This window comes from Pistacia vera, unplaced genomic scaffold (genome assembly GCF_008641045.1).
Source record: "Pistacia vera cultivar Batoury unplaced genomic scaffold, PisVer_v2 Contig942, whole genome shotgun sequence".
Lineage (NCBI taxonomy): Eukaryota > Viridiplantae > Streptophyta > Magnoliopsida > Sapindales > Anacardiaceae > Pistacia > Pistacia vera.
In genome coordinates this window covers 86,821-158,909 of record NW_022196826.1, presented here as the reverse complement: position 1 = coordinate 158,909, position 72,089 = coordinate 86,821, and the positions used below count along the sequence as shown (strand labels likewise).

Below are 72,089 nucleotides of genomic sequence, written 5' to 3'. Positions count from 1 at the left end.
AGAAAGAGGTAGATGCCCCAATCATTTGTGCCACAACTCAGAAGAACTAAGCATACATTGCTTGGTATTATTTGAAATTGGAAAACTTGGAACAACAGCATGAGAAACAGCATCAGGTGAAGATGATCTTGAATGAGCTAAGTCTGATGATGATTGTGGCAGTAGAAAGTAGAGGCCTTCAGTTTTTCTACCAATCCCCTTCACTTGCCCATTTGAGAGGTCCTGAATTACACAAAAATGAGGAAAAAAAGACACATAACAAGATAAGTCCTTAGTAAGCTTGGCAATGGAGATCAAGTTAAACTTGAAGTCAGGGACATAAAGAACATTGGTGAGTTTTTGAGTGGGACTGATGAAGCAAGAGCCTATGTGAGAGACTTCTGATACATGGCCATTTGGGAGTCTTACTGATGGAGATATGACAGGAGAAATCAAGTCAACTAATTGTTCAACACAGTGTGACATGTGATGGCTAGCACCATTATCCAAGATCCAAGATTGCTTATTGCTAAGAGAAGAAAGGTAGCATTGTATACCTGCCATGTTAGCATTAATATCAGTCAGAGGAGAAAGAGATGTGTCCTTGTGCAGCAGCTTTAAGATCTCAGCATATTGCTCCTTTGTAAAGGCTGATGACTTTGACTTAGATGAATCTGGTGCTGAGGAAATTGCATTAGTGTATCTGTCTGATCATTAGAAGTGACATTGTGAGCAGTGGATGATGGTTGATGTAGTTCTTTCTTCTTAGTGAACTTAAAGTCAGGAGGATATCCAATCAACCGATAGCAATTCTCCTTCTTGTGGCCTTTGACACTACAATGCTTACACACCAAATTCTAGTTTTTTTTGGACGTAGTTAGTTGATGTGAAGAAGAGAACAATACAGTAGACTCTAAAGGTGTATCAGCTGGTGGATGTGTGGTGATATTCCTCTAACTTTCTTCAGTGATTAACATAGAGTAGGCCTGATTAATTGAGGGTAAAGGTGTCATCATCAGAATTTTTCCTCGGGCTTGAATGTATGTCTCATTCAATCCCATCAGAAACTGAAGTAGTATCTGATTTTGCATGTGATCTACATATAATTTGGACATGGCACAGTCACATGAAGGCAATTGGATGATGGAGGAGCACTCATCCCATAGCAATTTCAACTGAGTGAAATATGCTGATATTGATAAACCTCCTTGTGTAAGAGTAACAATATCTCTGTGCAATTGAAAAATTCTCGAACCATTGACTTTATCAAAACGTTCTTGTAAATCCTTCCAGGTCAAATGAGCATTAGATGCATACACAATACCACTTAACAGCTCTTTAGTTACTGAATTCATGATCCAAGACAACACAATGGCATTACACCTATCCCACTACTGATGCATGCTTGCTGGAACTGAAGTTTTGGTGCATGATCCATCTATAAATCCTAGCTTGTTTTTTTGCTAATAAGGCTATTCTCATTGACCTACTCCAAAGAGAGTAATTATCCACACCAATTAATTGAAAAGATACAAGGATTAAACCTGGTGTATCAGATGGATGCAGGAACAGGGGATGATTGAAGGCATCCACATTTTGAGTATCTTGTCCTTCTGATGAATGCGCATTCTGACTTCTAGTTGAGCTATTTTCTCCAGTTGCCATGAGTTTGATGTTAAGCGAAATTATCAAGAATCCAAGATTGGAACTCGATTAGGTTAATGAATCAGAAAGAAAATAGCAACCTCCAGAAACTTGAATTGAATCAAGACTGATTCCTGATTTATTGAGAAGAAATCAGATTGAATTGAGATGATTCGAAGAATCAAGTATTCTGGCCCCTTATCTAGGCTCTGATAACATGTTGAGATTTAAGAGGAAATGAAATCTAACAATTGAAAAGAAGAAGAAGAGAATTTCTCATTCATATATCTCGTGAGTCTGTACAACATATATATATATACAAGCATTCCTTTCTGTTATTCAAAGAATAGCTAACTTACTAATCTAACTAACTCTAACAAACTTCCAACTAATTATGCCAACTCTGCCTTTTAACAAACTTGAGCTGACTAAGCTGTCACGCATTTATTCCAACCAACTTGTCCTCTAACACTTACTCCCTCCATATGATCCCCCTAAAACAATCAGTGGACAATGTTAAGCTTGATATTTTCTCTTTATAGTTGAGAGTATTATTGTATAGTCTTCTAAAGCTTAAGCACAACTGAAATATCTCATAGTGCTTGAATTCTTCAGAGATTCTTCTACATAAGGCATTGATTCCGTAGTACCGATGCTGATGACAAATTAAAAAGACTTAAACAAAACTTCTGGCATATCCAAAACTAAGGGAACTAATAAACATTCAATTTTAATGTAACAGTAATAAATGGTGTCATCCCTCTATAAATACCAGAAGGGCTTAAAACTGGCTAGATCCTTTACAAATTTGACAAAGTCTATTTCTTTCTCCAAGGTTTGTTCAGAGCCCATATATGCAAAGATTGGTGCATTAGCTTTTGCTCCGTCTCAGAACTTGAAATTAATCTATATCTTTGTTTAAAAGTAGATGTGCTTCTCAAGGCTGAAGGTAAAGTGATCAAGTGTTTGTATGAAGTAAAATGTCTTGAACTCCTTATCCACGAAATCAGTTGATGATAGGTGTCTTTCAAATGCTATAAGCCTTGGAACAAACTTGAAACTTTTAGCGGTAGAAGAGAATTACTGTTGTGTGTGGTTTTTCTGCCAACTCAGGCAACGCGAGGATATAGCTCGACCCAAAATGACCTCGGTGACCATGATTGATTGATCGACCCAGCATAAGCTCGTTGAGTCGTAGCTCGACCCAGCACAAGCTAGTCGCGAACAACCCGAATGATCATTCAATCGATTCCCAAATAACTTCAAATCCCATATATTATAGGAACGATCAGATTAACAACAATCTTTACGCAATCATAGCGCCCAATCGCGAGAATATCAGAGTTACAATTCAAATCAATTGTAATCCCTTTATTTTCGCTCTTTCCTTTATGTAAGTCTTGTATATATACCCCCTAAAACGATGAGGAGGGCGATACGAATTCTAGATTAAAACTACATTGTAAGCTCTCACACCATATAAGCAAAACAAAATGGACATAGGCAGTTTAACTTCGCCAAACCACTTTAAAAGTCCTCTTTGTCACTTATTTTCTAGCATTCCCATTCACCCATTGCTAATTACCCGTAATCACGCACACATCGGTTTCGATCCCGACAAGGTCAATCAAATCTCCCTGGTTGGTGTAGATTTCCATATCAACATTTTGGCACTAAAAGGAGGGCTTGAACCTCCGCCACTATTCCAAATATCCCAACAAACGTTTACCGCGATTTACCTATCCTATGACCAAAATGGTGTTCACCAGATCAAAAACTACCATCGAAAATCACGAGAACATGGAAGCTGCCCACCAGGAGTTTCAACAGGAGAACGTTGGATGTCAACCACCAGTGTCGCCGGCTTAGCATGCTGCAAACAATCAGGGGGCAATGACATCAAATCTCAAGAACGGTCAGCCAATATAGATGATCAGAACAATGGTTGCACAGGCAATGCAATAGAACGTGGCTAAGATGAGGAACCAACAACCAGTCGCCCAAAACCCTGACCAACTGCGCTTCATAAACGTTACCCCAACAGGTATGAATTCTGCAAGCCAACAATCTGTTTCGTTGCTGCCAAGGGGCGATCAACACTGCCAACCCCACAAGCAACTGCTCACGCATAAGTGAGAGTCTCGCGGGCAAACAAACCCCGAGAGGCGACCAGGGAAATAGCCGTTGAGAGAAAGTGAAGGTGACGGACACAGCCGAGAAGCTCGACGGTATCCCCACCGTCAGTGTGCCGGTTTTAACCCACACCCAAGGCAAGATCGATCTTCGCAGGCTCACGAAGTGAGTCATGTGCGTCATTCTACCAATGACCAATATTCTGGTTATGACCGACGTTGCGAGCAACGCACTGACTAGCATGATAGCACTTACCAACCTAGCCATCATGACTCAACCTTGCGTATCATCGCACGCATCACAGGAGCTTTGCAAGCAACAAACTTGTGAACCCACTTGCTCGAGGTACAACTTAACAAAGTCCACTAGGGGAACCAAAATGAAGACTTGGATCACATGCAAAAGATGCTCGACGATCTAAAAGCTTGCTAGAATAGACTGGCAGAAGAAATAGTAAGTTTCCCCTTTACGGAGGAAGTTCGCCAGGCCCCACTCCCACAAAGATTTAGGGCACTAGAAAGCAAGTTCGACGGGAGGGGGAACCCTAGAGATAACCTCGACAACTTTAATGATCTAATGGAGCTGCATCAGGTCAGTGACTTAGCGAAATGTCGATGCTTCACAGTCACATTAGTCGGAGATGCCAAGAGGTGGTACAAGCTGCTCAAGGCGAACTCTATCAACTCCTGGCAACAATTCTCCGCGCTATATCTGCAGCATTTTTAGGCGAGGAGACAATTCGCAATGCCGCTCAACTACTTGAGAAACATTCGCCAAGAGCACGACGAATCGTTAACCTCGTATTTGATGAGGTTTCGAAACGAGCAGGCAAAGGTCGATGATGCCCCCAAAGAATCCATTCGGACTCTTCTGATCGCAGGGATCAGGCCTAACACAGAGTTGTAGAAAGAGCTTCAGAGCGAAGACCATGTGAGTCTAGCCAAATTCTACCAGATGGCCGCAAAATACCAATGAGTAGAAAGCTCGTTAGCAATATTAGCTGGAAGCTCTACATGGGGGGTCTCATGTTTGAGACAAGATCGCCCTTCGGATAAGCATAGGGGCCAAGACCAAAGTGACAGGGATCGTACAAATTCCCAAAGAAACAGAGAATAGATAACCGCATAAACAAGTAGCCTTTCTCGCGGTACGTAAGGTACACCCTCCTTACTCAAGACATCACCCACATCTTTGAGGTATCCCGAGAGGCGAAGAGGTTGCCCACTCCGGAAAGAATGAGGAGGGCTCTAGGGAGAAGAGATCGGCAAAAATATTGCCAATATCAAAGGGATGTCGGGCATATTACGAATGATTGTTAGGCTCTGAAAGACGCTATCGAAGACCTGATAAGAAAAGGTCATTTGAAAGAATTTGTTAAGGTAGAACCACCTCGAGAGAATCCTGGCGAGCAAAGTAACCCGGTCCCAGGCCAGACACAGACCCCGAGTCAGCAGGTTCTGTCAAACCCCAACGATCTCTTTGTGAATATAATCTAAGAGGACTGGATATAGTGGGAAGCTCGAGGCGAGCCCGCGAGAAATACGCTCGAGAGGCCAGAGCGAACTCGGTCCCCCGAATAATGAGTTACAAACAAAAGTTGCCTAAGCGGCCTAAACAGGAAAGCGAGGTAGTGGGGTTCACAGTCGACGAGTTCGAAACATCCCCTTGTCACAATCATGACACGATCGTAATCGCAGCAAGGATTGGTAACACAAGAGTATTAAGAGTTATGGTTGACAACGAGAGCGCAGCGAACATTATTTTCTTGGGAGCCTTCCGAGGAATGGGATTCACAGAAAGGAATCTACGAACGTGCCCTTCGCTGCTCCATGGATTCACCAGGGATAGTCTGGTTCCCAAAGGTACTATCAACTTCCTTGTAACTCTGGGGGCCAAATTAAAGGTCAGAACCGTGATGGCCAAATTCCTAGTGGTAGACTACCTGACCATGTATAACGTCATCCTCGAAAGGCCAGTCTTGGATGATTTGAGTGCAATCACATTAGTGCGCTACCAAGCAATGAGATTTCTGACTCCCGAGGGAGTCACAATAGTCAGGAGCTGCACCAAAGAATCACGGGAATGTTATAATTGGGTCATAAACGTCGCACAAAGATGACCACACCCAAAGACCATGATCATCAAGGAGTCCAAGCCAAACCCTGAACCGCTAGAAGACTCTATAAATCCTCACAGCCATAAAGAAGAGTCAGATGTGGGACCAATCGAGGAGCTGATAGGAGTAACTGTTAGCAAGGAGGATCCAACTCACCCACTGAAGATCGGCAGCAGCTTGAGCAGAGTGATGGTTGATAATCTGGTCGAGTTCCTGAAGAAGAACCTCGACATATTCGTGTGAGTACACGCTGATATGGTCGGGATCAAACTCGAGGTGATATGCCACAGGTTAAACCTCAACCCAGAGGCTTGGCCCATAAGACAGAAAAGAAGGGCCATGGATGCAGGTGTTCTCAAATGCTCAAAGATGAAGTCGACAAGCTCCTAGGAATCAACTTTACCAAGGAACTCAGGTACCCAGATTGGCTCACCAACCCAGTCCTAGTCAAGAATCCGAATGGCAAGTGGCAAACTTGCGTCGACTTCACGAATCTAAATAAAACATGTCTGAAAGACAGCTTTTCGCTACCACAGATCGACCACCTTGTAGATGCGGCGGCAAGGAAATGCACTACTTAGCTTTATGGACACATACTCGAGATATAACCAAATCCCGATGTACCGACCCGACAAAGAGCATACTTTTTTATTACTGACCATGGACTTTATTGTTTCATGGTTATGCCATTTGGCCTCAAGAACGCTGACGCAACCTACCAGCGCTTGGTGAACAAGATGTTTACCAATCAAATCAACCATTCCATGGAAGTATACATCGACGATATGCTTATCAAATCAAAGGTCGTCAAAAGTCATATTGAGCACCTAAGGGAAATGTTCGACATCCTCAGAAAGTATTAAATGAAGCTCATTCCATTGAAATGTGCTTTCGAAGTCAGCTCTAGAAAATTCCTAGGCTTTTTCGTAAACCAACGGGGCATAGAAGCTAACCTGGAGAAGATTCAGATTTTGCTCGACATGAAAAGCTCAACTGGCATTAAACAGGTATAGAGTCTGACTAAACGTGTGGCCGCGCTCAGCAGGTTCGTTTCCTAAGGCACGGACAGGTGTTTATCATTTTTTGAGACCTTGAAGGGAAGAAATGTTTCAAATGGACAGAGGAGTGTGAGAGAGCCTTCCAGGAGCTGAAAGAACACCTCGGGCAACCTCCTTGTTGTCAAAGCCCATCTAGGGTGAGCCACTACTACTGTATCCATCGGTATCCAAATCTGCTATTAGTGCGGCATTGGTACGCGAAAAAGGAGGAATACAATAGCCCGTGTACTATGTGAGCAAGAGACTGCTCGACGCAGAGACAAGATACCCAAAGATGGAAAAGCTCGCCTACGCTCTTGTTGTTGTCGATAGGAAGTTGAGACCCTATTTCCAGGCACACTCCATCCATGTACTGACGAACTTCACTTTGAAGAAAACAATGTAGAAGCCCGAGGCATCGGGTAGATTGATCTAGTGGACAATGGAGATGAGCTAGCATGACATTAAGTACATCCCGAGGACGTCGATCAAAGGCCAAGCCGTGGCAAACTTTATATCTGAGTTCTCTTATCAGCCAGATGTCAAGCCAAGCCTACTAGAGAAAGATACCTCAGAAAAGATCGAGCAATGGCAACTTAAGAGTGACGACTTATGGCTATGGACCCTGTATATAGATGGCTTCTCGAATGAGAAGGGGGCAAGAGTGGGCCTCTTGCTTGAAAGTCCGGAGGGAGATCCAATCAGGGTTGCAATAAGGTTTGGGTTCAACGCCTCCAATAACAAAGCAGAATATGAGGCATTGCTAGCAGGTCTTCGTCTGGCTAGAGAACTGGGGGCAGAGTCCATCAAGATCTATAGTAACTCACAGCTCGTCGTCCATTAAGTTACCAGGGAATACCAGGCAAAGGAAGACAAGATGGCATCTTACCTCTAGGAAGTGGAGACTGATCTTGGACAGTTTAGATCATTTACCATCCACAAGATCCCAAGGGAGAGAAACTCGCAGGCAGATGCATTAGCTTGCCTGGCCTCTGCAATGAACATTAAGAAGGTCGATTCAATCCCAGTTAAATTCCTCCCGAAATCAAGCATCTCTGCTTCACAAGATCCGGTGTTAGCCACAAGTCAAAGGTATAGCTAGATGGATGCAACCTCGCCTACCTAAAAGATGGCACACTACTAGAGGACAGAACCGAAGCTAGAACACTTCGCACAAAAGTAGCCCGGTACACGCTCGTTAACGATAAATTGTACAAGTGAGGCTTCAATGTACCATTGCTGCAATGTATTAACCACGAAGATGCAAATTATGTCCTAAGGGATATACATGAGAGCATTTGCGGAAACCACGCAGGGGGTAGATCTCTAGCTTACAAGGTGCTTTGCCAAGGATACTATTGAGTGATGATTTATGATGATGCAGCAGACTACGTCTATAGATGTGACAGATGCTAGAGATCTGCAGACATTCCGCGAGCTCCCCCACAAGAATTGACCACTCTGACAAGCCCTTGGCCATTCGTGATCTGGGGCATCGACCTTATTGGCCCCTTGCCTTTGGGAAAAAGGGGCATCAAGTTCGTTGTCGTCGTCGTCGTAGACTACTTTACCAAGTAGGTGGAAGTCGAGCCATTAGCGACAATAACGTCAAACAGGCTGAAAGATTTTGTCTATAAGAGCATCATTTATTGGTTTAGAATTCCCCACACAATAATAACCGACAATGGGAAACGGTTTGACAGCGAAGACTTTAGGACTTTCTACGAGCGGCTCGACATCAAAAAGAGTTTCACAACCGTCTACCGACCTCAGGCCAACAGACAAGTAGAAGTTGTGAACAAACTAATCAAGCACACCATGAAGAAAAAGCTCGATGACCTTAAAGGGAGGTGGGCCGACGAGCTACTAAAAGCACTATGGTCTTATAGAACGACTGCCAGGAGCTCAATGAGTGAGACTCCATTTTCTTTGTCTTATAGATTTGAAGCAATGGTCCTAGTCGAAGTGGAAATCAGTTCGTTCTGAAGAAAAAACTTTAAGGAAGAAGCCAACGAATACCTGCTCCGCCTAAGGTTAGACCCGATCGAAGAACATCGGGCTAAATCTTAGTTAAGGCTCGCCTCTTATCAACAACAAGTCAAACGGTATTTCAATACCAAAGTTAGAAACAGGAACTTTGAAGTGGGTGACCTGGTTCTCAAGAAGGTCGTCCAAGGTACCTAACACCCAAACTTGGAGGCGTTAGGACTCAAGTGGGAAAGTCCCTTCAAGATCTCCGAAAAACTCACACCAGGATCTTTTCACCTGAAACGTCTCAACGGCGAAGCAATAATGCGAGCCTGGAATGCCGAGCACTTGCAAAGGTATTACCAATAAGCAGCTCGGGTTTTGTTTATTTCTTTTAACTACATTTGTAATAAGGCTATTTACGACCGAAACACTTGATCAATAAGAGAGGTATTATTCAGTACTTACCTTGTTCATAATTTATATTTTTTAGCCTGTCGACAGATTAAATACCGATCAATAAACCACGACCTACGCGATGAAATTCCAAAAGAAAACTCGGAGTCAAGAGTCCTAGAAAGGCAGCTTACTTCGAAAAAGCCACGCCAAAATCCAACTCGTTGAGGATAAAATGTCCTAAATCGACGAAGTTAAACTTGAGTTTTAAATCAAGAAAAAAAAAACACATCGAAGAAAATCAACTCTAAGCCGACGACCAAAGAACTCAAAAGGGACAATAAAGTCTAAAATGAAGTTTATCGTCACATCAAATTTTCTCGCATAAATTAGGATTAAAAGTCCCAGGTCGACAAAACTAAACTTGGAAAATTCCAAGAAAAAGCACGTCGAAAAAAATCCGCCTTAAGCCGACAATGAAAGCCCAAAAAGGACGACAAGTCCGAAATCAATGTCAAACGTCGCATAAAGATTTTTTCAAATAAAAAAAAAACTAAAAAGCTCCTAAAGAAGCGAACTACGTATAAGTTGGAGCAAAATTCGGAAAGTCCGATTAGGACGAATTAAATGACTCCGCAGAAATGAAACAATCATTGTTCGAAGAAGAAACGTTAAAAAAATATTCTTTCATTAACTAGAAGTTTAGTTACATTCAGGCAGCAAAAAGAAAAACAACAACAACAAAACAAACAAAAAAAGACTTAGAGTCTTTAGGCTGATGAGGGAGCAGGGCGTTCTTCTTCAACCTCATGTCCAAGAACCTCGCTCAGAAGGACTGTGGTCAGAGGATCTGGGTCTTCAACCTCCAGCTTGGGACCAACCCCCTCGCCACCTTCTCCGACCTCTTCTTGGCCCTCCCCAACATTCCCAGAGTCATCTGAGTACACATAGGTCATCCCTTGGGCCTTGACCTTCATCCTTTCGACCTCCTTTTGATAAGCTCGCGGAAGGAAGGAAAAGTTGATTGATGGATAAGCCTTCCACAACTTCTGCATGTGGAAGACCGACGTCTCCCAAGATCGGGTAGTGATGGCTTCGTCCAACTCCTTAATCCTAAGCCTGAGTTGCTCAGCCTCAGCTTCGGCATTTTGCTGACCTACCATTTTTTTGCGTAAGATCGAGCGAAGCCTGCTTGAATTTGGCCTCCTAGCTCACTGTTGCTTTTTAGGCCAAGGAAAGTTCAAAGTTTAGCTTGTTGTTTGCTCCTCGCTACTGAGCCAAACTCTGATCGGCTTCCGCTGCCTTGGCCTCAGCTTTACTCCGAGCAGCCTCGCTAGCCTTGAGTTTGTCAAGGAACTCTCTTTCCGTAACCTTTAAGGCTGCAACTTCCTCCTTGAGGCGCTCAAGCTCGGCTTGCCTAGCCTCTTTCTCCTTCTCCGCTACCTCGGCGATGGCCAAGGCATCCTCTTTTAACGTCTCTGCGAGCAACCATCCCTTGTGAGTTCCCTCCAAGGTTTGGCCACATTCTTCGTATAGGAGACGGCTCGCCATGGCAGCCTGAAAACGAAAAGGTGAGAAGCGAGCAAGAAACGAGGATAGCATTCAGAAAAAAGGGAAGCGAGCTATCAGTTCCTTAGCCGCATAGCTGCAAGTTAAGGCTAATATCTGAGAGAGAGCTGAGTCCTTGACGACCTCGAATTTCTGCGGGGTGACACAATCTCTGGCCACCACAGCCCGAACATCGATATGGTCAAGGAGTTGGTCGATCAAGGTGTCAATTTCAGCCTCAGTCGTTTCACCCGTCCCCCAATCCTTTCGTTTGGACAAGCCAAGTCTACTTCCCTTTGGAGCAACTGCCGCACCCGCAGGCGCGGACTTCTTCTAGGCCGTGCTTTTGGCCGCACTTTTCTGAAGGCCGCCAGCATGCGTGGCGACCTCTTTGGCCGATCCCCCATGACACCTTTTTCTTCTCCAAGCCATCGTGTTGCTCGGCTGCTTTACCTACTCCAGAGCCTACAGTTGGCTCGGGCGTCTTCTTCGCTGTCCCTATAAGGGGCTCTGTGGCTCTCTTTTCACCAACCGCCTTAAAGGCAGTCGCGGATTTCTTCACGCTTGGGCGCTCTGCCAGCTCACCCTCGGCACACTTGGTGTCGGTAACATCTGTAGACTGTTTTTTCACCGAGGCAGCCAGCGCCTTCTGGGCAGCCACTGACATTGCCGTTTTCTTCTTAAGACTCTTAGGTTTTTCAGCCTACATGTCTACAAGGAAAAAGGAAAACTAGTTAGCGATCAATTTGCGCGGGAAATCAAATGCGAGTAAGCAACAACTTGCCTTTTTTCAAGAGTGCTAAAAATCTGGCCTCGTCCCTACAAAAGTTGTACGTCTTTAGATGAGGAAGCGTAAGAAGCTCATGGACGTTGCACTAACTATCGAGAAGATCGCTAAAACGCCGCAGCCTATGCAAGCTCACCGTAAGGCGATAGTTCTGCTCAACATTAACTGCAATAAAAAGAAATTCGATTAAATAATAAAGCAAAGTTCAAAATTTGTCCTCGCGTACATGAGCGACCAAAGCCTTACTCGCTTCTGGAGTAAAGACACCACTCGTCCCAGCTTCATAGAAGAAGAATTGGAAGTCCCACTGCAGGAGCTTCTTCGGGAGATCAATCAGCCCGTTGAAACTTACTTTGCTCATCTTGGAAAGGTAGTACGTCTGGCCTTGCCCCTTTTTGAGCCTATACAGGTGTACAAGCTCTTCAACGGACGGCTCACCTAGCTCAGCGATCATGTGCGTGATATATACCCTGGTAATGATCAAGTAGGAGTTGGCCGTTAGTTAGAGAAGAGCGATGTCGAATCTCCTCAACACTTTATCGATGAAAGGGTGCGAGGGAATGGATACCTCACACCTGAGGAGGGTCTCGGAAGTTGCCACCCATCTGGCTGAAGGGTTCTTCCGAGAGTGTTCCTCTAGGGCCATCAGGTTGAGCTGCAGCGCATAGGTTGCCCTGATGCTTTCAAGATCCCCGAGGGTGATCGAGGATTGGGGCTCTTTCCGTAGCCTATGAACTAGGCAAAGCGGGGATTAAGCCAGTTGGATCGAAGCACGGTCGAACAAGCCTGCAGTGTTGGGTTCCAAACTTCTCGCAACAAACTCTTCAGATATCTCAGGGGACACATCCCCTAGTACTGCCGAGCCAACCGGTGAATCGAACATTCGATCTATTGTGCAACTACTAGACGAGGACATGGTTAAAGCTTGACTCTAGGTATTTTAAAAAATAAGCGAACATGTGTTAGAGCTCGAACAACTCGGCGACCATTCCACATTCGCTTCCATCTCAAGAACACAAAGTAGCTTGCTCAACATAACGAGGTCACGCGACCTACCCAGGACACCGACGGCCACCGCAGTTAAACCCCTTTAAAACCCGAGACTGCCAAAAACGCACTCCAAAAACCCTACTAAAATCACAAAACAACCAATGTGGCCATTACAGCAGCTACCCTTTAGCATAAAAGTCAAAAAAATGAGCAAGGAAGGGAAAGAAATCTTACCAGGATAAAGGAACGCGTTGAGAACTCGTAAGAAAGACCACCGCGACAACGAGAAAGCAACGGCAAGGAAAAGCAGGAGGGTGCAAGAACTTTTAGAATAATTGTTCTGAATATTCATCACCTTTTATAGTGATTTTTGCATGGAAGATGAAAGGGCGAAGTTCAATCCCGACCATCGACTCGCAATCGATCCTAGCCCTTCATTCGTTGAGCAATCTTAGCGCTTGGACGTGGCCATGTGTCGACCATCCATGAGGTGCGATGAACTGTCAGAAATGATAACCGTCACCGCACGATGTCTCAACTTCGTGCGTGAACAGCTGTCATCAACCACATGCGATGAAACTTAACTAACAAATGCTGTCGCATTTAATGCGACACGACCACACGAAAATTACATTTATACCCTGACTTTTTGTATTCTGAGTTTTGACAGATGGCGCAGGTAATAATGTCCAAGTGTGAAGAACATCGACCAGACATGAGGTCGACCATGGAAGCTTGATCGAGCATGCTCTCAGAGACTCACTATTGCAATCGAGTTTGGCGTCAGATCGAGCAAGTCTTCGAAGCCTAAAACAAGCATCGAACACTAGGAGGCAGATGTTGTGTGTGGTTTTTCCGCCAAGCTCGAGCGATGCGAGGATATAGCTCAACCCAGAATGACCTCGGTGACTGTGATTGATCGACCTAGCATAAGCTCGTCAAGCCGTAGCTCAAACTAGCACAAGCTAGTCGCAAACAACCCGCATGATCATTCAACCGATTCCCAGATAACTTCAGTTTCCAGATATTGCGGGAACGATCAGATTAACAGCAATATTTGCGCCCAATCGCAAGAATATCAAAGTTGTAGTTCAAATCAATTGTAATCCCTTTATTTTCGCTCTTTCCTTTATGTAAATCTTGTATATATACCTCTGAAACGATGAGGAGGGGGATACGAATTCTAGATTAAAACTACATTGTAAGCTCTCACAGCATATAAGCAAAACGCAGTGGACGTAGGCAATTTAACTTTGCCAAACCACTTTAAAAGTCCTTTTTGTTACTTATTTTCTAGCATTCCCATTCACCCATCGCTGATTACCCGTAATCACACACACATCGGTTCCGATCCCAACAAAGTCGATCGGATCTCGTTGGTTGGTACAGATTTTTGTATCAATAATGACAATACTATAAAGAAGAATAGCAGCCATTGAAGTGAAGAAGTTGAAGAGTTCTTCATGTTTACGGCAATGTACTTTGCCGTAGAAGATGAAGTTAAAAGGTTCATTTTGTTTTTTGAAATGGATGCAAAGCACATCCTTTTATACTATTACATCCAGACTTAGATTTATGTGTCATTCTGTATCTGCTAAATCAGACTGTACAGCCCGCAAAAGGCAGCATATATTGTCAATTTGAATCCATATTTGTATAATTGTCTCCTAAGTTGCATAGTTGAATATATATTATTTTTTTTCCATTTCTTTTTATGGTTAGTTATACTTTTTAGGGTGGCCATAGGTTGGTTTTCTTAAAATCTCCAAATAAATAATGTATTATGTTTTTTCTGATCAATACACGAAGGAAACACATATTCTTCATCTTCTTCTAAATTTATCAAGGGGTGTCAAAAGTTTATACTGAACCCTCCCTTAGCTCGTCTTGGCCACTTGGCCGTCTTTGCTGCGAAAGCTCCCTATTCATTCTACTTGGGCATTAATTGTTTATTCAATTTTCTTTCCTCTCATGCCTTCAATGTCAAGCTGCTTAATTTTGAACAAATATAGTAATAATGATTTCGATTACTTTTTGTTAATGCTTGATTTTGACACCAACTAATTGCACGCGGGAAATGCTGAGCTAACTCAGAAGACACATGTGTATATGGGGATGATGGGTTGAATAAGAGATGAAGAACAATGTTTAAAGTAGTTCAGATGCTTAAATAAGTGAATCCTACGTCCACTGGTATTGTATTAAAATATGAGATCAGGTCACGTTCAACGAGCTGACTTATAGCTTAGAGAATACAAGTGAATACACGAAAGAGAGAGAGAGAGAGAGAGAGAGAGGGAGAGAGAGAGAGAGAGAGAGAGAGAATGTATGCTATTTCAGAGAAAAATTAGCTAATCCTACAAACGGGAGAGGAGCCCTCTATTTATAGTGGGATGAATTGAGGTAATGATTACTAAATTTGTGAGTGGGTCAGATTGCCGTGCAAATCCTTCTTTGTGTCCTGTTGCTCACCTACTCGAGTGATTTCCTCGACTTGTGTAAGGATTAGACACGTGGAACATCTCCAACCTTTTGCCAATCTGGCGCACACCCACTGCACTAGCAGGAGCATGCCGCTCACGTCAGCATGCGACGTGGCTGCGTCTGAATGGTTGTAGAACCTACCTAAGCTCTGACCGCCCACGCTAACAAGGCTTAGCGTCAGCCCTACTTTTTCAAGCATAACAGAAGTCCCCTAATTTTTAAGGTTTGAGGATCGAACCTTTAGAACTACACAATTATGCCTTGATTTGATGCGTCGAATGGACACTAGTCGATCCGACCTGGTTGCAAAGAAGCCGCGAAAACATTCCCATGCAAGCGACCTGAAATAATCTTCCTCAAGGTCCGCGACCTATTCTAGATCTTGTCCAGTGCCATAATGATGATTCTGGTCTTCGACCGAGGTTCTCGACCTGATTACACTTGGCAAATTTTTTGTTGAAAGCACAATCACGTCGCTTCGCAACTGACATACGACGACGGCAAAGAGTCATGTCGCTTTGCGACTGACATGGTGAAGAGTGTTTAATGTAACGACCTCTTCAGATGTTATCCGTTGCACTTTTGCTGCTGATACATTAAATGAAACACCTTATGCTCTGACAAACGTGTCATGTGCGCAATAAGCGCCAACCATGCGCATTAAATGCGAGCCATGCTAAAACGACATTCCCTATCAGAGCATGAAATGCGGATGTGAGCGCATTTAATGTGGAGGAGGGAAACGAACTGTCGCTTGAGTGTTTCAACGGAAAAGAACGACAATTTGGTTTCTCAAAATGTGACGGTCACTCTTCTTCGCTAATTAGCGACACGTGGTCGCAATCAATGGTGAGAAGTGATTTCCGCTCAAACGTCGTTTGACTTCAGGAAAACCAAATGCCACTTCCTTCACTATGAAATCTCAGGCTCACCTCAAGTAATTGCACAATATTCACTTCTTCAAAGAAAGCAATAAACTTTTGTGAGCCTTGGTTTTTCGTCTTTCAGACTGGTGCGCGCTTGACGCTCAGAGCAGGAGGATCAATCTGCATACTCAAGAGGTAAGGATGATTCTTCTATTACTTTCCTTTTTCTGTTTTTTGACAATAGCCATGCGGTGACGATGATCGTTTACTGGTGGTTGGCTGGAGAATAAGTTTTCTCCTAGGGTTTGAGCCATTGGGGGTAGCTCAAGGATTCTTTTAGGGTTTTAGGGAGGAAGTATTTTTTTTTTCCTCCACGTCATCGTACGAAACAGTGTACGACAACTAAGTGATTCCTGCATGTCGCTTTTTTCAGACCGCAGAAGAATGGACCCTTCAACGACCAAGACAGATGAGGGAACCAACTCGCCAGTGTAGGATGCCCTAACGAGTCCCTCTTAGGAGATTCTATCGGCAATCACTGCCGAGGAGATTCAAAGGGTGGTAGACCAATACGCTCTTAGCGTAGAGGTCTTCCAACATAGAATATACACAGCTCGGAATCCGCCAGAAGGAATGGCTACAATCTCCGAGAATATTTTTAAGAGTGGAGGGTTGATTCCTTTCCACCCATTCGTTAGGTCAGTCCTAGATCACTTCGGGATCGCACCGCTACAGCTTACGCCGAATGTGTATATGATAGTCATGGCTATGTACATCGCATGCAGCGAAAACGGTTTGGGCGAGCTAACCACGCTAAAGCTTGGTTGCACGTATATCTTGAAAAAGAGTAAGGACAGGGATTCTTTTTTCCGCTCAAAGTGACCTACGATCGAAGCGGGAATACATAGTTACCCCAACAATATCGGGCATACGAGATGAAGTTTTTCTTCTTTCGATATGATGGCATTTGCCAATTTTAGGAGCTGAATAGGTTCTCCTTTCTTTGATTTCGCGAATTTCCTTTTAGTCTTTGCTAACGAGCTTTTGTTTCTTTGCAGTTAACAAGACAACCATGTTATCGGCTCTCGAGGATCCTGACAGAATCACTGCTTTCGGCTTTTTGCCCGAAGAGAGTTGTAACGCAAGACTACTCGTGACAACTACAAACTTGCGGAGATACGGTTTCTTTAATCCCGAGGCGAACTTAGAGACCATAGCGAGTGAGTACCATAATCTTAGCTTGTTCTTTTTTAACTTTGCATGCAGTGAACTGTTTTACTAACGATGTTCGCATGCAACGACCATGCCTCCCAAAGTGCCCAAGTCGCCGCAACCAAGGCAGTTCACCTTCCCCCGAGTAAACATCACCGGACCGGCTGGACCGGCTCCCAACTGTCCCTCCATCGGAAGGACACTGATGGGTGCTCCGGCTCGACCTGCAAGCGCTCCCCAACCTTCGGTTGTTCGCCCGAAACATAAGACCATGGCCCAAAAGTCCAAGAAGTGAAAGCAACTTCAAGCCGAAGAGTCAGAATTCGAATCGGAGGGCCTAAGCGTTCAGCCCAAGAGGTCGTAGTCTTACCAAGCGTTCCGCTTGGGAGGGTCTTGCAAGGGCACAACCAACATCTCTATTGCTCCAGGGGGCCGCGAACAAGGCAGAATGAGGCCACGGATCCTGGGAGGAGACCGGGCAAGGAACCAGCGGGCGAGACGCTACCTGCTGCAGGCATGGGCACGAGCACAGCCGTACTGGACTCGATGGGGTAACTTTTGGATCATCTATAGCCGGTGGTTTTTACCCTGTTGGAGTGTAGGCTCGCAGAGGTGTTCGAAAAGTTCGTGGCCTACAACCCCGTGGACCTGATGTTCACATCCATTCAGCACCTGAGCTAGGTAAAACGAGTTGTCCTCGGTGAGAACTTTACATTTACTCTTTTCAGTAGAAAGGAAACTAACTTTTTACTCTCTTCGTTCACAAGCCCTGCTCTCCATGCACTTGTCCTTGCAGAAGGTTTAGCTGGGAACTACTGAGGGGCTGGTCGAGCTGAGAGAAGAGAACGCGCAACTTAAACGGGACTTAGAAGCCACTCAAGTAGAGAAAGACTTATCCACCGTTCAGGCAAATCAGTATCTGTCTAAAAGGAATGTTGCTCTTCGCGCGGTGGACTATCAGAAGGCCGAGCTGGAGAAGCGAGGAGAGGAAGTAAAGGAGCTCAAAATGACAGTGGCCAGACTCACCAAGGAGGCTGGTGAGAAAGAAAAGGAGCTACAAACGAACTCCGAGCTGGCCTTGCGAGCAGAACGGGAAAGGGCAAAGCTGTGGGAGACCACCGAGAAGCAAAGGTGGGCGCTTAAGGCTAAACTCCAACTCAACCAGGGTCGCGTCGCTTCGCTAACCGAAGAGATGCAGCGACAAGAGTTAGAGATCAAGAAGAGGGCTGCTGAATGGGCAATTCAGTCCATTTATGCCCTACGGCCGAAGAATCCTGCCATCGATCTGACCGACCTCCTGGACGAATACCAAGACATCCTTGCCTCCATGGCACGGATTGAGGCAGAAGAGGTAGCCCGACGACCTGACCCGGGAGAGCATTTGGAGTATGTCCCAGAAGAGCTTGTGGCCGGCCTGGTGGTTGGCGACCAGCTTGGGGACGCTGAGGTCGCACCTCCGGGACCTGGGGATGAAAGCTAATGATTGCCTTTGCTTTTGGACTGCCCTTTCTATGCTCGCTTTTTTTTACTTCTTTTTATTTTTATCATAATAAATAAAGACATCGCTTTCTAAATCTTTTGTGAGTACTTATAATTTTTCGTACCCCACAAACATTACACATGAGGCCGCATTCTAACTGCTTACAATAGCATTTGTACAAATAATATCTATGCGAACAGAATTGTATACATGTAGAAAAAGCGATTACAAAAGAACTTATATTATTTACAGAGCTTGAGAAAAGTAACAATCTTTACAAGGAAAAAAAAAGAGTTCGAAATTACTGATAATATGGGCGGAGATGCTTAGCATTCCAAGCTTGCGGTACTTCAGAACCGTTCAACCTTTTGAGGTGATAAGTCCCCGGTCTTATCACTCTGGCAATGCGATACAGGTCTTCCCAATTCGGCCCCAATACTCCCGTACTCGGTTCTCTCGTACCGAGAAGGACTTCCTTTAGAACGAGTTCACCAACCTGGAAGTCTCTTCTTCTAACCTTAGAGTCAAAGAACCTTTTCGTGCGCTGCTGATAGGCCACTATTCTTAACTAAGCCTTGCTGCGATGTTCTTCGACTAAATCCAGACTTGCGCGCATAAGCGCCTCATTGTCTGTTTCATTGAACAGGTCTCTCCGAAGTGAACCAGTTCCTACCTCCATAGGGATCATTGTTTCATAGCCATATGCTAGAGAGAATGGTGTTTCTGAGGTAAATGTTCTCGAGGTTGTCCTGTATGCCCATAAGACTTCAGGGAAGTCGTCGACCCAATTCCCCTTGGCTACACCAAGTTTGGCCTTCAGAGTGTGCTTAATGGTTTTGTTGACAGCTTCAACCTGACCATTTGCTTACGATCTTGCGACTGAGGCAAATTTCTTATGGATACCCAGCTTGTCGCAAAACTGCTTGAATTCCTCGTTATCGAATTGTTTCCCGTTATCAAAGATGAGAATATGAGGAATCCCATAGCGGCACACAATGTTTTTTAAGACAAAATCCTTAAGCTTTTTAGTGATGATCGCGGCCAATGGCTCTGCTTCGACCCACTTTGTGAAGTAGTCTACCGCGACCACCGCATACTTGACTCTCCCTTTACCAACTGGCATGGGTCCGATGAGATCGATTCCCCACATGGAGAATGGCCAGGGGCTGGTCATGGTTATCAACTGGTGGGAAGGAGCTCGCGGTATGTTCGCGAACCGCTGGCACTTATCACACTTTTTAACCAAGTTATAGGTGTCTTCTTAAATCAGTGGCCAGTAATAGCCTTAACGAACAACTTTGTTGGCGAGGGATTGTGCGGCCATGTGATTACGACAGATCCCTTCATATATCTCCCTCATGATATAGTCTACTTCCTCATCGGTTACACATCGGAGGAGAGGGGCGCTAAAACCTCGCTTGTACAGCTGATCTCCTATGAATGTGTAATGAGCAACTCTGGTTCGCAGGGTTCTTGCCTCGACCTTGTCATTGGGCAAGGTCCCATCTTAGAGATACTGAATGATAGGGGTCATCCAGGAGACTAACTCGGTCACATTCATGGCCTGTTCGGGTGACCTGATACTGAGGGCCTATATGAAACGAACAGGAATGCTCTCTAGCGCGTCCGAGTCCAGCGATGAGGCTATCTTTGCCAAGGCATCCGCGATAGAATTCCTGTCTCTAGGGATCTGCGTGATCATGAAGTGCTTAAATGGCTCAAGTGCGGCCTTAGCTTTCTTTAGATAGCCGATCATGTTTTCTTCCTTGGCTTGATACTCCCCCAAAATCTGGTTGACAACCAACATGGAGTCACTGTGGATGCTGATCACGGTTGATCCCATCTCTTTTGTCAATCACAATCCAGCGAGCAGAGCTTCATAGTCAGCCTCATTGTTGGTCGCTTTGAACCCGAAACAGAGAATGCCATGAATGCGAGTCCCTTCAAGACTTAGGAGGAGAAGGCTTGCCTCGGCCCTTTTCCTGTTCGATGACCCATCGACATAGAGGCTCCAGGTCGATAGGTTCTAAACAGTTTCCTGGGTGACTTCACTGGCTTGTTGCTCGGATTCCTTTATTGGATGATATGAGAATTCTGAGATGAAATCGGCAACAGCCTGCCCTTTAATGGTTGCTTTTGGTCTATATTGCAGATCAAACTATATTAGTTCCATGGCCTACTTGAGCAATTTACCCGATGCCTCTGGCTTCTGAAGGACTTGCCTGAGCAGGTAGTTAGTCAATACATGGATTGTGTGGGCGTGGAAGTAAGGTCACAACTTTCTGGAGGCGATTAGTAGGGCGTAAGCCAATCGCTCCATTTCCAGATACCGCATCTTGGCATCCAGCAGACGCTTGCTTGTGTAGTATACTGGTCATTGAACCCTGTTCTCTTCTCGAACTAAAGCTGCACTGGCCGTGTACTAGTAGACGGACAAATACAGGAGGAGAATTTCTTCCGGGAGAAGTTTGGACAGAAGAGGTGGCTTTCCGAAGTGCTCTTTAATGCTCTAGAATGCCTGTTCGCACTCGGGAGTCCACTCAAACTTCTTATTGGCCCGGAGTATATTGAAGAATGGCAAGCAGCGATCTATTGCCCTTGATATGAAGCGACTGAGTGCCGCTATTTGCCTATTGAGACTCTGAACCTGTTTTCGGTTGGTCAGGTTTTTCATGTCGAGGAGAGCTTGGATTTTCTCGGGGTTGATCTCTATTCCCCTCTAATTAACCATGTACCTCGAAAATTTTCCTTAGGATACTCCGAATGAACATTTGAGAGGAATGAGCTTCATTCTATACTTTCAGAGTATGCCAAACATCTCAGCGAGATGTGCTATGTGATCTGAAGTGACATGCGATTTGACCAGCATGTCATCAACATAGACTTCCATCGACTTTCCGATCTGCTCGGAAAACATCCGGTTAACCAGTCGTTGGTAGGTAGCTCCAGCATTTTTTAGGCCGAAGGGCATAACCCTGTAGTAATACAAGCCTCGATCTGTAACAAAGGAGGTATGCTTTTCGCCAAGCACATACATCAGAATCTGATTGTATCCCGAGTAGGCGTCTATAAAACTCAACAGCTCGTGCCCAGAGGTGGCATCAACGAGCTGGTCAATCTTTGGCAGGGGAAAGTTGTCTTTAGGATAGGCTTTGTTGAGGTCGGTGAAGTCAACGAACGTCCGCCATTTGCCATTGGGCTTCTTTACCAAAACCGGGTTGGCAACCCAGCTCAGGTAGAGCTCCTCTTGGATGGATCCATTTTGAAGGAGATTATCTACCTCAATTTTCAAGGTAGCATATCGCTCCGGATCCATTGTTCTTATCTTCTGACGGACCGGCCTGGCTTCATTATTGATGTTCAAAGCATGGAAAATGATATTCGAGTTGATCCCGACCATGTCGGCATGTGTCCATGCGAACACATCGATATTTTCCTTAAGGAATCTAGTCAGGTCGCTAGCGAGCTAGGGGTTGAGATTGTTTCCGATCCTCAACACTCGACTCAGCTCGGCTCATTCTGGTCAACTGACACTTCAGATAAAACCTCAACCGGCCCACTGGAAGGGCATTCTTGGATACGAGGATCCATATTATCCTCGGCTGGGCCAGGCTATGGTTCGACCTGGCTGATCGCCATTGCTTGTTCGGGAATGCCATGTGGAGTGTCTTTTCCCCTACACGCCATCTACACTGCCCTTACATAGTAGTCGTGAGACGCGCGCTGAGATCTGCTTACTTCCCCTATCCCCGTCGGAGTGGGAAACTTCATCTTGAGATGGTAAATCAAATTGACTGCTTTGAAGTTTCTCAGTAGAGGTCGCCCGAGGATGCCATTGAAAGCGCACGAGCAATCCACTACTAAGAACTCAGTGATCTTGTTCACCTCGTCGGAGTCACCCAATGTGATCGGGAGTGAGATCGTCCCCTCAAGGATCAGGTGATCCCGGTGAAACCATAAATAGGGATAGAGGCAAGCTTCAGGTCGACCTTATCCAATTTCATTATTTCGAAAGCTCGCCAAAACAGGATGTTTACAGCGCTTCCGTTATCCACTAACATTCTGTGGACGTCGCAACGCTCTATCTGGGGCGTGATGACGAGAGCGTCGTCATGGGGATGATGCAATCGGACTGCATCTTTTTCCAAGAAAGTGATTTCCTCTTCCCTACGAACCTTTGACGGTCGCGGTGTCATGTTCATTACACGGATGGGGTCGTGATTGGCTGCACTAGCATACCTCTCTTGGGCACCTCACGAATTCCCTCCGAGGTGTGGTCCCCTAAAGATTATCCCTGCGCTGCAGATACCCTTGCGACCACGACGCTTCTTACCCGGTTCCTCCTTATTTTTCTCCCGCACAAAAGCGGAGTCATCAACCTACTTTTTGAAATGTCTCTGCTTAATAAGCTCCTCAATTGCTTGCTTGAGTGCCTGGTACTCATCGGTGTGATGCCCATTGTCCCGATGATAGCGACAGTACTTTTTACTGTTTCTAGCTGAAAGGGGACCTTTCATGAGCTTAGGCTCCCCAAGCAGGCCGGCCTCTTCTGACTTATCAAGAATAGCCGAGACCGATGCATTCAGAGGGGTGTATTAACTATTGTCGCGATTGCAACAAGAAACTGGAGCGTAAGATTTCTTGGGCTCATATTGCTGCTTCTTTCCTTTCCGCTGATCGTCATTAGCCCACCTGCGATCAGCCCTCCTATTTTTCCCCGGACCAGGTGCACTACCCGAAGGACCGAGGTCGTGGCGGTTGAGCGCCACCACGGAGTTTTCAATACGAAGGTATTTTTCTATAAGTCTGTAGAAGCGGGTGAGGGAAACATCGTCTTCTTATTGCAGCTCTTTTCACATATCTGTCTATGGACGAACTCCCACAATGATGAGAGTCCGAACGGACTCTTCGGGAGTGTGAGCTACCTTATGGAGCTCCTAGTGGAACCTGTCGATATAAAATTAGAGGGATTCATCCCTCTCTTGCCTTATGTTGCTGAGGTAGCTCAAAGGCATTGAGAACTTCCTGTTCGCTTGGAAGTGTCTCAGAAACGTCGAGTTCATCTGAGGTCACGAACTAATTGATCCTGCTAGGAGCGACCTGAACCATCGCTTGGCATGAGAAGTCAGAGTGACTGCCAAGCAACGGCATTTTGCCAAGTCAGAGACTTGGTGGAGTTCCATGAGGTCGTTGAACTCTTACAAATGATCTTGCGGATCAGAATTTCCATCGAATGCTCGCATATTAGGCATTCTGAATCTGGATGGGAGAGGGGCGGCTAACACAGCCGGAGAAAAGGGAGACGTCTCTACGACCTGCCCTTGCTCATCTCGCTGAGCCTTTAACTGATCTAGGGCTCGCTGTAGTTTCTCAATTTGAGGTAGCAGGGCCATCTGGGGATTGCTTTCCGCAATGCAGGTTCGACCCTCACGATTGCGGTTGAGGAAAGACCGTAGGTCGGATTCCTCCTTGCCTCGACCGGCAGTCCCAGCCAATCTGGACACATGCTGGTTAGAGTCGTGTGATGGTGCTGAATGGTCCGGGGAACCTTCTTGACCTCCACGGTGGTGTGAACCGACCAGCGAACGGTGGGAACTTCCCGCGCGATAACGATCGAAATCATCATTTTGGCATTAATGGGAATCTCCCCGCCTTGCACTTTTGTGGGAATGGGAGTGCTCGTGCGACGTGACACGGGATGGCTCGGGCCGTGACATATCATCGAGTCTTTGCGCCACGGATATTCTACCTGGGGCACGGTCGGTGTTCACTGGTCCCTGGGAGCCTCTAGGCCCGCCGTTCGCCACTTGCTTTCCCTTTCTTTGACGCGCTGTAGTGCGCGCAGCATGGGCTATTGCCCTTTTCCGCGCCTTCATGCAACCTGCAGGCGTTTTTGGCGACAGCACTGCCTCATTTGATTCTGGTAGCATGACCCGATCCAACCGGTCCAGCCTTTGGCTGACCGGTTGAAGAGTATTGTTGAACCTCTCTAGGTAACTCATGACGGCTAGGTCAAGCAGCGAGCTTGAAGAGATATCCCCCATGGTATTTTGCGGGACTGAGGGCACTTTGAGAGAAGTGTCCTCTTGTACTTGAGGGATCTCTTCGTCACCATGATTGGTTCACTCAGATTCAAATCGGTGAGCCATTTGTTGTAGTGGGACCGATTAGTCAAAGATTCTCCTGATGAAGAACAAGTACTAAATCAGGCCCTCCCTCTAGCATCAAACTATTGATGCTTGATTTTGACACCAACTGATTACACGGGGGGAATGCTGAGCAAACTCAGAAGACACACGTGCATATGGGGATGATGGGTTGAATAAGAGATGAAAAACAATGTTTAAAGTGGTTCGGATGCTTAAATAAGCGAATCCTACGTTCACTAGTATTATATTAAAATATAAGATCAGGTCACGTTCAACGAGCTGACTTATAGCTTAGAGAATACAAGTGAATACACGAGAGAGAGAGAGAGAGAGAGAGAGAGAGAGAGAGAATGTATGCTATTTCAGAGAAAAATTAACTAATCTCACAAACGGGAGAGGAGCCCTCTATTTATAGTGGGATGAATTGAGGTAATGATTACTAAATCTATGAGTGGGTCAGATTGTCGTGCAAATCCTTATTTGTGTCCCATTGCTCACCTGCTCGAGTGATTTCCTCGACTTGTGCAGGAACTGGACACGTAGAACGTCTCCAGCTTTTTGTCAATCTGGCGCATACCCACTGCACTGGCAGGAGAATGCCGCTCACGTCAGCATGCGACGTGACTGCGTCTGAATGGCTGCAGAACCTACCTAAGCTCTGACTGCCCAGCCTGACAAGGCTTGGCGTCAACCTTACTTTTTCAGGTATAACACTGTTTAATATATATTAATAGGGAGAACGACATTTTCCCACCCAAGGTTTGGCAAAACAACACTTTCCCATCCATCAAATTTCAAAATGACACTTTCTCACCCTTCGTTAGGTTTTATTATGTTTTCTATTAATATTTTACTGAAAAGACGAAAATACCCTTAAATATTTTACTTTATTAATTTTTAATTAGCCAAAAAGTCAAATATTAAAAAGTCAAAAAAGAAAAAATAGTTAATCTCACCTAAAAAGTTATGAGTAATGCTATAAAATTATTTAAAGTTAAATAATCTAAATATTTATTTATAATGTAATCAATATCTCATCACTATTATTTATAATGTTTTTCATTTTTACTAATTAACATAAAAAATCAATATTCCTAATTAATTAAATAAATAAATATATCTTTACACTTGGACTAATAAATAATTGAATAAAGACTTTGACTTAGACTTAGACTTAACTAAATTTAAATTTATAATAAACTATTTAATGGTATTTTCATCTTTTCAGTCAAATATTAACAGAAAACACTAACGGAACCTGACAAATGGTGGAAAAGTGTCTTTTTGATACTTGACGGGTGGGAAAATGTTGTTTCCTCAAACCTTGGGTGGGAAAATGTTATTCTCCCATATTAATATAACAAATATAAACCTCAAGAGGTCCCTAATAATCACCACAGTAGTATAGTAATTACGGTATANTTTTATACTATTACATCCAGACTTAGATTTATGTGTCATTCTGTATCTGCTAAATCAGACTGTACAGCCCGCAAAAGGCAGCATATATTGTCAATTTGAATCCATATTTGTATAATTGTCTCCTAAGTTGCATAGTTGAATATATATTATTTTTTTTCCATTTCTTTTTATGGTTAGTTATACTTTTTAGGGTGGCCGTAGGTTGGTTTTCTTAAAATCTCCAAATAAATAATGTATTATGTTTTTTCTGATCAATACACGGAGGAAACACATATTCTTCATCTTCTTCTAAATTTATCACGGGGTGTCAAAGTTAATATTGAACTCTCCCTTGGTTCGCTCTTGGCCACTTGGCCGTCTTTGCTGCGAAAGCTCCCTATTCATTCTACTCAGGCATTAATTGTTTATTCGATTTTCTTTCCTCTCATGCCTTCAATGTTAAGCTGCTTAATTTTTAACAAATATAGTAATAATGATTTCGATTACTGTTTAATATATATTAATATAAAAAATATTAACCTCAGGAGGTCCCTAATAATCACCCCAGTAGTACAGTAATTACGGTATATATATATATATCACAAATATTACATGATTCCGATTCTCCATCAAGTAAGTAATATTCAGGTTATCTCGCTACTGTGAACAATTTATCATAAAATTAATATTAGAATTACATCCTAGGCCCCAACAGCTTCGTTGTCAACTTCACAGCATCTTAGACAACACATGAACACACTATACATAATGATCTCTGATATTATAGGAAGTCACGCGACAAATTCAACTCAACAAAACTGAAACTGTCAAGGAACTTGCTGTTTTAAAGACAATGACACTAAGTTATAAATGCTTCTTCATTATATTGATATAAACTATGATACAAAATTAATAACAAATAACTCACAACAGTGAAAAAGAATGATAAATATCCGCATACAGGGCATATACAACCAAAGAGGAAAAAAAAAGAGATCGCCGGAATAAAAATAAGAAAGAAAGACGGCCAAACCCATCCACCCACAGACTCACGCACAGGCACACATCATTAACTCAACTAGCAGCAGTAGTACATAAGATACAACGCATGCGAGGAGCCCCTGATTGGGTATCCTCATCCTCAACACCATTATCAAACTCATATTCTGAAAATGGTTCCTGATAAGTCGCTCCAGCATCTCTCTTGCCAGTAACAGTATGCATGGAATCCATTAGACAATCCATGTGATAAGCATGACAACAATAGAACACAATGACAGACACATTCTGAATAGAGAAGGGATCAAAACACATGCAACATCTAGCACCGCCCCTAGTTTTTGACTTAACCTCCATGGTTCTAACACTCGATGTTTTTTCAATAGCCTGAGAAGCCCTATTGCCGTCTCTTTTTGACCGTGCATCATCTTCTTCATTGGTCAAACAGATTGCGCGTCTTGCCTCTTTGTAGTATTTAACTAAGAGATTTACAATATCAGCCTGTACGTTTTGACATAACACCAAAATGTCAAAAAGCATTGTGTTAACCACTAAACACCAAACTTGAGCTTAAAAGAGACCAAAATTGTTTAAACTCTAACAAGCCACCTCATGTAGATGGCTGAATTTAGTTATTGGAAATATGTTATTTTTCTTTTTTAGGAAACAAAAGATTTGTAGTACTCGAGGAGATAAAAAAGTTACCAAGTGGATTCCAGCACATGTGGATTCAAACACACAACACTTGAGATTTTAAATGCAAACACATTAATATTTAATTCATAGAACAAAGGGATTTGAACACAATACTCTATGGTCAGCCCCCTGACATTGATACTGATACCATATTAAGTAAATAACCTCTGAAAAACTTAAACGGATAAGAAAATATTCAACAATAATAATTAGACTAACATTTTAAGTGCAAGTTTTAATCAAATGAAAATTCAGTCAGAATACCTTCAGAATATCATTGCACCCATGTCTAAGAGATGTTTCAGTCCTGTAATCAGTGACAATTTTAACTAGACGGTCCCTTAGCCTGTAATTAACATACACATAGAGAGAAATTAATATATATAGAAAAGTATATCAAGGTTCTGACATGTTGCAGCAAAAGAGTATGGTTGAGATGTTGCTACATTAGGGAATTGATATCAACAAGTTTGTAGTACCACAAAAACAGTGGGTGAGCATGATATCAAGGTTCTGTTTATATTTTATTTAATTTCTTTCTAGAGAATTAATTTTTAGTTTGGTGCTCAATGAAGTAACTCCGTAAAAGTTTAGAAACTAGTAAGAATTAAATATAGTTTTTTTTTTTTTTTTTCCTTTTCTTCTTTTGCTGGAGAACTGATTCATAGTTTTGTGTAGTATTTTTTTTTTTTTTTTTTTTTTTTTTCACTTGCTGGATTTCAGTTCCACTTAACACTTGCAACCTGTAAGAAACCTGTTCCCAAGCTCAGGTATGTCAGACCACCAATTGACTGGAAGGAAATTTCTAGATATGGATACCTTATAACTAAATCTCAATCTATCAATTGGGAGAATTAGGTATATTCATCCAAATTCTCACAACAATAACATCATTGGACTCCAAAGCTACAGTATCAGATAGAATATGCAGAAATATTAAATAGAACTAATAACGCAATATATAATATAACTAACCGAGGTATCTCCAAACCATTGGGCACCATATTTACTATATAGAGCGGATCAAGATTGCCAACCGTGTGTTCTAACAACACACCAACCTGCCAAATGAAAGAAGCATTATTAGAAAAACTTGAAAAATGACTCATAAAACTATTGACTACAATATATGGACTAATGTACTGTCATTTTGCACATTAAGAATTTTAGTAGTATACCATTTCAGGTTTATGAAGGCATTGCTTAATCAGTTCTTCCCAAAGTTCATCGTCATGCTGCATGTTCACAAATTCTACAGCCTGCACAAAATCAAAGCACTTTTGTAGTCATCGCCAATCATCAAATTACCACACAACAGAGCAACCCCAAAGCAACCACTGAAAGGTATCTGTTAAATGGAAACCCCCTCTCAACAAAAGATATAAAAATACCTCTTCTATGTCCCCTAATTTATTTATGATGACAGCAAGGGCTTGTTTTGAATTTCCCATTCTTCCAAGAATGAACACTTGCTCCCTTAAAAGATCTTTTCTGACGCAAATATCATATGCCTGATATAAAATAATACAGGTTAATTTATAGAAAAGAAAAATCACTAAATTGGTAATTCATTGACCATTCTGACCTTCTCGAGTGTGTAATGCTGACTACTACGGAGAAAGGGAAGTAGCATCTTTGGATCATAATCTGCATAAAGTTCTACCTATCATAGTGAATAAAAAACAATGCAATCATTAGATAATACACACAACAAAAAAATACACAGAGAGTCTAAGATAACTACATTCTTCACACATTAAACATAACTTCAGCTTTACAAGTAACTATTGTTTTGTTTATAGTAAATATCAATTCTCCAAGGCAATTCTTATCATAAAATATGGCAAATTAAATGCAACCAAAGAAGGAATAATTCTGAGTTCTTATGAACTAATTTAACAGAGGTAAAAAAAAAAACCCACCAAGGGGTAGTTCTATCCAAGGTTTGAAGTATCGCCTTCCAGTCAAAATCACTTATTACTCATAATTTCCTATAACAACTTCCACAACTTCAGAAAGAAAAATTTAGTTAAAGAGGGATATACTCCAGTTGCCTAAAAATATAGGCTAGCCATCTTTTTCTATTTAGAATGCATTTGGAATGTGGAATTGGATAAATTACTTTGGATTAAATTTAACACTTGGGATTGGATAGGATTATAAATAGTAACATTCATGGAATGATGTACTAGAAGATTAGGTAGGATGACACATGATATATAAGCTCGAATTTCAGTCTTAGATTAGTAATACCGAACCCTGAGCTTATATATCCCACTGATAAGAATGCAAGTACGTTTGTTTATTCACCTCATAACTGGCCCTGGCTTGATAAGGTACAATAGATTTGACATTCTTGTCAACTAATAGTGGGGCAACTAAAAAAAAAAAATAATGAAAACTAAATAATGACATCACAGATACGTATCTAAAAGATATTGAGAGTTCAACATGGAGTAAATCTATAAAAAATCACAAGATAATAAAAAAAGATCTAGTGCAGCCCTTCAGTACCTGCATATCATGAAAATCCTTTCCTGCATGTGGATTTACTTCAAACAATGAATGCAAATATAAATGCAAGAAATATCTTGAATCACACTTGTTGCTGACATCCAGAAGCTGTGCAACAACTTCAGATGGAGCAATTAAGTCCTTGTTTTGGATCAATAAAGGAACTGCACGCTTGCAATCTAAAAGCATCAATTGCACAACCTGAAAACAAATAAAACGAATGCATCAGATGGTAAGTGATAGACAAGAATGAAAAATGCAACAACCCAATACTACCAGCTCAAAAAGTAAATCAATTCCCTCGATTAGTTGTCACAGATATTTGCCAACAAAGATACTTCCATATAACAAGTCCGGAGTGATTGTTTTTGAATTTCAAAACTGGTTTCTTAAGACATCAACATATAGTGAAGAATTTCCAAAAGTAACTTCATTTTTCAAACACATGTAAGAGCCTTCTCAAGATCAAACACAGCTAAACACAAGGAACTTTGAGAAGCAAAGTAATTTTTCACAACCTAGCATCACCATACCTTTTCATGGAGGGCATCATGTAAGTTATGCTTTTCAATGAAGTCAAAAACGTCTGGCTTCATAAGCTGAAAAATCACAATCAGCAAAATTAATCAAACAGAAGCAATTTATGTCAAAGTGCAAAACAGAAGCAGCATCTGGGTTTCCCGAAGCATTACATAAATCATACAATAACACAAAGGTTGCTTGAGTAATTAAGACCATTTTATTTCCAACCAAGAGGCCTAGGAACCCTCTTGGACCAATCTCACGAGTTTCTAACTACAAAGGTTGTAGAATTCGGTAGGAGTCCCCAATTTAGAACCCCATGAACTCAAAAGAGAGGTTTGGAAATTTTGGGGTATCAAAGAAAGAAAAAAAGACATAAATCTTAAAATAACATTTCCCACAGGTGGCTGCATTTGTGCACAGTGAATGTGCATCAGAAAACTTACATCAGTTTTGAGTGAAAAAGCCTTTTCATATTGCCCATTAATCACGTACAACTCTGCCAACGCCTGAACAAAACAGGACAATATGTTTTAAGAATGCAGCAATTTATAAGTTCAAAGTACATATGAGAGAAACATATACATGGACTCCTGACTAACCTCTTTGAGTTCATCAGTCATAGATGAAGTATTTAGCTGAGGTTCTATGGCAGATATAACAGGCAGTGCTGAGTAAATCACAGGTGGCCAAGTTTTAACAGTTGACAGAAGATCCCTATGAAAAGATGGATTTGTCGCCAGAGCTACAAGGGCAACCTGTAGCATAGAAGACATAAAGAAGCCTTGATCCCAATCTGGCACAAGAGAAGAAGTATGTATTATATCTTCATGAATTTTTGTCATACAAACCTCATAAGCAGTATCACGCAATCTTGGATTTTCTGTTGGCATGTATGGAACCAACACAGGGAGCTGACGGAGATGCGCAAAATGGAAAACCCATCTGAAAAAGCAGCCAACTCCTAGTATTAGCAAAGAATATACAGAAGAGTTATACAAAAACTGCCTACTAATACCTTTCCCAAGCTGAAGCAGATCCACGCAATAATTTGGGACACAAGGATGCAGCTTCAGCATATTTCCGCTCCACAATCAAATGATCAAGATATGTAGATCCCACCTACAAATATAACAACTAAAATTGTACGACTACGCTATGAAATATACAATATTAATATGAAAAGTAACAAGGGAATCACCTAGAGGGAGAAGGAACTAAAACTTTAACAACTATGCTATAAAAAATACTTAAATTGTTTAATGTTCATAACCGAAGTAAATTGAAATGAAAATAAATAAAGAGTACCTCATCAAGGAGTTCACTTCGTCCCTGACCTGCTTCAACTGCAGCTAAAGCTTTTTCATGCCACCCGTGCTGAAGAAGCCAAGCAATATGATCTTCAGCATCCCTGAAAATAGTACATGCATAAGGTTCTCACGTACAACACACTATCACAATCAATCTAGACTGTATTAAGAGAAAAATCATAATGCAAAACATTTTTGCATTAAATAATTCAAGACTTTCAAACTTCTGAAAATTCATACCAGAAAGGATCAAATGATTCCACCTTTTGTTGTGGGGAGGGGGGAGAGAGAGCATTTACAGATTACGACCTCAATCAAAACAACAACCATCAATAGCCATGATATTTTACAATGGCCCACAATAATTTATATTAAGAAGTACTAACAAAATTATTAATCAAAATATTTGTTGTTACTTTCTACAACTGAAAATTAATTTCTTAGTGTTAAATTCGATTTTACATATCCATTAATATATATCTAGATTGGACATGAGATGCAAGTGATCAATTCAGAGAGAAACATGATCATCCTCGAAGGCTGAGGAAACTTTTTACTTCAAGAATATATATAGTAAATTTGCCTTGGATTATGTTGAACTGATTGATAACAACAATAGTACAAGATGGCAAGAACCATCATGATATTGACAAGCTTAACAACAATAATCTCCCTTATAACTCAGGACCTGAGAGTTGATTTGTTATGAGGAGTCAGTTTGATTGGGTGCGGATGCATCAGTGAATGTAATAAGACACCTAAACAGATATTACACTACAGAAGTAAGAGGAACAGTTTTGTTACAGGTCAAAAATATTACAAAGAAGACACAACATTCTAAAATAATATAGTTTATTGCTGTTAAATCATTGAGAGAATTGTAAAACAGAAGCACCACAACTACACTCAAGCCACGTATCATACATACTCCAAACATGATTTTTTAATCAAAACACCATCTTTCTCTGTATGAACCCAAAAAATAAATAATAATAGATACTAACCTGGGTTTTGCAATGACTACATCCTTTGGGGATACAACATAGTATAAAGGTTCATCACCAGCAGCCCACTGACCACCAGCATAACTGCTACCTAATTCATGTCAAAAACTATCATTGCCACTTGATGTAAATTTTCTGCTATATAAACATTATAAACATCAAAAATGAAATTAACCTGAGAAAGGAGCATGAGCAAGGGAATAGTCCTTTGCCTTGTAATGCTCAAAACCATGTACTGGAAGAGCATCTGTTGCAAGTTCATCGTTACTCCATTTTACTATGCGCACTTCTGGTCTCTGTGCATTTCCCTGCTCAAAATGAACTGACAAATCTTAGCAAGAGAACTGCATGCACAGTCAAAAAAGCAAATAAAAAACCATCAACCATACCATTTTGGTAAGCAAAAGAAATGGTCAACAAGGCTGTCAATAATTCCCACCATCAAGAAAAAACAGTGAACAACAGAACAGAATGGTACAGAAACATGGGTAATCAAACCATATACAGAACAACGAGTCATATGACTAAACATAAAAGCAAATTCCTCCTTCATGAATTATTAAAAATAAAATCAAGCCTTCTCTTAGCAACAAGTTAACAGAATAGTTAAAGGAAAAATGCTGAAGTTCTTAGTCTACTGGATACTGTAAGAAAAACTGAAAAAGATGTCTTAGATTGCTGTTTTGGAAAGAAAACAATAGAATTTTGAGTATGTATTTATGCATTTCCTATTCAGACAGAGGAAAGAAAAGAAAAATTGGAACTAGATATTACCTGGGCCTACATAAACTATCACTAGATATGTCTTCATAAGCAACATGAACTTCTTCAGAATCATGTGTGCTTCTGAAGAAATTTCCTCACATTAAAATTGTTCATAGTTTGAAAATAATAATAATAATAATAATAATAATAGAAAAACCACTATTACAAACACATGTAGCAAGAACTTCAGTTATTAAAACCACCACAAGCCAAAAATTCAATCAAGTTTCATATCGATAAAAAATTAACTTCAGATCTACAAGCTCAATGTCGAACAGGAACTAAATGCATCTTATAGCATGTGATGTGAAAATACCTGCCGTGAAGGAATGGTGCTACTAAATTCCTTCTCTCCATCTTCCTCCCCGTGAATATAAGCTAAAACAACCAATGAATCGCCAAATGGAGCAATTCCTGAAATATAATAGCTTGTTTGAAACGATGCCACTATATCAACCTGGTTCATGCTAGACACTGGAACATGCCTATAGGTCCCATTGGCTCCCTTATTCTGATTTGTTCTTATTGATGCAATTTTGACAGATGTGCCCCAGCCAATGACCAAGAGACTATCATCCTGATGTGATTCAAAGATAATAAGCAATGGGATAATTTCTTTTAAAAAGAAGGTAACAAAAAAAAAAAAAAAACACTATGCTCGGCTGCTTCCACTGATTTGGGAGAGGGTTACAAAACTTTTAGACCACAAGAATAAATTTAAAAAGGGATTTGTCACAGCTGTTCAGATAAAGATAACTGCTAGCACATGCAAGATCTAGTGTTTAATTAAAAGAAAAAGAGTTAGCAAAATGATTATTGCAGCTTTCCAGAAAACCAAAGATGGTCCACTAAACCTTGAAAAACTGACCTGCCAAACTAAATGAGGAAGCAAGATTTCTGGACGTGGGCTTCCTCGCGGCCTTTCAATAAATGTGATACGCTGATCGTTGGCAACATCATAAACTTTTACGCCTGCATCATTAGCCCAAGCAATGAGGCTTGCTCTCCACTTCACTGCATGTATTGGACCTTCACCAGAATGCAGAACCTAGAAACAAAATATTTTGCAGCACTCAAGGACCCAAAATTTAATTGAAAATTTTTTAATAAACTATAGGTGGATAGAAACGTACAAACCTGGTCCCGGTAGCCTAGCCATTTTTTTGAATTAAAATATAAATGACCTGCTAAACCCCCAGCTACAAATCTTCTAGATGTTTTTCTCGCATAATCTGGGTCCAATGAAATAGCCTTCATTGGACGATGATACTCAAACCTCATTTTTTCATCAGTGAAAAGGCTGTTTATTACAACAGACCCATCATCTGAACAGCTTCCTATATATTCACCTTCTAAATCAAAGCTAAGATCATTGACCACAGCAGTATGAGCAGAAAATTCTTTAACCTGTAGAGAAGAAATTCAAGTACATATAACAAAATGAAAGCCAGTGATTTGTATGTAAAAGATCAGTCACCAAAGACAACCATCTATAAGCCTTGATATAGCTAAAATAAAAAATAGAAATAAAACTTCCTGCATGCCAAAGTTATTTGAAGACCTAAAACCAGACTTTGGAGCTTTACCCAGCCACAAAAAAGTATGATTGACACAACCCAATAATTCAAGTTTAAGCCATAAAACTAAAATCAACTTCAGATTATGAACAGACAACACAATTTCAGAGACGATAAGAATACTGATTTTAAAATAAAATATATATTAGACAGTAAAATCAGCATCGAAGTGAGTGGTCAGCCAATTGGTAAAGGAATTAAAAGATTAACATTTTCAAGGCTCTCTCAAATTGACTATTGGAAAACAAATAATCACATGCTAACTCGCACTACGGACTTATTTGGATACGTGGGAACAGTCAGTTTTTAATTTTGTCAAGACAAATGCGCCTAGAATGAAAACACAAACTTGACTTGGAAATCATTGTTTCTTATCTTCTTTCCCATGATTCAGTAAGTTAAAATCGCAAATAGAAGTGACACAATTATGAAACCACCATTTACTGCATTTGCTCCTTTGCATTAACCAAATGAAATTGACCTTTTCTCATTCAGATACTAAAACTTCCAGTAATTGATTAATGTCAGCAAGAGATTCCACTAAGGTTCAAGACTAAACATTAACAACAACTTTGAAAGCAAAAACAACTTAGATAAGTACGAAATATTCTTCGGTGTATAACCTCTAATCTAATATACCATCTGATACTAGACATGTCAACTTTTAAGCTAAAAGCAAACAACATCAAATCACTAAGCTCAAATCAATAAGTTCATACAAGCAATTAAATTTCAAGAGAACTCGAATTGACAAGTAACAGAACCAACGGACTACAATAAAATTCAGACGCCATTAAGGAGCTCAAACAAAATTTATAATTTTTTTTTTTTTTTTTTTTTTTTATTGACTAACCTGATTCCCCAAAAAATCGAGAATATGAACCGTGCCGGCATGAGTACCGAGCGCGATCATCCGCTCAGCAATGGCAATACACGAAGCGGCATCGTTTTGTATAAGCGAAGGGACGCTACCTCCCATCCTCTGATACTTGAGCCTCGGCTCTTCTTCCTCCTCTTCCTCCTCATCTTCGTCCTCCTCTTCTTCTTGTTCCTCTTCTTCTTCTCTCTCGTCGTCCCCTTCGACGCCGTTCTCCGACGGAATCGGAGCCATTTGAACAATAATGTTTGTCAGGTTTGTGCCGTTTGGATTTGAGAAAGGAAAGTGAGAGAATTATTTAGAAGAGAAGATCTGCCTGGTTTTTTATTTTTATTTTTTTCAATTTCGTTAGAATTAGAAACAGTTGTTTAATTATTAATTTGCTAGACAACAAAAGAGTTGTGACGAATGATGGTCGCCACCTGTTACTGATTTTTACTTTTCCATTTTTATTTCCTTCTGTTTGGGACTTTCGCTCTGCTGCGCTCGCTTTGTATTGTAATGGAACATGACACGACGTCGACGTGTGCCAAAGATGATCATCAATCACTTTGGTTCATTGGATTTCTTTTTTTCTTTTTCTCTATTTGATGGTATCTGAAAATTGATTTGATATCAAATTGTTCGTCCAGCGACAAAGGAACGAATATATTTAGAAGAAAGGCTCCGTTTGTTACACTTTTGTCCAATATAGTTAAACTTATTCTTGAAATATTATTTTATATTATTTAATTTTTTTTAAATCCCTTTAATTAAGCATTCTTAAATATTTTTTTTAGAAATTATAAAAACACCCCAATAAGACAGCAACCCTCCGGCGGTGGTAGCCAATTATCCGTATTTAATAGGTGAGTTGGAAGTGTTTTTATTAACTTTTAATACTTTATTATAGGGGTGTTTAGTAAATAAACAAACATATAAGGTATTTTTGTTAATTTATAAATCCTACATCGTAATACCCGCTCAATTTAATTTTTTTCAAAATATTATTCTAAAAAGTATCAGAATAATAAACCAAACGGACCCTAAGTTTCTTATTGCTTTTTGGCCGAACGACATATTCCCACTCGAAGTTTGCTCCAACGATAATTTACTATTCAAAAAGTTTGAAAACGATAATTATCCACCAACCGTTAATATATGTACGACAATTACCTATCCTTCATTAAGATTTGTTATTCGGTCAGTCATAATCGCACTGGCTAGATGCGATTTGGCCAGAATTGCACCTAGCTAGGCGTGCTTTGGTCAGAATTACACATTGCAACGTGCGCACAAGGAGATCGTTGGGTTGGCTGAGGCCTTTTCACGAACGGTTGGTGGGCAGGTTGGGCTGGGAGGATGATCGATGGTGAATGGTTGGGTTTTCCGGCCAAATTCAATCACAAAAACACTTAAATTAATCCCTCAAACGAACCCCGAACTTTAATTTCATCAAACAACAATCTTCAACAATCAATTTCGCAACAAACCCTACATTGCATTAAGCGGCGAACAGCGAACAATGGGTTGTTGGGACCGGGAGCTTAAGGGTTTTGTAGAGGAGAATTTGGTGAGCCAAAGGGTAGTGGTGGTTGGGGTTGCCATCATCGGACCGGCTATGAATCCAGCCAATTTTGGGGAAAAAAAAACAGTCAAATAGGGCTTGGGAAGGTTTAGATCAAGGTTGGGGCCTTTTGTTTGTTGCAATTGGTGCGAATTCCGGCTAAAGGCAGTCAAAAGGCCGACAATTGTCAGCAATGGGTGGTTTTGTCATTTTCAAACTTTTTGGGCATGAAATTTCCCTGGGGCAAACATCGGGTGGGAGGATGTCGTTTGGCCTTGCTTTTTACTTTTTAAGTTTTAACTTCGTTTCATAACCGTTGCAGAAACAAAGTCCTAATTCTTTTTAAATTATTATTATCGACCTTTTACTTGTTATTTAGTATATTTACACTCAAAGAAATTATATTTTTTTAAATGTCCATAAATTATTCCATATATTTGTTTGTTTATATTATACATCCAGCTAAAATAAATAAAATTTACTTTTTTGGATAAAATTCTTAAAGTCTATTTGACTGCTCTTATCTAATGGCCAAAATATATTATTTAAAGTTATAAACAATTTTGAAGTTCTTTTAAGTTGTTTGGTAATGTTTGAAAAGCATTTATAAGATTTAAAATAAGTTATTTTAGGGTTTGTTAGATTTGAGTTTTTCTCATAAGCTTTTTTTAGGTGATTTAAAGTGTTGCAATTTAAAAAATATCCTTATTTTATGCTATATATTTAACTTTATTTATTCTTGCATATTAAAACTATTTTTTGGTAATTTAACACTAGAAAACTCTTTTGTATTTTTCTAACCAAACAATTAAAAACTTTTTTTTATAAAAACCAGATTTTTATAAATTTTTCTTCTATAAATTGTATTTTAACAAGTTATACCAAACAGACAGTTAAACAATATCATAAGAAATAACCTAATAGATATCATAGACATAATTAAAATACTCTTGTAAATATAAATTATTTGTTATAAAATTATTCTCAATCACTTTTTTAAATACGTTTTAATAATATATACAAATTATAACAAATTATACAAATTATATTAAATATATAATTTATTGATATTTACTAATTTCCATGTTATCAAAACATAACTAATATATATGGTCATATATTATGAGAATTACATTATAATAATGTTACCAATAGGATCCTTCTAAGTTATTTATGGGATGAGTCAGAGTATGACAATGACACACTCATACTTTGGTGGGCTAGCAGACAAAGAAAATAAATGTGATCTGGCTAACCAAGAAAAATAAAATTTATAAGCGACAGGACCCTTTCAGCGTTGGCAAAGGCCAGCTTATATGTTGCTTTAAGTATGCAAAAATATAGGCCATGGTCTACCTTACCTGAATGTCAAGTACTCAAGTATCGACGGCTCGACGCCTCAATAATTTGGACTTGATATGAACTGTTTACTTTTAAAAAAACTGAAAATTATCCTGGATCCAGTCCAAATTCATAGAAAATCTTAACTTTACTACATTTTATTTTTTATTTTGAGTTTTATGTATTAAGTTTGGTATATTTTATATCAAACAATTAGCAAAATAATAATAATACATACCCTAAAAATTATTCCAAAATTCTCATTCCAAATGACCTGAGATATAAATGAAATGGTGATTTGATAGATGATAGGAGAATATTAAATAATATAATGCATTTTACTCGGATATGAATTTTGAGATTTGTTTTGAAATATGTGTTGTGTGGTAAAAATCTCCAACCTGGGATCAATGCAGGAGCCCGGTATATGCCTTTGTTTGGAGCGAACGTTAAGCTCAGGAGTGAAGATGAACAACGAAGAGCACAAACGATTAGCACATATGTGCGAGGACGACATGTGACAAGACAAGAAAGGGGCCTACCACATGAAGATAGCTTTTCACTCAGACAAATCACCTTACCACGTATAAGCTACCTACCTTGATCGACGACACATGGCTATGCAAACTTCACATGCTCTCCATAGAGCCCAGTTGAGAGAAGACTTGTAAATGGCACATACCGTTAGAGGAAACACCATCATTCTCTATGGCATAAAGGCACGTGAGCCTCCGTCGTTGCGCGCCATAGAATAATCCGACTGACGCATTTATCGTCATGACATTCCCAAGTCCTTGTATAAATAGAGTCAACAATCAAAAGGGAAAGGGGCTGATATGATCTTTTCCTAGTCTAGACTCAAGTTCCAAGAGTAGAAGAAGGAAACACCTCCCTTACCTGCAGGGGGAAATCCATTCTTTATAACCAAAAATCATACACTCGAATAACATATCAACGGACGTAGGGGTTATTCTTTCTCTAACCGACCACTTTAAAAGGCTCAATTCTCACACTGTTTTTCAGGAGGGCATGCCATTGCCTTGATCACCACGATGCATGGATCAAGTCGCCTTTGCTGATTTCCTGGAATCATGCACCCATCTTACTCAGTTTCTTCAGAGGTCCACTAAATATCTCTAATTGGTGTGGAATTTTGTCACTACATTCTAGTTGGTGTGAAATGTAGAATGTGCGAAATCTCGCATCTACAATATGTAACATTTTAAGAGAGTTAATGACACTATTAAAAAGGATGACTCCATTATTGTTTTATGTATTGGGTTTGGATATACACTATACAGGCACATATTTAAAATATTTACACAAAGAGATGATATATTGTGTCTAATGGCACAAAAACAGGTCATTTCATCTAGATATTTTAGATTACACATAAATGGCCATGTTTGGCTTATTATTTTTATCCTTATTCCCAATCCTATTCTTCAATAATGTTTGACACACAATTCCAGAAATATTACTCTATTTTTTTAATTACTTTAGACCCCATAAGGTTATTAATTTCATCAAATACACACTGAAAAAAAAGTTTAAAATTTCAAAAACACCCCCGCAACCCATACTTGCCAGATTCTGGCAACCATCATCCGTGGTAGCCAGAATCTGTACAACGGCTACCTGACAACCATAATGGCCGAAGTTCACCGTCTAGTTGTGAACGACAGCCAAAGAAATGGCCGTCGTTGAGGTCAATGACGCCAAATCTTGGCCATCGTTGACCGAAAACGACGACCATATTTAGCCAAAGATGGTCGTCGTTTTCGCCTTTTTCGGCCGTCGACGGCCACGGCAGGCTTAGATCTGGTCTTTTCCGATCAGATCCGTGGTGGATATACCGAAAATGCCATAACGGCGTTACGACACAAATCGACCGTCGTGTGTCGTAGATGCGATTTTCCTGTCAGATTTTGGCAATGGTGGCCGGAATCTGGCATTGCAGGTGGTGGGAGTATTTTTGTCATTTTATGTGTTGGGGTATTTATTACATTAGCAAACTTAGGGGGTTTTTTTAAAATTTTAAATTTACCTCCATAATCTCATATTAATTATCCATACTATCCCCAAATTATATCCAAATAATAAAACAAATGCACCCAATTATCGTATGAAATTATGATATCATTTCAAATTTTGACGCTAGTATATAAAACTGTGTTTTTAGTAAGGGAATTATTTTCCTCCACAAATCAGTGTTATAAAGATTTTCATGAATTCTAAAATATGATAACGTAGTTCAATCCAATTAGGCATTAACCATAAGAAAGTACTTTATATAAATTTTTATTAACAAATAAAACGATATATTTGATGTAACAAAATTGGCTGGGATATTATTTTTCTATAAATAAGAAAAATTGGTTTATATAATTCGACATGAAAGTAAACTGAAAATTAAAATGTTTTTCTCATTATAAGAAATAATTTTTCGAGAAATATAAAAAAAAAATTTGTTTGAAAAGAATTTTCATTTCATTTTTTTTTTAAAATCTGAAATCCAAAATTGGGAAGACTTGCGTTGCTCATGCCTAGTGTTACGGGTTAGGAGTTTCATACTAAAAAAGCTAACCTATTAGATGAAAAGACCCCATTTATAGCTTAATACTTCCTCAATACATTTTTTGTAGATTCGTTACATCTCTTCTATCAAATCTTTGACGCCCTCGTCACTCTTGGTAGTCCCTACCTACTCTCCACCTCACTTTTGTGTAGACTCATAATCACACATGAATCCCTTATAGGTCTGACGAGACATCAAAAATTAATCAAATCTGTTATGATATCACTTGCCCTATAAGAGTTTCACACCAAAAGTAACCTATTACTATTAGATGGGGAACTGCCTGTTTAAAACCAGACCTCCCCACCATACGCTTCTACGTGGATTCGTTACACTAGAACCAAATATAATGGTCTCTAAGTGAATCAGCTTGAGCTCGCTACGCCTACACAGAGCTACAGAAAGTCATACAAATAAAATCAATAATAATCAGTTTCCCTACCAAACAAACAGAGCCAACAGTTATCACCATCACCCTCCTCTGGACTTATCACATCTAAATTTCCAATTAGATCTCTTTGTAACACTCGAATCAATGGCTTACAGTTCAACAAGTTGTGATCTAGGGGCGTGGAGTTGAGATGCAGCCGAATCTGTTCCCATTCGGTACCGTATCGGGGAATCCTTTTCTGTTCAATGAAGATTTGAGGGAGGGAGGAGGTTTCCAGAGCTCTAGCGTCTTCTTCTTGGTCCCGTCTTGTTATTCCAAGGAGGCGGAATGGATTTGTCCAAGGTCGGTGAGAAGATTCTTAGTTCCGTACGCTCCGCTAGATCCATTGGACTATTGCCTTCCTCTTCTGATCGGCCGAGGTATTTTTTTTTTATTTTACAATTCTATTAAATGCAGTTAATTCAATAGAATTAGGATTCAAATTGTGTGTTATTTACTTACTCTGCTGGGATCAGGACAGTCCTGTCTTACTCTGGATACTCTTATATTATCAAGGAATGTTGAAAGATTATTCCTGAAACTACAGAGCTTGATCATTTTAGAGGCCTGAACATTAAAGATATGGCACTGCTAATTTTCGAGTTTAGCATTACTAGATGGGAGATACTTGGTAAATTCCAGTTTAATTTTCTAGCTCCATGCAATACCTTTGATTTGTGGAGTTTCTTTAGCATTGCTTTTGTGGCCATTTTTATTGATCATTCTTGAAAGCAAGTTTAGGTGAACTTAAATTGGGGAAAGAATACAAGCTTAAGCTTGGATGTATATTCATATTCATAAAAAATGAATTGACCCTACTGATTTACAAGCCGGTGAGATCCATAGCAAGATTTCAGCTTTCCCATGGCAGTTGCGGATATCATTATATGACTAATAATATAATAAAATCCTTTTTCTAATGCAAATATTATAGTAATAGATGCCTTCAGGGCAATAGGTTATCATTTAGAAGATTTTCTATTTATGAATTCAAAAAAAAGACAAGAAATTTCTTTGTTCTTATGTATATGATGTCTTTCTTCAAGGTATTCGGTTGGGTTTATGGAGTAGGTTTGATCATGCATGAGAACCAAAGTGCAGTTAGGCTGTGATTGATAACCAATCAACCAATGCATTTACTTCTGTCTTTGCATTGGTTGTTGAATTTCCCTCCATTGATCTTGGTCCAAAACAAGATGAGAGTCCTAATTTGGCCAACTCAATTCCATGTGAAAAACTGGTGCTTTAATTTTGTTAATTATGAAGTTTAGCATTTAATTCTATGCAGTGTTGACGTTTTGGGCTGCATTTTGCTGAAATAAGCCCAAGTCTGTGGGTGTTGTTCTAGTGTTGTAATAGTTTTTTGAACATTGAAGTTGGATATTTTGGTGACTTGGATGGTTAAGGTTTATGTTGGATGAAGGACTTGATAGAGTCTTGAAATGAGGGATTCTTTTATGGGAACTAAGACTTGGCAGTCTTGCGTACATTGTGCTTTTGGTATCCTTTTTTTTGAAACTTCAAACAAGTCATTTATTGTCAGAATTGGATTAATGTATTCTTTGTTACTTTCTCCAGGTTCCAGCTAGGGCTGCGGCAGCTGCAGTTGTTGCTCGTGCTCTTGCAGGACTGCCTGCTCACCAAAGGTTCAGTCTTCCGTCGAGTTCTGAAGAACTTCGCTCTATATATGGAAGTAGACCTCAGGTTGAGATAGTGGAAGAGCTAGAAGAAGAGTTCTACAAAGAGGTTCTACTTTCTTACAAATGCCTCTCCAGTTTAATTTGATGTCTTTCTTTTCTACTTTGTTTGAGACTTTGTATATTTGCATGTCTTGACAAGCTATTGACAGTTCATTTAATGGTCTTGTTTCCAAATTTAGCTTCATTATGGAACAGTTACTTTTCTTCTGTAAAAATATGACTCTTATTTTATGCATTTATGACTTGAAGGAATAGCTTGCTTGTAAAATTTCTGCATTATAGAAGCATCAGTCGATCATGAAATGGGTTGCCTTACAATTAGGTGTGTAGTTTTTCTCTATTATGGTGAATTGTTTTTCTCTATTATGGTGAACTGTAATTGGCACTTATATTCAGATCACTTTATTTTCTTTAGTCTATCTGAGCTTTTGAATCAACATCTTCTCATACTCATTTGGAATTTTTTGGGTTTAGATATGAAAAGGTGGCACCCTTAGTAGCTGCTTGAATATTTCTTTTGTCAGAGATAGTTAAGAAGTTCATAGAGGGATTATTAGTTTGTTTTCTCATCGATATCTCAAAATGGATATGAATAAATCTTCATCTCTCTCTGTCTTGCTTATTCCTTCTCTTTCTGCAATCCCTGGAAATCATTTGCATACATTTGCGTACAAACAAATAAAGATAAGATCTACTAACTTCTATATCTTTTGCCTGCATGTTTGTATTTTGGCTAGCTTAACATTATTATATCTCTGTCCCTCTCAGCGCTCTTATCTTTATGCCTTTATCAAAGTTGGATTATTTGCTAAATTAAGCTGTTATATATATCTTTGTGCAGGATTTTGATCCAATAAGTCATATTTTAGAGCATATTCCCTCTGAAGAAAATGAGCTTGAATATTTTGAGAAACAGGTATAACTCTGATTTTTTTTCTTAATTGATATGAGGTTCTGAGTCTAGACCAGAGGTTGATTGTGGACCTTTGGCTCCCTCTTAATGAATGCATGTGCCTCCTTTTAGTTGTTGGACAGTAGGTTACGTAACCTTCCTTCAGCTGGTTGTTGGATGTCTGTTGGATTGTTTGGAGCTATGAAGCTTCTGGTTTTCTTGATTCTCCAATTGGGTGGTTAGATATGTGATAAAATTGAATCAATCTGTTAATTATAGAAATTAATTTGTGTAACCGTATACCTCAGTGGTGACTTTACCATTGTAAAATGTGTTGAGGCTTTCATAGATTTGTGTCTATGCTTCTAGTATTCCATGCTTGATTTTACTTTACTTGAGTTTTGTCTCCTTGTCATTTGATTGTATTGATTTTTTTTTTTTTTTTTTTTTTTTAAATTTCATTTTTGGATTCATGTCATATGTGGTTAATGTAAGGGTTACTTTTTTTGTTTGTGAGTAATAACTAACAGTACATAGAGGGTTCTTGTATTGAAAGCTGAATCTTTCTTAAATTTTGAACAAATTTAAGCTTAAATCAAGTGAAATCTTCATTTGTAGGCCACTCTTCGAATATCACAACTAGATAGAGTAGCTGAGCTTCTATCTCGCAATGTCATGGAGCATCATGAAGTTATGGGTAAGTTGTTTTGATCAGCCTTAGAAATTGTATCAATAATACTTTCTTATGGTATATTTTATTTTTGTTTTTACAATTAGATTACTAGAAATCTCATTGTTATAAGATAATCTTATGTTTTTCGTATGAGATGTCTTTAACCATTATTTTACTACTTGGATTTGATTTTATAAGGTCTTTGTTTGCCTCTTAAATTATATTAACCATAATGTGACTGAATGTGGTTCCTTGATGTCATATTATCTTTGTCCGACCTAAGTGTTCATTTCATCTACAGCTATTATACATGTAAAATTGTTTGCTTATTTTAGTTTGGAGACTTTTCTCTTTTTTCTTTTCCCTCCATCCTTGTATGTGTGTGTTAGAGACAGAGTGACTGTTTCTTGGTTTGATCATCTGTTCATGGTGTCACCGATATTAACCTAAATTCTGAGGAACCTTTTTAAATTTTGAGTGGAGAAACTTGTTTTATTTTTTCAACCCTTAGACCTTGTTGAGGTTTGATTCTCTATTCTGAAAGTTGATATATTTAGAACCTATGCCCTGCTTGTTAAAATGACCATTTCATTCAAACCTCATAAAGAAGAAAAATCATGCATCAGCTGCTGACTATAGACTAGGAAAGAAATGAAACTTTTAAGAGAAGGTGCAATTTTACCAGTTTGAGATAAAGCCTTGGATTTAAAATTGATACCAGAAGCTTCCAACTTAGATGATATTACTCTTTTCCAAGGCAATCTCACTCATTTATCCTAGGACTGATCCTGAAGATCATTCACATTTGTTATTAATGCATTGTCCAAGTTTTCATGTGGTTTGGACCCAAAGTCCTGGATCAGTTGTTGAGTTGATAATTAAGTTTGAGAAAGGAATTTAAATTGTTGGGAGTCAAGTGGATGGGAACTGATTTCTTCATTTATCTAAAGAAATGTGGGTATGGACCGCTAGGAACCCCACCAGTGCCCCTGAATTACCAACAACCTTTGGCTCTTTTGTATCGGACTATATGTGTGGAACTTTATTTGCTCCCTTCTCTCTTTAGTTATTTAGAGATAGAACTGTCAATTTGGTGTCAATATATTCTAATACCGTTATTTGTTTGGTTTGACAGTTAATCTCTTAGTTCTAGTGTTGTTACTCATTATATCTAGAGGTTTGAAATATTATAACATTCATCTCTTGAATATCATGCAGAACAGTTCAGTTTTTCAGCCTTTTCGCTTGCTATTTCTCTTTTTTTCTTTTTCTTTCCTTCTTCGGGTTAAGTGTTCCTTACTTTAAGTCTAAATCTGATTTTAGTCGCCATTGGTATGATGTTTGAAATTCAATTATGTTATATGGGAAGGGATATTAATACTTGCTCTTGGGCAGTGAAGGGGATGAATTTAGTCAGGGAACTGGAGAAAGACTTGAAGGTTGCTAATGTTATCTGTATGGTAAGTTTTCGCATGGTAATTGCTTAAGTATTTAAAGAACCACATATTGACCAAAAATGTCCTCTCCCATTTGCTTACATTCAGGAACATGTGGAATTTCCGATTCATTTATTCCTTCAAGCTACTACCACCATCCATTTACTTAATCGATTTGGTTTATGTATAGTTATTTTTGTGTTTGTAGAATGGAAGACGCCATATAAACTCATCAATCAATGAAGTTTCAAGGGATCTCATTGTAAATGCTAATTCGAAAAAGAAGCAAACACTTCTGGTATATTTCTTTATTTTGACACCTTATCAACCAAAACTGTGATTACAATTTCCTGGGTTTTTTCATATCTTGATATATATATAAATAACTTAATTCTATTGTTCAGGCCCTTACATGTAAGCTTAAGTTTTTGAGTCATGATGACTAAACATGGTACTAGACTCTTGTTGATCAATTGGTCTTGTGTTTGAATCACCCTCTTATAATAATTAAATTATAGTAAGTTATATTTGTGGTTATGGTTGAATTTGTGATTATGGTCTGTATTTGGTCCACGTGAAAGTGCACATGAGGGATGTCATAGGATTTAGTTACTATTGTTGGTCACTTACCTATAACCTTAATCTTATAGGTTAAGTGGTAACTCAACACATTTTATTTGTGAAAAAATGGTGGGATTCTAATATCAGATTGTAGCCACTTTGTTTAGAGAGTCCTGTATGTTCTTTAGGCTTGGCTGTTGGTAAAAATATTCATGCTCCATTGTACTTCGTGTAGAGTGATACATAAGTCTTAGTCAATGATGTATTTCTAGTAGTCTTTTCTTTCTTTTCAACATCTCTTTATGTTCTTGTTCCTCTTCCTTTGGTAAGCTAATGTGGGGTCTGATGAGAACACAACCGCAATGCTCAATAAAAATGCTATTTGTTAACACTCAGCATCACCTCTAAGTAACTAGAAAATTATATTGATATATTGAAATGAAAATGATGGCCAAACAAACTAAATACAGGAAATAACAATGAGAAAAAAATAAAAGGGGTGACTAGCGCTTCAAGGGGCTAGTGGCCTCCGACAATAATTCCAGATTTCATGATCCTATTAGCCAGCTATTTCCCCCCCTTATATACAACTGAAATCATACTCTTCGTACTCCCTTACGTGGAGATTCCACCTAACTAACTCTAATCTGAATTTCCCTTATTGCCCATTCTAACTGAATTTCCCTGGCAACCCTTTCCCTTTTTCTTCTTCTTGTACAACTTAGTTATAGGAGGCCTATCGATACCCCCCCCTTCGACACCCACCTTGTCCTCAAGGTGAAAATCTGGGAACTATAGAAGAATCACGTCATAAGCCTCCCAAGTGGCGTCAAATGGTAGGAGGTCCTGCCATTTAATCAGAACTTCCAGAGAGCCATCCAGTAGCTTGTGAGTGGAGAGGACAGCTTCGGGGTGCACTTGAAGTTCCAAGTCGTCAGTCAGAAAAGAGGGAAGTTGTTGGACAGGTACTGAAGAATGAAGACTCTGTTTAAGTTGGGAAACATGAAACACCGGGTGGATACAAGAAGTAGGGGGAAGGTCCAATCGATAAGCCACTTGACCCACCTTGTCTAACACCTTAAACGGGCCATAAAAGCGAGGGCTTAGCTTCTCATTGAGCTTCCTAGCTAAGGACTGAAATCGATACGGCTGGAGCTTCAAGTATACTAAATCCCCGGATTGAAAAGAGACATCCCTGCAGTGTGAATCCGCAGACTGCTTCATTTGATCTTGGGCTATAGCCAAATTATGTTGAGCTCTTCTAATATGGCATTTCTGTCCCTAATCTGTCGGTTGACATCTTCCACCAAGGAGGGACAGTCAGTGAGCTTTAAAAGAATGGGAGGATCCCTGCCATATAGAGCCTTGGAGGGGGTCATTTTGGTGGAGCTGTGGTACGTAGTGTTGTACCAAAACTCAGCCCATGCTAACCATTTGGGCCATTGCCGGGGTTGAGAGCTGCAAAAACAGCGGAGGTAGGCCTTTAAGCACTGGTTAACCACCTCCGTTTGCCCATCTATTTGGGGATGATAGGCGGAGCTAAATTTAAGAGATGTTCCTGCTGATTTAAACAATTCTTGCAAGAACTGGCTCATGAATACCCTGTCGCAATTAGAAACAATAGATTGTAGGAAGCCATGAAGTTTGACCACCTCACTCATAAACACATTAGCGACATCTTTTGCGGTGTAAGGATGGGCTAACAAGAGGAAGTGAGAGTATTTCGTGAGGCGATCGACCACCACAAAAATAGTATCATAACCTTTGGCCCTAGGCAACCCACTTATGAGGTCCATTGAAAGATCATTAAACACTTGGGTTGGGACCCTGCAGGTCTGAGTGAAGAGTGCTTGTTAACTTGGCAAGTGGCACATGTATGAACTAATTTCAACACATCCCGTCTAATGCCTTCCCACAACACAACAACAACTATTCTTTTATAAGTCCGAAAGAAGCCAGAGTGGCCACCAGTAGGACTACAATGAAATTCCTCTAGTAACTTAGGAATGAATGTTGAGTTTTTAGGGAGTACGAACCTGTTCTTAAACAATAAACAACCTTTACGGAGTTGGTAGTGAGGGCGACTACTGGGGTCGAAAAGGAGGTCTTGAAAAATGACTTGTAACTTCGGATCAGCTTGCGCTTCAGCGGCTAACGCATCATAATCAGCGAACTGAACCATGGTAATGGCAGTGAGTTCTCTTGTGTCCTCTCGACGGGATAAAGCATCAGCCACTTGTTAGAATTGCCTAGAAAGTAGTGAATCTCAAATGAGTATCCCATGAGCTTTGAAATCCACTTGTGCTGTTCCGACGTTTTAACCCTTTGGTCCGTAAGAAATTGCAAGGTTCATTGGTCCGTCTTGATGATAAATTTGTGACCAATGAGACATTGACTCCATTTACGGACGGCAAAGACAATAGCCATAAGTTTCCGTTCGTAGTCTGACTTAAGCCGAGATTGCAGTGAGAAAGCCTTACTGATGAAAGCAATAGGCCTAGCATTCTGAACTAAAACAGCACCCATTCCAGCCTCTGAAGCATTAGTCTGAATTTCAAATGGAAGCTCAAAATTGGGTATTGTCAAGATGGGAACAGTAGTCATGGCAGTCTTAAGATTATCAAATGCCCGTTTAGCTTCATCACCCTAAATAAAGGAATCTTTTTTTTAACAATTGGGTAAGTGGTTGAGCGATGGAACCATAGCCTTTCACAAATAGTCGGTAATACCCTGTAAGCCTTAAAAACTCTCTCAAACTTTTCACATTGTGCGGGACAAGCCAAGATGTCATCGATTCGATCTTCTGCGGATCAGCCTCCATCCCCTTGGCTGAGATTAAGTGACCCAGATATTCTAACTTATATTGAGCAAATAGGCATTTCTTTTGATTGACCACCAATGCATTATCTTGCAGAATCTTGAAAGCTTGCTGTAAATGGTGAATGTGGGTAGTCATGTCAAGGCTGTAGATGAGAATATCGTCAAAAAAAAACCAGAATGAACTTTCGTAATAATGGTCGAAAAATTGTATTCACAAGGCCCTAGAAGGTGGATGGTGCATTCGTTAACCCAAAAGGCATCCCCAAGAACTCATAATGGCCTTCGTGGGTGTGGAAGGCTGTCTTTGGAATGTCCTCCTCTTTCACTCAAATTTAATGATACCCGGACTTTAAATCTAACTTGGAAAAAACTGTAGCCCCCGCTAGCTCATCCAGCAACTCTTAAATAGATGGAATATGGAACTTGTTGGGTATGGTAATGTTATTTAAGGCTCTAAAGTCGACACAGAATCGCCAACTCCCATCCTTTTTCTTAACTAACAACATGAGGCTGGCGTAAGGGCTTGTGCTAGGTTGGATAATTCCCGCATCCATCATTTCCCCAACTAATCTCTCAATCTCATTCTTCTGGAGGTAAGGGTATTTGTAAGGTTTAATGTTGGGTAGGTTGGCTCCAGGTTGAAGGCTGATGGCATGGTCTAGTTTTCTGCAGGGAAGGAGCCTAGTAGTTTGGTCAAAAACTTGGGCGAAATCATTCAACATCTCAACCACCGCGGGTTCCAATTTTCCTTCTTCCTACTATCCTTGACCTCTATTGAACTGCATTCCACCAAGTATCCATCCCCCTCCATTGGCAACATCCTGAGTAAAGTTTTCAAAGAAACTACTGTCTTAACAAGTGAAGGATCACCTGCTTCCCTCCCTTGGCAAACGCCATAGTTAACTTGCCCCAATTGGAATAAACATCTCCTAAGGTGCTTAACCAAGCAATTCTAAGGACCATATCGGCCCCACCCAATTGAAATGGAAAATTTTTTTGTTGAACTTCCATCCCTTGCATTTCTAACTTCACATCCCTACAGATCCCTTCACCCTTGATTTTGAACCCATTATCCACCATGACCTCGAAAGACTTAGCTCCATCAATCGGAATTTTTAGTTTTTGCACTAAGGCTTGTGAGATAAAATTGTGTGAGGCTCCGCTATCCACTAACACAACCACCTCCTCACTCCCAATCTGTCCCCGAAGCTTCATGGTTCTATCCGATGTAATGCCAACAATTGAGTTCATGGATAGAGATAGAGGATTACCTTCTGCGGTAATTTCTGCCTCTGGCTCACTCATGGATTCTCCTCTATCAGGCTCATCGTCGTCAAGCAGCAATAAAACCTGGAGAGATTGACTCTTACACTGATGATTGGGACCGAATTTCTCGTCACATTGGAAACAAAGTCCCCTTTCTCGTTTATATTGCAAATCGGCCTCTGTTAACTGCCAGAATCCGTCATTTCGGGGTGGAGTTGTTGTTCCTTCCATCGGTTTTTCTCTCTTGTCCCACACATGATTACTCTATCCTGGTTCGGTGGGTTTGATTGCCGTATTCCACCAATTTAGACGACCCAGATCTGGAGAAGAAGGCCTGTCTGGGCTTTGGAAAACCTGGGATTAGTTTTGTCTAGGGCCCAATTATTTTCTTCTATTCGATGGGCCTGGTCAATGAGTTCAAACAAACTTCTGGACTTACTCAGCCTTATTTCAGCCTTATTTCAGCCCGTAACTCCTCTCTAAGGCCATTTGCAAAGATGCCCATTAGGAGATCTTCTCTTAACTCACGCAGAGGAGCTGAGAGTTCTTCAAAATGTTCGCGATATTCTGTCACAGTCCCAGTTTGCCTCAATGCCACCAGTGCTTCATAAGCAGACCCCTTATATGATGGTCGGAATCGTTCGACTAGCACCGATTTGAACGAGCTCCAAGAAGTTATTGGCGACCAGGATTCGACCCATTGATACCAGTTCAAGGCTCGACCCTCCATACACACCGCTGCAACTTGCGCTTTCTCTTCTTCCTCATAACGATTGACCGTAAAGTATCGATCAGCTTTGAAGGTCCATCCAAAAGGATCATCTCCGTTAAATATCGGCAACTCCAGTTTGCGAATCTTCTTATCCTCCTTCTCATTATCATCGCTGTGTTTTCGTTCAAGTTCCTTGTCTCGGCTAGAATTCTGATTCTCCGACTTCTGATTCTTCGACGAGGAGGATGATTTCTCCTCTCCCGATATCGTTTCTCATCCCTTTCTTCCCTCATACACATTAATTCGCGCATCTCCGTTGAATACTCTTTAACACTTCCCAAGTTAGTCTTCATCGTGTCCATGCTTTCCTTCACTGTTTTCATTTCCTTTTCAATGTTATCCATTCGGTTCTCCATCTTGGATTTTACCATTCCCCAACCTAGCTCTGATACCAATTTGATGAGAACACAACCGCAATGCTCAATAAAAATGCTATTTGTTAACACTCAGCATCACCTCTAAGTAACTGGAAAATTATACTAATATATTGAAATGAAAATGATGGCCAAACAAACTGAATACAGGAAATAACAATGACAGAAAAATAAAAGGGGTGACTAGCACTTCGAGGGGCTAGTGGCCTCCAACAATAATTCCAGATTTCATGATCCCATTAGCCAGCTATTTCCCCCTCTTATATACAACTGAAATCACACTCTCTGCACTCCCTTACGTGGAGATTCCATCTAACTAACCCTAATCTGAATTTCCCTTACTGCCCATTCTAACTGGATTTCCCTGGCTGCCCTTTCCGTTCTTTTTCTTGTACAGCTTAGTTATAGGAGGCCTATCAGGGTCCCTCCTTTGTACCAGTACATTTCTATGTGTAATGTTCTTCCGTAATTTTTTCTCTCTTATCAGTATCACATCTAGCTTCTCACTGATTTTTTTTACTGTTTTGACCTCTGTTGTTGGCTATGTAGCATAACATATCCTAATCCTGATTTTGCTGTCCTATTCTTTGAACATTGAATTCTTTATCACTGCCTGATACTACATTTTATATAAGTACCAAATAATAGATCCAGGACAGTGAGACTGATCTGAGTTTTGTATTTTCTGACTTGTAATGATCGCAACGTCATCACTCTTATTTCTTTGCTGTCTTCTACTTTAGTCATAATTTTTTTAAGACTTTTTGATTTTGAAGTGTCTTTTTATTACTGGTACAACTGCTCACCAAAAAACACACATTGGTCTAGGGAGTTCATGTATCACCATTGTTCCCTGTTGCAGGACATGATTCCAATATTGACTGAGCTTTGTGTTGCTCGGGACATGCAATTGGCACTTGAATCCCTTGTTGAGGGAGGAAATTACTGCAAGGTCTGTATACATATCTGGGAAAACTTCAAATTTCTATTACTCTTTTCTTATTTTATGTTGTATTATTAATAGTTGTACGTAGCATTTCTAAAATGTAGGCTTAATGTATATCATTGTACAGGCATTTCAAGTCCTCTCTGAGTATTTGCAGCTACTAGATAGTTATTCAGAGCTCTCAGCAATACAAGAGATGAGCCGTGGTGTTGAGGTGAATATTAAATTTCTCTTAAGAAATTTTTGATAACTTAAATCAAATAGGGTTCTATTATTTTATTCTTCTTAAAATTTTATTAAATCTACTTTGCAAAGTTAAAATTTCTTATGACACTTTTTTCACCTTGAGATGATATAAATTTTGGCCTTTGGGTTTACTAGAATTCAACTGTCGCTTTTTTTTCTTTTCCATTCTGGAAAATTAAGAAGCAGAGGTACACTAATTTTGGGGCCGGTTGGAGTATTGAGTCAACACTATAGAAGCATTTTGGTTCACTAATTTGTAAATCATGTAGGATGGACCACTGGTTCATACTACTATGTTTTACACTCTTTTTGATAGAACTATAATTACTTGTTCCCTATCAAAATAAAAAATAAAAAATGTATATATTTTTGCTTTTGTTGTTTACAGGTTATTTTCTGAACCTTTTATTTGGTACAAAAAATGATACAGGTTTGGCTGAGCAGAACTCTTCAGAAGCTGGACTCTTTACTGTTGGGAGTGTGCCAGGAGTTTAAAGAGGAGGCATATATTAATGTCAGTATATCTGTCTTTGATGTGAAATGGATCAGTTCTTCATTATTTCCAAAGTAGTGCATGCATGTAGTTTTAATTTCTACTTTTAAGCATCTTGACATTCTATTGTTTGCATCACAAGTGATAAATCGATATCCTTTTTCAAATAATTGATGAACTCCCTTTGACGGAATTGATAACCCATTTTAAAAGTCCAATTTTGTGTGGAGAGAATTTGGTGAGAGAAAGTATTAATTTCCTTAATCGCTCTTTTCTTGATGATATTTAATGCATTGGCAATCGACTGACAGGAATGTAAAAGGGGACAATTTAGGAAGGTTCTGAAATTATGTGAATTGATTTTCAAGACCGGACAACTCTTATGGGTTCTATTATGTGGAAAATGGAGCAGAAGGATTACCTTTCTGTTTCCGTTACAGCTCAAAAACTTCATCTATGCATATAGACATATAAATTTATTAAATTCTTGGAACCCTTTTACCCTATTGGGGATTTGTTGCTTTCATGATATTGACCAGAACTTGATGCAGTGGAGTAATCTGCTTTTCTCTCTCCTCTTGCTGGGGTGAAATACCACCAATACTTTACTTCCCAAAGCACTCAGTATTGACTATATATGAGCTTTCAATTTAGTTTATACGTGAGCTGATTAACTTCTCCCTTGCATCACATTTTATGAGCTTAAGATTGATTAATCAATTATCTTAATTAATATAGCATCATTCTTCTCGTACTTGATTTGGTTCACTTAGTTTGCCAAGTTGAACATCATTTTTTTCCCCTTCTCTTAAGTAATATTATTTATTAATTTACAAGGCCTCTCACAATTTTCAGGTTGTTTCATGAATTACTGTAATTCTTTTCAGGTTGTTGATGCTTATGCATTAATCGGGGATGTATCTGGTCTTGCTGAGAAGATACAAAGCTTCTTTATGCAGGAAGTTATTTCGGAGACCCACTTTGTGTTGAAGAGTATTGTGCTAGAGGTGTGGATATGCATAGCCAATTTTATGAATAATGAAAAAATATCTCTTATATAATCATATATGTGTTCCTAAGAAAAATATACTATTTGGCACCAACATAAATACGATTAACCATTATATTTTGTTAGAGTGGACTTAGCTTGCTTTCTTCAAGTACAGCTTTTGGAAATACATCAAGAATATTTTATAGTAATTGAGCTTTTATGAAAGTTGTTAGTTGTTTGGTTGGATAAATTTAATAAAACTTTCTAGTATTAAATTACCAAAAAAGGTTTTAATGTAAAAGAAATGATATAGTAAAAATTTTAAACTAACGAGGGGATATTTTTGACTCTTTCTCAAAAAGAGCTTATAGGAAAAGCCGAAAATTCGAGATTCTCCTAGTAGACTTAAAACTTCTATTTGGTAACTTATAAGCTTCTTTTGAGTTGCAACCAAACAACAGAAGAATTTGAGAAGAGCTTTTGACATTAAAAAGCTCTTTGACAAGCAGACAAGTCCAATTAGATAAGCACTTAGTTTACTTCAAGACTGATTCTTGTACACCTTACTGTAATGTCTTATCATTAACTAACTCTGGATTTATTTCTTATGGATCTATATTTCAAATTATTGAAACAGATTATACATGCTTAAGCATGAGCATGCACGTATGTGTATTTTTGGTTGGGAGGATATGTGAAATTACACATAGACATGCATGAAACATATAGTTGTGGTTATTCAATATGTATTGTCTTACTCTTGGTATTTATCTATCCTTTTCTTTGTTGAAATTAATCGGCTGCTTACTGTTCTATTAAAGGTCATTTTTTTCTAATATACTAACTAATTTTACAGGATCATGATTTGGACATGCAAAATAGCAGGTATTTTCTATAAACTTTCACAGTTCTTTAACAGACAGAATACTAATTTTGATACAGTTACTGATTTATTTTAGTTCAATTCAGACTTACCTACAGTGATCTGTGCCTGAGGATACCTGAATCTAAGTTCAGACAGTGTTTATTGAAAACGTTAGCCGTTTTATTTAAGTTGATGTGTTCATATCATGAAATTATGAGCTTTCAGCCAGAGAATAAGGTAAAGTTCTTTCATTTTCTTATCTGGTCTGTTTATTTGGTTTTATTACATATTTTCTTATCTTTTGTGATACAACTTCATATTATTTTCTATAGCACTTCTCTATTATTGTTTAAGTGAATTACTCTTCTCTACTTTTTCTCATTATGCTGATGTCACATATGTTTCTAGATTTAATAGTTGTCTGTGTTTGCCTACTGAATGTGATTGGCAGATTTACTTTCCATGGCACATTGCTTTATTTTCTTCGGCGTTACTCTGTTCTTAGTGCTGTCGTTAGTTGTATGAAACTTATGAAATTGTTGGGACATCATCTCCTGTTTAAAAAATTATATTGACCTCCCCTATATTTGATCTCCATGAACAACTCTAGTGTATTTTCTAATAAAGTTAATTACTACAAAACTAAGTATTTTTATCGAAAGAGCTTTATTTTCAATATTCATCTTTTTTTTTTTTTTTTTTTTTTTTGTCTGCAATGAATAATTAGCTGTGATTCTAAATACCTCTAGCTTCTTACAAGTAATTCCATTCATTTGTGTATTTCCTGTCATTTTGACAATTATTATCTGATGGTTATGTTTGTCGCTATTTTCTTTCGCTAGGTTTAGTGGACATGGTTGTTTCTGCCTCATATTGTGTACAATGAGGCATGGTGGAGCTGTACAATTTAGAACTTCTAAGTTAATTTAAGTTGTACAACCTAGATCTAGAGTTCTTTTAATCAACTCAGTGCCCTAAATCAAAAAATGTGGCCATGATTTTGTTAGATGAAAAGGTTGCTTTCATGTAGAGAAATTTCCAATTTTAGGGCATAACTTTGTATTCTTTCTCTCATCCTTTCCCCCAATCCATGTGCCCCAATCCACAAGTAATTATGTATTTCCAAATTTCTCTTTGGGTACCTTTCTTATGTTTATTTTGCCTATGAAACACAAATGTAATCAAATAATGACAATTTGGTGCAGAGTTCTCTGTGTCAGACCTCAAATAGGAAAAAGGATAGTGATATCTCTTGGAGTTCAGGAGAGGTTCAGCAAATTGATTCACTCAGTAGAAATTCTTGCAATTCCATGGGAGTTAATGACTCTCTCTCTGAATCTGTAGACAAGACGTCTGGTTTGTCTTCTGCAGTGGAATCTACAACCACCATCTCTTTGGCTGAGCCAGCAGGGACTAGTTCAACATGCATAGAATCTCAAGGTTCTGTAGAGGAGGCTAGGGATGATGGTAGTGCAGCATCCAGTAGTGGATCCCCATGGTATCAGCTCCGAAAAGATGCTACTGCTTTTGTTTCACAAACTCTTCTGAGAGGCCGTAAGAATCTTTGGCAACTTACGACTAGTCGGGTATCAGTATTGCTTTCTTCAGCTGCGGTTTGTTCTACAAGCATTCACCAATTCTTGAAAAATTACGAAGATTTGAATGTCTTCATCTTGGCTGGGGAAGCCTTCTGTGGGATTGAGGCAGTTGAGTTCAGGCACAAATTGAAGGCTGTTTGTGAAAATTATTTTGTAGCATTTCATCGTCAAAGTATATTTGTAAGTTGGGAACTGTAGCCTCTTGTTTTTTATATGGTTGTCAGTATCATTCTATACTTGATTTCATATCTTGTGTGGTATCTATGTTTTGATGACAAGGCACATCAGTTGCCATGCAATGAGCATAACATATTCATGTCATTCTCCAATTTAATGTTTTTTATATTATATACAATTTCCAACTTCAAACTTCACTGCAAAATAGATGGAAATGTGATTTTTACTTCATCGGTATTTGAGAACTAAGAACAACATTTGATTTTTTTTTTTTCTTCTGAAATAATATTCTTTACATCATCAGCTATATTAGTAATAGCCACTTTATCGATCATACAATTATGGTTCCAAACTGTTTGCATCAGTCAGTTAACATTAAGATAGGATATTAGAATATGGCCATGTACATCAATTTGTTGTAATCATGGTTTCAGCATTTCATATTGTTTCCCAAGCAATAATTGCTGACTGAATTTATTAGTCGACAAATACTTGTGGTATATAATTCTGCTTCCCATGTGATGGTGCCAACTAATTGATAACTTGTTGAGACAACCTTGATGTGGTGTGCAACATGACTAAAGATACTTTTTGCTTATTTTCCAGGCGCTTAAAATGGTTCTGGAGAAGGAAATTTGGATGAAATTGCCGCCAGATACTGTAGAAGGGGTTAGTTTTGCTGGGCTTGTAGGTGATGGAGCAGCTTTAATTGCTTCATCCAACTCTTCTAATGCTAGAGTACTTCATTCTGATAAATCTGCGAATTCAGTCAGTAGCAGTGCCGAGAAAAGTGGATTTTCTCATTGGGTTAAATCTGGGAACCCTTTTTCAGTAAAATTAACATATACTTCCAAAGAAGGTCCTAATTCCCCCCAACTTAATGGAGCTACTGCTGGGGAATGCGATGGAAATATTAATGATTATTGTCATGGTGATAAGGCCACTCCAAAAAGTGGTGGTGCAAGTCGCATGAATGGTATCAATTCGATCCTAGAAGATGAAAATGAAGATCTTCTTGCAGATTTTATAGATGAAGATAGTCAACTTCCAAGTCGAATTTCAAAATCCAATAATCGGAGAATTCACTCTTCAAATTCAAACGATGACGAAACAACTGCCCAAACAGGATCATCTCTTTGCCTTCTCAGGTCAGATGTTCTATACTTTCTGTGAAAAAAAATGTATAAAAACTCTCTTTGTTTTAGACCATAGGACCTTGATTATTTTATATAAGATGTATTCATCTGTCTTGATCTTTTAACATATTAGGTCGATGGATAAATATGCAAGGCTTATGCAGAAATTAGAAATTGTTAATTTTGAGTTTTTTAAGGTATGTTCTTATTAGTTACTCAATCTTTATTTAGCTTTTATGCAATGTAAATTATGTTTTTCGTTTAATTTTCTTCTCTAAGTTGTTTTTCCTGATTCAGTATATTGTTGCAGGGGATATGCCAATTGTTTGAGGTTTTTTTCTATTATGTATTTGAAACATTCGGTCAGCAAAACAATAATTCAAATGCAAAAGGCTCAAACAACCCACTTAATTGTAAGGTCTTTGTGTCGCTGTTTTNTGATCTGTGGTCGGAAAGGAACCCAGAAGTTGTTAGTGACTGGTTGAATCAGTTAATTTCTTGGTTCTGAAAAGTTTCTCATAACTGAAGATTGCGAGTTTCTTTTCCATATTGTAGTGTAACAAAAAAAAAAAAAAAAAAGAAAAAAAAGAAATGGAGACCAGTAGGAGTGCCTACTAAACCTGTAACAAGTATTGCTGTATGCTTTTGCAGGCAAAAGTATTTCCAAAAACTTTAGTGACTATGGTGCCTTAAGAATTCTATTTCCTGATGAATTTTTAGCATCTTTGTTTACATAATTTAGAAGATTGAAAAATCTGGAACCTCATTTGCATCATTCCCAAAGAAACAGCTATGCTCATGTGAAGATTTTGTATTGTTGGACTTCAGTTTATGAGTCTCACATTAGTTTCTTCTGTCAAAAATTCATGTATCGTGGCATGTGGAAGTTATAGTAAATTAAATGAATAAGATGCACTTGTCTAATTTGACCACAAAATTCATAAACCAAATTTTTCTTGGTCTGCAGAGAATGATATCATACCACAGACTTGAAAATCAAAACCAACTTGTCTGTATTTTTCTAATTAATCTTTAAAAGTGGCGGGTCAAATCAGAAAAGCCAAAGTGGATGCCAGTCCTTTGAAATTTTTCCTTTTCCTACCCTCATCTTATTAAACAGAACAACTTCAACACAATTTTAATCATCAGAAGCAATAACATCGAACCTAATAAATCACTATTGATAACAGACATCGAATGTCAAAGGAATATAGTAGAATGTTGAATTGATAACATGAGATGAAATTAAGAATAACATCATATTTATATAATAAGGAAGTTTTATTCAAATGGAAGACTTATGTAACACAAGGTTGAATTTTACACAAGATATTGACATTTTTCTTGGGAGTTTGGATGCTAATTGGTCTTCAAGTAAATAGGTACCAAGATGTATGGTTTTTAATTCTCTGTTAACCTACCCTAGTGAAGAAAATTCCTCAAAATCTGTTAATTAAACATTTATTATGAATCAATATATTATAGTAATACGTCTTAGTGGGCGTTTTAATGGTGACTCCATTTCCACTACTAATTAGAAGATAATAGTGGATGTTCCACTATCAGAACCAGCAACTGGTTTATGTAAAACTTAGATTAGGTTCCTACAGGAAATGATGATACATTACCATTACCAACTCACCATTTTGAAATAACTTAAAAACTTTTTCAAACAAATAGTTAATTGATCAAAATTCCATTTAGAATAATAAATGTTTACGGGAACATCCACCATGTGAATTAACAATAATACTATACTTACAAAGAAATCTTACAAAAATTTCCATACAAAATGAGGTGACAAAAAATGAATGAAAGAGTAAAACAAATAGTCAAACTCATTAAATTCACTATTCCATTCATTTTTTGCCACATCATTTTGTATGGAGATCTTTGTAAAATTTATTTGTAAGTGTAGTATTACTCATTAATTAATAATGTAAAATTTGGCTTTCCATTCAGCATCCACAAAATCAAAATCTTACAAACAATGGGCATACCATACCACATATTATAATAATCAGCATTATCACAATTTGAAAATAAATGATATATTATCTTTTAGAAAAAAAACAAGTATTAAAATCAGGCATTGGATTCCACATCATCTTCCATCTCACGCACAGCTTGAAGAGGACCACTACCAAACATGAACCCAGTGGCTGAGAGACTACTGAAAGGTTCATTTCCAAATAAACATACCTGAGGCTCAATCTGGTTCAACCAGTTCCATTCTTCCTCTGATAGACACCAACTAAAGATATCTATGTTTTTCCTTATCCGTTCCGGCTTTAGGCTACATGGTAGCACACTTGTGCCTCGCTGCAGTCCCCACCGTAGAATAACCTAAAAGTAATGCTCAACTTTAACTTCAACAATCATCAGGGGAAATGTTAACCACATAAGAAATCTACTCTTGAATCACGTTTAACTTCAAATCTAGCTTTCCTAAACATTTGAAAACAGTAAACTACTATAACCCTCTTCGACATACAGTAGAAGCTTTTGAAAACTTGTTATTCAACGGATAATGTATGTTGAACACTCAGTCTTTATCTCTATAAACCAAAGCATCAACAAATCTGTAAATGAAAAATTTAAAGACATAATTAATCTTGGTCATCCTTTTGGTGTATCTATAAACAAAGTGTACAATCTTATTGATCTAAGCTTACCAAAATAGTGACTAGTTGTTCCTTTCCGTTTACAAAGCCTTTATTGCTTTATTTCCAGTCTGTGAATATTCAATATCAGTGCAAATATTTCTTGTTCAAGTTGGCTGAAACAATAGTGGTTAACAAATAGGCATTTGTGAGAAGCTTCAAAAATTTTGTACTTCAAATATTACAGATAAGGCTGACATGTCAAGCTTTCTGCAAATCTTGGACAATCCTCAAGATGAGTATTGATGAGTTCAACTTGCTGATATTTTTTATATTTATATTCTGGGTAAATATCCTTGGGACCCCTAAGGTTCCATAGTATCGATTCATCCCCTGCAGTAATAAAACTATCTCAACACCTTCCACAGTAAGTGATTCTAAGGGTTTTGTGATATCTGTCCAAAAGTTTTTAAAGCCACAAGAATGATAAACCATATGGGGTGTAAGAGATATTTTTAGAACCGCAAGTATGACACCTAAGATCCAATAAGGATGAGCTGTAAGAATCCTACATTGTCTGGTTAAGGAGGCTCATTGGGCTATATAAATGTATACCTATTCTACTATTTTATAAGGCTTTTTGGGTGATTACAAAGGCAAAACCATGAGGTCTAGGCCTAAAGCGGGTAATATCAGTACTATATAGCAAAGAATCATTACAATTGGTATTGAGTTAAACCTACCTTATAGTGTAGGCCAAAGAGACATGTTGGGCAACTATTGCACATGAGGAGTTACTCCTAAAGAGAGTAGATTGTAGCATCCAAGATCTAAAGACTCTTTAAGGCAGAGAGCTAGAGGCTAAGAAGTATGAGATGAGGGTTAGGCACAAAGCAGATAATATTATACTATATAGCAAAAAATCATTACAATTGGTATCAAAGTTGAGCCTACCTCACGGTGTGGACCAAAGCCACATTGGGCTGAGATGCCACATGGGAATTGACTCTGACGAAAACACAACCGTAATGCTCAATAAAAATGCTATTTGTTAACACTCAGCACAACCTTTAAGTAACTAGAAAATTTTACTGATATATTGAAATGAAAATGATGGCCGAACAAGCTAAATACAGGGAATAACAATGACAGAAAAATATAAAAGGGGTGACTAGCACTTCGAGGGGCTAGTGGGCCCCAACAATAATTCCAGATTTCACTTTCCCCATTAACCAGCTATTTCCCCCCCTATATACAACTGAAATCACACTCTCAACACTCCCTCTTCCTACGTGGAGATTCCACACTAACTCTAATCTGAATTCACCCCCCCACCCCCCCCTCTCTTCGAGAACCACCTTGTCCTCAAGGTGAAAACCTGGAAACTGCAGAGCAATCATAAGCCTCCAAAATGGCTTCAAAGGGTGGGAGGTCCTGCCATTTAATCAGAACTTCCAAGGAGCCATCCAGCAGCTGGCGAGTAGAGAGGACAACTTCGGGGTGCACTTGAAATTCCAAGTCTTCAGTCAGAAAAGAGGGAAGCTGTTGGACAAGTACTGAAGAATGAAGACTCCGTTTAAGTTGGGAAACATGAAACACCAGATGGACACAAGAAGTAGGGGGAAGGTCCAACCAATAAGCCACTTGTCCAACCCTGTCTAACACCTTAAAGGGGCCATAAAAGCAAGGGCTTAGCTTCTCATTGAGCTTCTTAGCTAAGGACCGAAACCGATACGGCTGGAGCTTCAAGTATACTTAATCCCCGGGTTGAAAAGAGACATCTCTGCGGTGTGAATCCGTAGACTAGTTCATCTGATCTTGAGCTACGGCCAAATTGTGCTTGAGCTCTTCCAATATGGCATTTCTGTTCCTAATCTGTCAGTTGACATCTTCCACCAAGGAGGGACAGTCAGTGAGCTTTAAAAGAATGGGAGGATCCCTGCCATTTAGAGCCTTGAAAGGGGTCATTTTGGTGGAGCTGTGGTACGTAGTGTTGTACCAAAACTCAGCCCACGCTAACCATTTGGGCCACTGCTGGGGTTGGGAGCTGCAAAAATAGCAGAGATAGGCCTCTAAGCACCGGTTAACAACCTCTGTTTGCCCATCTGTTTAGGGATGATAGACGAAGCTAAATTTAAGGGATGTTCCAACTGATTTAAACAATTCTTGCCAAAATTGTCTCATGAATACCCTGTCGTGATCAGAGACAATAGATTGTGGGAAGCTATGAAGTTTGACCACCTCACGCAGAAACACATTAGTGACATCTTTGGCGGTGTAAGGATAGGCTAACAAGAGGAAGTGAGAGTATTTTGTAAATCGATCGACCACCACCAAAATAGTATCATAACCTTTGGCCATAGGTAACCCACCTATGAAGTCCATTGAAAGATCATCAAACACTTGGGTTGGGATAGGAAGGGGCTGTAACAACCCTGCAGGCCTGAGGGAAGAGTGTTTGTTGACTTGGCAAGTGGCACATGCTTGAACAAATTTCTGCACATCCCGTCCAATACCCTCCCAAAACACAACAGGAACTATTTTTTTATAAGTCCTAAAGAAGCCAGAGTGGCCACCACTAGGACTACAATGAAATTCTAGTAACTTAGGAATGAATGTTGAGTTTTTAGGGAATACCAACCTGTTCTTAAACAATAAACGACCTTTACAGAGTTGGTAGTGAGGAAAACTACTAGGGTCAAAAAGGAGGTCTTGAAAAATGACTTGTAGCTTTGGATCAGCTTGCGCTTCAACGACTACTAATCCATCATAATCAACGAACTGAACCTTGGTAATGGCAGTAAGTTCCCTTGTGTCCTCTCTATGGGATAAAGCATCAACCACTTTGTTAGAATTGCCCGGATAGTAGTGAATCTCAAATGAGTACCTCATGAGCTTTGAAATCTACTTGTGCTGTTCCAGCGTTTTAACCCTTTGGTCCGTAAGAAATTGCAAGCTTCGCTGGTCCGTCTTGATCATAAATTTGCGGCCAATGAGATAATGACTCCATTTACAGACAGCAAAGACGATAGCCATAAGTTCCCGTTCGTAGACTGACTTAAGCCGAGATTGAAGTGAGAAAGCCTTACTGATGAAAGCAATAGGCCTAGCATTCTGAACTAAAATAGCACCCATTCCAGCCCCTGAAGTGTCTGTTTGAATTTCAAATGGAAGCTCAAAATTGGGTCTTATTAAGACGGGAACAATAGTCATTGTAGTCTTAAGATTGTCAAATGCCCGTTGAGCTTCATCACCCCAACTAAAGGAATCTTTTTTCAACAATTAGATAAGTGGTTGAGCGATAGAACCATAGCCTTTCACAAATCGCCAGTAATACCCCGTAAGCCCTTAAAACCCTCTCAAACTTTTCACATTGTGCGGTACAGGCCAAGATATCATCGATTCGATCTTCTGTGGATCAGCCTCCACCCCCTTGGCTAAGATTAAGTGACCCAAATATTCTAACTTATATTGAGCAAATAGGCATTTCTTTTTATTGACCACCAATGCATTATCCTGCAGAATCTTGAAAGCTTGCCGCAAATAGTGAATGTGGGTAGTCATGTTAGGGCTGTAGATAATATCGTAAAAAAAAACCAAGATCAACTTCCGTAATAATGGTCGAAAAATCATATTCATAAGGGCTTGGAAGGTGGATGGTGCATTTGTCAACCCGAAAGGCATCACTAAGAACTCATAATGGCCTTCGTGGGTGCGAAAGGCTGTCTTTGGAATGTCCTCTGTAACTCGAATTTGAAGATACCTGGACTTCAGATCTAACTTGGAAAAGATTGTAGCCCCCGCTAGCTCATCCAACAACTCTTCAATGGATGGAATAGGAAACTTGTTGGGTATGGTAATGTTGTTTAAGGCTCTAAAGTCAACACAGAATCGCCAACTCCCATCCTTTTTCTTAACTAACAACATGGGGCTAGCGTAAGGGCTTGTGCTAGGTTGGATAATTCCCGCATCCATCATCTCCCCAACTAATCTCTCAATCCCATTCTTTTGGAGGTAAGGGTATTTGTATGGTCTAATGTTGGGTGGTTTGGCTCCAGGTTGAAAGGTGATGGCATGGTCTAGTTGTCTGCGGGGAGGGAGCCTAGTAGTTTGGTTAAAAACTTGGGCGAAATCATTTAACACCTTAGCCACCACAGGTTCCACTTTTCCTTCTTCCTGACTATCCTTGACCTCTATTGAACTGCATTCTACCAAGTGTCCATCCCCCTCCATTTGCAACATCCTGAGTAAAGTTTCCAGAGAAACTACTGTCTTAACAAGTGAAGGATCACCCTTGAGCATCACCCTTTTCCCTCCCTTATCAAACGCCATAGTCAACTTGCCCCAATTGGAACAAACATCTCCCAAGGTGCTTAACCAAGCAATTCCTAGGACCACATCGGCCCCACCCAATTGAAATGAAAAAAAATCTTGTTGAACTTCCATCCCTTGCATTTCTAGCTTCACGTCCTGACAGATTCCTTCACTCTTGATTCTGAACCCATTACCCACCATGACCCCGAAAGACTTAGCTCCATCAATTGAAATTTCTAGTTTTTGCACCAAGGCATGTGAGATAAAATTGTGTGAGGCTCTGCTATCCACTAACACAACCACCTCCTCACTCCCAATCTACCCCCGAAGCTTCATGGTTCGATCCGATGTAATGCCAACAATTGAGTTCATGGATAAAGATAGAGGATTACCTTCCGCAGTAGTTTCTGCCTTTGGCTTACTCACAGGTTCTCCTCTGTCAGTCTCATCGTCGTCAAGCAGCAATAAAATCTGGAGAGATCGACTCTTACACCGATGATTGGGACTGAATTTCTCGTCACACCGGAAACAGAGTCCTCTTTCTCGTTTATATTATAAATCAGCCTCTGTTAACTGCTGGAATCCGTCATTTCGGGGTGGAGTTGCTGTTCCTTCCATCGGCTTTTCTCTCTTGTCCCACACACGATTACTTTGTCCTGGTTCAGTGGGTTTGGTTGCCAGGTTCCACCAATTTGGGCAACCCAGATCTGGAGAAGAAGAGACCCGATTGTAACTCTCGGGTTTGCCTGTTTGGGCTTTGGAAAACCTGGGCTTAGTTTTGTCCAAGACCCGATTCTTTTCTTCTATTCAATGGGCCTGGTCAATGAGTTCAAATAAACTTTTGGACTTACTCAGCCTTAGTTCAGCCCGTAACTCCTCTCTAAGGCCATTTGAAAAGATGCCCATTAGGAGATCTTCTCCTAACTCACGCAGAGGAGCTGAGAACTCTTCAAAATGTTCGCGATATTCAATCACAATCCCAATTTGCCTCAATGCCACCAATGCTTCATAAGCAGACCCCTTTTACGATGGTCGGAATCGTTCAACTAGCGCCGACTTGAAAGAGCTCCAAGAAGTTATTGGCGACTGGGATGCGACCCATTGATACCAGTTCAAGGCTCAACCCTTCATACACACCGTCGCAGCTTGCACTTTCTCTTCTTCCTCATAACGATTGACCGTAAAGTACTGATCAGCTCTGAAGGTCCATCCAAAAGGATCATCCCCGTTAAATATCGGCAACTCTAGTTTGCAAATCCTCTTGTCCTCCTTCCTATTATCACTGCTATGTTCTCCTTTAAGTTCCTTGTCTCGGCCAGAATTATGATTCTCTGAAGACGAGGACGATTTCTCCTTCTCTCGGTATCGTTTCTCATCCCTTTCTTCCCTCATACGCATTAATTCGCACATCTTCATTAAATACTCTTTAACGCTACCCAAGTCAATCTTCATCGTGTCCATGTCTTCCTTCACTTTTTTCATTTCCTTTTCAATGTTATCCATTATGTTCTCCATCTTGGATTTTACCATTCCCCAACCTAGCTCTAATAGCAATTTGATGAAAACACAACCGCAATGCTCAATAAAAATGCTATTTGTTAACACTCAGCACAACCTTTAAGTAACTGGAAAATTATACTGATATATTGAAATTAAAATGATGGCCAAACAAGCTGGATACAGGGAATAACAATGACAGAAAAAATAAAAGGGGTGACTAGCACTTCGAGGGGCTAGTGGCCTCCAACAATAATTCCAGATTTCACTCCCCCATTAACCAGCTGTTTCCCCCCCTTATATACAACTGAAATCACACTCTCAACACTCCCTCTTCCTACATGGAGATTCCACAATAACTAACTCTAATCTGAATTTCCCTTACTGCCCATTCTAACTGAATTTCCCTGGCTGCCCTTTCCCTTCTTCTGCTTGTATAGCTTAGTTATAAGAGGCCTATCAAACTCCCATAGAGAGTAGATTGTTACATCCAAGATCCAAGACTCTTTGAGGCCTATAACAGGAGCTAAGAATAATGAAATGGGAATAAAATTTCATAATTTCACATTGCTTAAGTAAATATGCTCAAATAGTATGAGACAATTTGAGTGATTCCAAAATCAAACTATAAGGGGTAGAACCAAAACGAACAATGCCATTCCATATGATACCCAATAACAGAGGATGGATTCAATATTATAACAAACCTCAAATCTAAGTGATATTTATCCTATATTTATTCTTAAGCTTAGTGCATGGCATTTTATGAAGGAGTTTAGAACATGATATAAAACTATTGTCTAGTTGTTGGGTTTTGTCAAATCTAATTCCACTAGATTAATTTTTCAGGTTCAGATGTTTGGATCTGATGCAACATGAGACATGCTGTAACTCAACCATATTTGGGTTGGATTAGGTTCTCGAGTCAAACTGTGTTTTTTCCCTCTTCAACTTCAAACACAGCAATTTTCTCCTCTCTTTACCCTAACTGCTTATATTTAGTATATATGAAGTCTTTTAAACACTGGTAGTAAGTTTAATGAAGAGTACATCCCATAAAATTGTCGATTAATAAATTAGGGTTCTTTTTCCTCTCTCTCTTTTTTCTTTTGTGTTTGTGAGCTTATCAAAGCCCAGCCACAACAATCACCTTCCTCTATAATTGTCTCTAGAAAAGAAGAAAAATCAATATCATGTACTAATCATGAAAAGAAAATGAAAGAAAATCAATTTTTGTTGAAATTTTTCAAGACACAACATGTTCCAAAGAGCAAAAATCTCACTTGCAGCAACTTGGTGGTCGGAGACAGTAAGATGATTGAAGAATATAAAATGTGATGAGAAAAGAAGAGAAATCGTTGAAGTGTTAGACTTAAGGTTTGGTTGTTTTAATGGAGGTCAATGATTCAGTGTGGCAAAGAACATGGTAAGCAATCAATGGCCTAATCACAAGATTCCTCATAGAATTTAGAGTTTACAAAAAAATATTACTACTGAGTCGGTTCAATGAAATTGTTACTGCACAACCTGACACCAAAACCTACCACATCAGGTTGCTTAAGCAATCAAAACAAATAAGAATAAACCTGATCCAATCCACCATTTTTCAGGTTGGGTCGAGTGGGCAAGCTTCAAATTTACTACTGTGTTGGGTTCAATCAGGTAGTTATGGCACAACCTGAAACCAAAATCTACCACATCAGGTTGGCTTAAGTGCAACCTAAAACAAATAAGAATAAACCTGATCCAACCCGCTAATTTCAGGTTGGGTCAAGTAGGGCAAAATGTGCCAACCCCTATTGCACAGTAGGCAAGTTTGCTAAGAAACTTGCGCTATGCTCTCTTGCATGTAGGTTGAATGGTCCACTAAAGGAATTAATTGTGAATTGGGGCATTCAATCACAAATAACATTAAGCAAATAAAGTATCGTCTGACAAGATATTGAAACAAATAAATAAAATTGTTTCAATTACTTATGTCACTTAGCAACTTATGTGATAACATACTGTGATACAAGGTGGACTTTTAGTAAGCAAAATGCACATGAGAAACTAAGAAAATACAAGTAGAAAGTATTGACTGAAGGCCAAATGGTTAATATGATTAACCTCCTATAACTAAGATTTACAAGAAGAAGAGAGGAAGGGGCAGTATGGGTAATTGAGAAGAGAGTTAGTTAGTTGTGGAATATTCCACGTGGATTCAGAAAAGGGGAATTTGGGTGTGACTTCATTCTTGTATATAAGAGAGGGAAAATGCATGTGGAGGGTATCGAATATTTTGGATCATTGTTGGGAGGCCACTAGCTCCTCGAATTGCTAGTATTCCTTTATTTTTCTGTGGTATGCTTTTTCTTACTATCTTCATATCAATATATACAGATTTCCTGTTGCTTATTGGTTGTGTTGAGTGTTAATGAACTGTATTTTGATTGTTTTGGTTGAGTTCCCATCATAATACAAAGTGAAAAGGCTCAAAATATAAAGAAAAGAATGACATGGGCATAATTAATGTAAAACAAAAGACAGAAGGAGAAATTTTGGAGTAAAGAAAGAGAGAGAAATTTGGGACAAGATCCAACCAACCCCATTTTATAACATCTCAGGTATTATTAGAATATAAATATTGAAGACACTGCACATGGTTTTAACAAGGTTCATCGATAAATGCACCTCCAATCTGTAATAGTAGGTTAACATAGGATGTTGAAGGGGCCACCCTCTTCTCCTATGGTTCATGTTTATCTGAATGATTACTTAAATATATGGAGGTTGTTGGGTTTAAGATGCTGCACAAAGAACAAAAAACTCATTGTTTACTCAAAAAAAAAAAAATTTTCTTTTTTTGGGATTTTACATGATTAAGTTGGATTATTACTTGCTTGGATTAGATATAGTGTTTCTAAATTTGTTTTCTTATTTGAGTAGGTTTTGAAATCCTTAAGTGTAATCAGTATAGATTGGTTTTATTTACGACTGGACATCATAAATTTTTCCCAGAGAGAGGAAAATAATATTACTTGAGAAAAAGAGGTTGCAAAAGTGAACCAGAAGTTCATTAAAAAGAGTCTGAGGAAAATAAAAGCCATAGGAGACTACATGCCAAAAATTCTCTCTGCATTTGAATGGTGCATAATAAGAGGCAGCCCCAAAATACAAAATTAATAAAATTCCTTCCCCATTTAAATTGATGAAAAAAAAAAAAAAAAATGAGTTCTCTTGGGACTAAGGTCATTTTCCTAAAAATCAGCAGTACTTTCTTGCTAAATCACCTAAAACAGAGAAAAGACTGCGCATCTCTATAAAAGTCTTTGCCATTTTTCATTTCCCCAAGCTTCAAAAGTGGCTGGGGATGCCTAGAAAATTTAGCTGGCTTGCACAAATTTTTCCCATAGAGAGGATACGATAAGACAACCTCCCATAAGATAAGAAACAAGAAAATAAAACTGAAAAAGGGGAAAATATACTTCAATGAGCCTGCTAAAGGTTTTTACTTAAAAGTTCCTTCAGTAAGTTCTCACAGGTACAAGATAGTTTTCTAACCCTATTTATCATACCATTCATAGTACACTTAACATGAATCCTACCTCAACTCACTACAAGTCTAGTTATCTCACCCATAAAGAATGATGCAAACCAAGCACCAAAGGTTTAATTTTTATTTTAAGAGATATTGCTAAATGAAGAATTATTACTCATTTTAAGAAATAGGTTATTTAGGGATATTACTTAATTGACTGATTATTACATGTTTAGGTTAGATTTAGTTTTCCAGAATTTGATTTTTATTTAACCAGGATTTTAATTTCTTATTCGAAGTAGATGTAGGTTTCCCTTTCATAAAGGTCTTGATCATTACAAAGACGCCTTTTGTTTTGCTGTTGGAGAATATAGACTAATTGCATACATATATTGATGAATTGGTTTCTCTCGTCTTTCACAAAATTCTTCTTTTCCCTTCTAATTTTTTCTTCTCAAAGATTATCCTCTCTAATTTCTTTTCATTTCTTCTCTTTTGTCTCTCTATCCTTGCTTTTTATTTCTGTCCTTCTTTCCTCTTTATGTCTTACACCAGTTCAGTGTGGATGGAAGTGGAACTTACAAGGGGACTGAGGGGACCTAGACAATGAGGGTGTAGGAAAAGTGAAATAAGGTAGCAAGTAGTGGATTGAGGGGATGTTGGCAGGAAACTTCCATGGGTTTAGGCTGGGACAGGTGGCGATTGGGGGTTGGGACAGCAAAGGAATTCAGTTAGGGAGAGAGAGAGAGAGAGAGAGAGGTGGAGGATAAAAAGAGAGGGAGAGAGCAGATTAGGGCAGAGAAGAATATAGGGAAATTTGGGAGGAGCTAACCCTTGAAGTTAGCAATTAGGGAGGAGCT

At 39.3% G+C, this 72,089-nt stretch overlaps 2 protein-coding genes, 1 long non-coding RNA gene and 1 pseudogene across 3 annotated transcripts; 1 reads left to right on the top strand and 3 right to left on the bottom strand.

The window, feature by feature from the left end:
* Positions 1 to 10,436, bottom strand: part of LOC116120731 — a 17,180-nt pseudogene extending 6,744 nt beyond the window's left edge.
* Positions 10,437 to 27,050: 16,614 nt separating this feature from the next.
* LOC116120739 (vacuolar protein sorting-associated protein 41 homolog) lies at positions 27,051 to 36,691 on the bottom strand. Its single transcript, XM_031406706.1, has 19 exons — positions 36,431 to 36,691; positions 35,138 to 35,407; positions 34,869 to 35,048; positions 34,317 to 34,577; positions 33,411 to 33,543; positions 33,236 to 33,326; positions 32,230 to 32,332; positions 31,940 to 32,043; positions 31,773 to 31,866; positions 31,524 to 31,679; positions 31,368 to 31,430; positions 30,933 to 30,998; positions 30,400 to 30,600; positions 29,471 to 29,548; positions 29,277 to 29,396; positions 29,064 to 29,144; positions 28,861 to 28,946; positions 28,150 to 28,231; positions 27,051 to 27,690 (listed from the first exon to the last, which is right to left on the bottom strand). The coding sequence occupies exons 1-19, from the start codon at positions 36,686 to 36,688 to the stop codon at positions 27,265 to 27,267; spliced, it is 2,853 nt and encodes a 950-aa protein (XP_031262566.1). The 5' UTR covers positions 36,689 to 36,691; the 3' UTR covers positions 27,051 to 27,264.
* A 7,100-nt stretch (positions 36,692 to 43,791) lies between these two features.
* On the top strand, positions 43,792 to 59,708 carry LOC116120730 (syndetin-like). Its single transcript, XM_031406700.1, has 16 exons — positions 43,792 to 43,833; positions 43,928 to 44,095; positions 44,891 to 44,965; positions 45,560 to 45,638; positions 47,010 to 47,074; positions 47,259 to 47,348; positions 53,706 to 53,795; positions 53,917 to 54,003; positions 54,466 to 54,549; positions 55,416 to 55,535; positions 56,376 to 56,404; positions 56,489 to 56,621; positions 57,590 to 58,162; positions 58,766 to 59,307; positions 59,429 to 59,492; positions 59,593 to 59,708. The coding sequence occupies exons 1-16, from the start codon at positions 43,792 to 43,794 to the stop codon at positions 59,623 to 59,625; spliced, it is 2,274 nt and encodes a 757-aa protein (XP_031262560.1). The 3' UTR covers positions 59,626 to 59,708.
* Positions 59,709 to 61,230: 1,522 nt separating this feature from the next.
* LOC116120741 lies at positions 61,231 to 69,383 on the bottom strand. The gene is made up of 2 exons (XR_004126595.1): positions 69,296 to 69,383; positions 61,231 to 61,641 (listed from the first exon to the last, which is right to left on the bottom strand). It is a non-coding gene; the product is annotated as an uncharacterized LOC116120741 (long non-coding RNA).
* Between the last annotated feature and the right edge of the window lie 2,706 nt (positions 69,384 to 72,089).

What these genes read in the sequence shown, in the direction of transcription:
- LOC116120730 (XM_031406700.1), top strand. Translation starts at nt 43,792, where the DNA reads ATGAGGGATTCTTTTATGGGAACTAAGACTTGGCAGTCTTGC. An exon ending in CTAAGACTTGGCAGTCTTGC is followed by an intron (nt 43,834 to 43,927) that starts GTACATTGTGCT and finishes TACTTTCTCCAG; the next exon opens with GTTCCAGCTAGGGCTGCGGC. An exon ending in TTGCTAATGTTATCTGTATG is followed by an intron (nt 47,075 to 47,258) that starts GTAAGTTTTCGC and finishes TTGTGTTTGTAG; the next exon opens with AATGGAAGACGCCATATAAA.
- LOC116120739 (XM_031406706.1), bottom strand. Translation starts at nt 36,688, where the DNA reads ATGGCTCCGATTCCGTCGGAGAACGGCGTCGAAGGGGACGACGAGAGA. An exon ending in CTTTTTCACTCAAAACTGAT is followed by an intron (nt 30,999 to 31,367) that starts GTAAGTTTTCTG and finishes GTGATTTTTCAG; the next exon opens with CTTATGAAGCCAGACGTTTT. An exon ending in AATGGTTTGGAGATACCTCG is followed by an intron (nt 28,232 to 28,860) that starts GTTAGTTATATT and finishes TGTTAATTACAG; the next exon opens with GCTAAGGGACCGTCTAGTTA.